This window comes from Indicator indicator, chromosome 2 (assembly GCF_027791375.1).
Source record: "Indicator indicator isolate 239-I01 chromosome 2, UM_Iind_1.1, whole genome shotgun sequence".
NCBI classification, from domain to species: Eukaryota; Metazoa; Chordata; class Aves; order Piciformes; family Indicatoridae; genus Indicator; species Indicator indicator.
The window spans coordinates 55001540-55073628 of NC_072011.1; the positions used below are offsets into that span (position 1 = coordinate 55001540).

The following is a 72089-nucleotide window of genomic DNA, read 5'->3' on the forward strand; positions in this document are numbered from 1 at the left end:
TTTAACAGTATTGCCTTATCCTCCCATCTGAAAGCCTGGGAACAATATAAGTTCTGTTTTTTTCACCATATCAGAGAAAAGAAGATGGTAGCAAAGTGCCACTACTTCTGGTCAGCAATCCAGGTATCTTACTTCAGTAACTGTCAGGAATTGAGTCAAGCCTCAGCTATCTGAAAGCCTTCCTCCTGGAAAAAGACTTCTGAGATTTAAAGCACAGAACAAAGAAAAGAGAAGACATTCAGGATGGACACTGTGAAGGTCAAAGAAGATATTTCTGTCATGATAGCAGATAATGGAAAAGCTGAATTCCCAGACCTGTGGCAAATCAGGCAGTCCTGCTGCAGTGAGCTCACAAATCAGAGAATCCCAGAACTTAACTGCGATGGGATGCTGCCAGTGGCAAATGGGACCCAGGAGTCAATGACAACAAGTCCAAATAACTCTTAATTGCTGAGACACCATGATGTATCATGTTAAAAATACACCTGCAGTAGCAGGCAATAGTCTGTGTTTTTACAGGTAACTCCATGTAAATGGGCAAGGGGCACTCTGGCATTTTAAGATGGTGTCATTTACATACTAACCAGATAACAGGGCAGAATCTTTCATTCTCAGTGCTTCAGTCTCAGATGACCTTCCAGGGTGATCATTCAAATTCATACTCATTTAAGTGCTACTTAGAGAGCCATTAGTTGCTGTGTAAAATGCCAGCTGTCTCTAAATCAAAACTCTATGTGAGCTATGGGAGTGAGATGTGTCAGACTTTGATGAATCCAGTTCATACACAAACATCCATCCACCATGTCTAGCAGTAACATGTACGAAAGAATAACAAGTACCTTGCTTGGGCTGGGATTTTTTTTCCTTTCCTTTTCCTTCCAGATGTGCCTTAGTGTTTGCTTTACTTCTGAAGCAGCATTAGCCACAAAAATCCTGACGATGGCCAGCTATCATTGCTGTGTAGGCAAACCAAGAATTAATAACATATTTAGTCGAAAAGCAGAAGGTTTAAGGATATTTCCCAGATGAAATATTTTTCAGGTATGAAAGACTGCTGTAGATCTTTGCATGCAGAAGGATTCTGAATCACTCACCAGGAAAAATTGCATCACCAAGAAGATTCCTTAGAGGAGACTGAAATATCTCTTCAACAGGATGGCAAATTCCTCAGCTCTAGCTCCTAGTAAAAAGCTGCTTAAGAGGAACAGGTGGTTTGTGGAGCTTTGCACTGAAAAACACATCCTGAGTTTGGGGGTTTGAGCCCAAGACTATTTGAATCACTGGTTAACTGAAAAATAGTAGATACTGACCAAGACTCCGTCTGTGACCCCTTTGGGAGACTATGGGAGAAATGAATGCTCCATAGGTGAGTTCTGCACCACAAGGTACACCCTGGCCTCCTGTAGTAAGTGGGATCTTTTCACCAGTGAAGGTTATCCATTTTTCACAACAGAAGCCAGGCCAGTCCCCAACACCATTCCTAGCTAGCAGTGAGGCAGCCAACTATTTACTTGCAGGCACGTGTTAAAAAAAAATGCTAATCATTTTCTTAAGGTTTGTAAAGTATTGTAAAATAAGGACTTCCCTTCAAAATGTGAGCTAATGTTGATCACAGAAGAACTAAGGAAGCCTTGACTTTCTGTGCATGTGCAGCAAACATCTTCTGACCTGGGTTTGAGTTTGATACACATTCTTGCAAGAAAATAATTGGGTTAAGTGTGAGTTAAATGTCACTTATGCTATGAGTAGTGCATGTCTGTGTGATGAAGAAATACTGACTGCATATGAGTTCAACCTCAACTAAATTTTCAGACAAAATTGATAGAAACTACTTAATAAGAATGAACAACATAACCTAGAAACCAAACAGAAGAGGGAAATTTGGTCCCTGAAAGACACCTTTTTAGGTCCCAGATATTATTAAATCAGCAGGTTAAACTCTATCATTAGGCTAAATTCATGAAGTTCAACAAAGCCAAGTCCAAGGTCCTGCACCTGGGTCAGGGCAATTCCAAAACACATATGCAGGCAGAGCAATTCAGAGAAGAAGGACTTGGGAGTGCTAGTTGATGAGAAGCTAAACATGAGCTGGCAATGTGCACTTCCAGCCCAGAAAGCTGACTGTATCCTGGGCTACATCAAAATCATTTTGCGACACAGGACATTTTGACCATGAGCTGATATAAAATGGGTTTGCTAGAGAGAACTAGAGGCTCTTCCTGGGATTTTCTCCCTCAGCATGTGTGGACCACACTTTGCAGTCCAGAAAGATTCCTTGAGAAACAGAGACACTAGGAGGACTACCCACAACTGGAACCAGTGTTGTGAGTATATTTGGAACCTGCCCGAGTCTCTGGGAGATACCTTCTCCTGTTAGTAGGGGCAATATAATTCTCTTGGGTCCTATCATTTTCCAAATACTGATCTTCAGCCATTTGTACCTGTTCCTATACTCTGGGAAATATTGTGCAACCGAGCAACGAACCTGTACATAATATTTTTCTAAATTTGTATATCAGTTATGTGGGTGGTGGGATTGCTAAATTAATAAAATGATTTTTGTTAACTCTCCACCTGTACCCCTTTATCCGTAGCATTAATGGCAGGGGGGAGTCTCCCCTCTAATCCATGCCATGTGACTGCACTTGGAGTACTGTGCTCGCCTCTGGAGCCCCTAACACAAGAAGGACATGGAACTATTAGATAAGTCCAGAGTAGGGCCACAAAGATGATCAGGGGGCTGGAGCACCTCTGCTATGAAGACAGAATGAGATAGTGGGGTTGATCAGCCTGGAGAAGAGGAGGCTCTGGGTACACCTTATAGAAGCCTTCCAGTATTTTAAGGGGGCCTCTCCCAGCTGGAGCAGGACTTTGTAAAAAGGCATGTAGTGATAGAATGGGAGGTAATGGCTTCAAAGTGCAGAAGCTAAATTTAGATTAGACCTTAGGAAGAAATTCTTCATGATGATGGTGGTGAGGCATTGGAACAGGTTTTCCAGAGAAGTTGTGGAGGCTCCAACCCTAGAAGTCTTCAGTCAGGTTGAATGGGGCCTTAAGCAACTCGGTCTAAGTAGGAGGTGTCGCTGCCCATGGAACTAGATATCTTTAAGGTCCCTTCCAATCCAAAGCATTCTATCATTCTATGAATCTATGATTCTGTGACTAATCTCTCTTGAAGTGGTCTATTAGTGTCCAATTATATGTGACAAATAAATGTGGAATAATGTTATAATAAACAAAGTTGCAGGGTTACAGGCAACATTAAGTCTATGGTAGAGGGCACGTTGCTGTTCCTCAGCTACTATCAAGATCTTTAAAAAAAAAAGAAAAAGATTTATTTTGAAAACATTGTGTGAGATACTTACCAAAATGCAAAGTCAGATGAGGTAAAATCACACGGTCAGTATATGGCAACATGAAACATATTTTCATTTATCCAGTTCCTTATAAATTCCCATAAATCATGTTAATTTACCTTTAGAAATTCACAAATGCCCTCAATGTGCCTCAGTACTTAGTCACTATGACAGCATACAGACTGGGAAGTAAGCCACTGCTATGTAAGCACCTTTCTGAAAGCACACTCACACTTCTCTTCAAAATTCTCATCCAGGATGACATCCCACTGTGAAGTAGTTGTCATGACCTTCGTGCTCCCCTTCACTTTTCAAAAGAGAATGTAAAGAAAATTTCCCCTAGGCTGACAAGTCTACTTTATGATACTGCTTTTGGTGAACTAGTAAGGACTTTTGCAAGCACTTAATCTTGGTTGCCAAAAACATTATTCTGGTGACATGGCTCATCATCAGAAAGAACCAAACCAAACTTGATTACCATTAATACACTGTCATTACTTTGGTCATATGAACATTCTGATGAAATAGCCCCTCTTTTATGCACATGAACTCATCACCTTGATGGGGTTATCCCCCTACTGTAACTCCAAACAGCTCACTATATTACATCTATAATATATAAAACCTGCTATTTTAATGGTATATTCAAAACAAAACTCCAAATCCCACATATGCTTAAAGTTACAAAGGAAAATGTGACTTGTAATTATCCTGGAGGGATCACTCCAGGATGATTAGAAGTGAAAGAACTTTAGTTTGCCAGAATTACCTTATCAGAAGCTTTATACTTCCTTATACTTTTAAAATTAGAAGCTTGCTGTCTTTCCATCCTACTGTTATAGCTTATGGTCAAAATTCTGTGAGGGCAGCATCATGAGTTGTGCTGTAAAGCATATTTAAAGACAGAAATCCACTATATATAACATGTTGGAACTCTCTAAGTAACAAGTAATGTAAAATATGCAACTTTTTTTCAGGCAAAGAAAAGATATTTGTGATCCCTATTTACCACTCCAAAATCAAGAGATCACTTCAGCATAATCTTTGAAGATCCTACATGAGACAAGGAATAACTATAAATAAGCATATATTCAACACTTTGTGATATCTTTTGATGCTGCTTTGAAATGTCAGACTCAATACAAATAGAATGGCAAACCAAAACTGCATCTAGTGGTGTTGAGAAGCATTAATTGTCTCAAGCACCACAATTCACATGCTTAAACACTCAGCATTTCTTGCCTTCTCCTGTGAAACACTGAAACACTTCACAAATATGTAACGTAATCATGTATTAGCAACACCCAGGCATGCTCACAACAGCATTTGCATTGATATGATATCTGGAAGGGCCCATCAGAGTCAGACCTCATACAAGGCACTATTCAAAGAAGCAAGAAAGTAATGTTATCAAAATAAGACAGAACAAAGGGCCCATTTCTTCTTTACTTTCTGTTGTACTCTCCAGACTTCTTTAAAGAGTCTCATGATCCAATATGTTACTAAGACAAGGCAATGATCTTTGAGTTACCTTAATATGACTATTAGCTACTCCATCTCTGAAATGGTTATTTTATGTAATTCAGGATCATTGACCTCGACCATATTGTTCAGAGTTCACGGAAACTTATTCCTTGAGACCATTCCTCAGTTCATATCTAGTCCAGGAAGATCTCATCTCGTATCTGAATGCATAATGCCAACAGAGGGGCTGACACATGCTCTTCAAAGAACAGAAAAGGCAATAGTGATCACAAATGTAACATCGGCTGCAAGTTAGTTCTGCTCCTTGAGGAGATCTGTTTCCATGTATCATATCTAACTCCTTCAAAGATGGGACACAAAGTTTACCAGCAATGCTGAAATCTGCAGCTGTTGTTTGAGAACTTCAGCCAAATATTCCATGCCAGCAAATGTGGAATAATTTTGTAATATTTGAAATAGATACTGAATATAGTTTTGCTAATCATTCCCCTCTATTTGGCTTTCTTGAGGGTGCATTTGGACTACTATCTAAGGTTGTCCCTTCCTCCATTCAGGAAAGACATCAACAAACAGGAGTGAGTGCAATGGAGAGCCACCAAGACAGTCAGATTGGAGCACGTGAAGTAAAAGTAGAAAACAAAGCGATTAGGTGTTTGTGGAGCCTGCAGAAAAAGAAGCTAAGTGTGAGTTTTAACTCCTGCTTGCCACTCTCTTATGAAAGAGGGATCATAGAAGACATAAAGCCAAGCTTTTCTCAAGGTGCACAGCAAAAGAAAAAGAGGCAACAGCCACAGGTCATAGGGAACAGAATTCTGTCTCAACATCAGAAAAAAAAAAAAAAAACACAAAACAACAAACAAACAAACTCACAGTGAAGGTAGTGCAACACTGGAATATAAAAATATTCCAATATAAATGAGACATCTTCACTGTTGTGAGAGGAGACCAGTTGCGGTTCACCAGCAGAGATTCTGGTCTCAAGGGCTTGATTTTCTCAGAGGGAGTAAACATCAGCAGTTTGCACTGAAGTAATTTATGTCAGTCTTTACTACCTTGAGGAAATTAAAGGTAGGACACTGAAGATTAAAGGAATAGATTTTTAAAACTCCTCTGTGGAAGATGCTGAACACCTAGGACAAGTGGAACACATTTTACCAGTTTAAGTACCCTAAAACCGTTGCTAAAACAACCCTAGAAAAGTAGGCTCTCGTTACTTTATGTGTCTCTTTTGTTATTTACACAGGTCAGATTTCTTTTGCTACCCCCATAGTGCTATTTGCAGTACTGTATTTATTTTCCAGGTCATTTAGATTCATGCACTGGAAATTTAACTTTAAAGAAATAATATGAGGGGGAAAGAAGAAAGAAAGAAAGAAAGGGAAAAAAAAAAAAAAAGATAATCTTAAATCTACCAAGTTGAAAGGGAAGAGAAAGAAAGTTCAGTTCACATGATTAACTGTCATAAGCACAGTACATACCATCAGAGGTGCCAAAGCCTGACTTGAAAGGTTTTAAATGTTTCAAGCTGTGCAAGCATGCGTTTCTTCAAACAGGCAGAACTGATTATGATGATCACAGGCAAAATCTTAGTTAAACAGAGGATGTGCAGTTTTCATAAATTCTTATACAGCGATTACTAACTATTGAAATAAATGGTTTGCATGCTTATTAGCATTAGAGTCTTTTTTTTTCCTCCCCTCTGTATCCCTAGGAAGAATAAGGAACGTTGCAGGTGATGAAGGTAATTTTCGTCATCAACGCAGGACAGGCAATGAGTCTGAAGAAAATCAAACTTGATCAAGTGTTCTAAGGTTCCAAAAAGATTTGCATTAGTTTAAATTTCTGAATAACTCTTTTATAACGTTTAAGGACCAAATGCCACCAAAAAAAAAAAGCCTTTTTTTTTTTTTTTTTTTTTTTTTTTTGTGTTGGTTTTGGTTTGGTTTGGTTTCTTTTTGTTTGTTTGTTTTTTTACCCCTTTATTACTTAAAAAAATATACATTCTGGTCATACCACAAAGCTGAATGAACATCCATTCCTCACTGTGTCAGGAGCTATGCACACTCCTGTACACTCAGCATTTTAGATGAATGAATGAATGAATAGAAAAAAGAACAGGAAATGCTGAAAGTAAGGATATGGTCATGAAGCCCATATTATATATTACTGTTCATGTTCCTAACTCTAAATAAAATCTTGCTCAGCTGAACTATATATATTTAAAAAAACCAAACAACTTATTTAAACTGGCAGAGGTCATTATTTGGACACTCCTAAACCTTGTTTTACTTTCACAAAAGACTGAATTGATAAAAGGTATGAAGCAAGCTAAGAGTTTAAATAGAGCTTTGCAATGGATCCGTTTTGTCAGTTTGAAACTTACATTAAACTGGCATCACCTTAAGACTGCAAAGATTCACATTATTCTAGCCACATTGTACCTTCAAAACAGTTAAATGCTCACAGCCCATCTCCAAAACACCATTTTCACCATTCACCAGCAGATCAAACAGATGGAAACATGGAGAGGCACACATCTGAAGATGGAAAACCTTTTTACCTAGAAGATGATGGGAATTTACATCTTCCATTTTGGTGAAAGCTTGTCACTGTCCCTGGAGGTGTTAAAAAAAATGTAGACATAGACTTCCAGCCCCTAGCATTCTGTGATTCTGTGAGATATGGCACTTTGGAACAGATTTAATGGCCATGGTGGTGTTAGGTCAACAGTTGGACTCAATGATCTCAGAGTTCTTTTCCAACTGAAACAATTCTATGATTCTATATGGCAAAATGAAATCAGTGGTTGCCAGGAACAGAAAGGTCTTCCTAGGCAGATCAGGTTGTAAACTGAGGCTTAAACACGTGATTGCTGTGTTGTGTATATCAAGAGTGTGAAAATTTAGGAACAACATTGTGAAGTTCATAGAATTATTATAGAATCATAGAATCAGTCAGGGTTTGGAACGGACCACAAGGATCATCTAGTTTCAACCCACCTGCCATGGGCAGGGACACCTCACACTAGATCAGGATGGCCAGAGCTACTTCAACCCATGAAAACAATAAATTATAAATATAACTTGCTTTCCACAGAAAGACAAGATATTTTTCCCAAAGCGTCTTCCTTTATTGTCTATTCATTTGGTCTCCCTGATGGAGACATCTGAAAAAGGTCTGATTTTCAATAAACTACCTGCCCTTCTTTTGAACAAGCCACAGCCATCACCCTTCCAGATTACAATGTGGCACTCCATTCTTAGGATGGGCCATGATTAAGTCCACTGAAAGGAGATGTTTAAACATCATTCTCATTAAGATATATTTAACATTCTCCTGGTGGGGATTCCTGACCAGATAGATTCAGAGCACCTTCAGTAAGTTGAAATAATTTCCTCCATTTTTGTGGAATATGAGCAACTTTGATTTGTTCAGGGTGACAAAATATTTTGCCTTCTACGCCTGGAGTTTCTCCTTTCTCCCGTGATCTATGTGAAACAGGATCTGGAAACAGCAATAAAAAATTGGGTTTGGGTTTTTTTCTGTAGACTGAGCATCTCACCTCCTCCTAAATACAGAGACACACACTTCTATCTATCCATGCTTAGCTCTTTCTCATACATGTGACCTTTACAAATATGCATCATTCTGCATGCATTATTCAGAAGAATATTATAAAACCTATAGTATATGGAAGCAGTCATTCCACAGCATCCTTAAATTTGTAATGGAAAAAGGCAGATGCAAAAGGAAATCTAAGAGGCTGATTAATACCAGAAAAGGAGTAAATAAAATAGAGTGGATGCCTGAAAATCTTACTCATTTCTATCTAAGGTCACTAATTTAAATTTCTCCTACCATCCATCTGGGTTTTGTTGCTTTTTGGTTTTTGGAGGGGTTTTTGTTTGTTTGTTTGGGGGTTTTTGTCTTTGTTTTTGTTTTGGTTTTTTGTTTGGTTGGTTGGTTTTGGGGTTTTTTTGTTGTTGTTTTGTTTTGTTTTGTTTTTAAGTTTCCAGGAATTCCTGGCTGTTTATTCTACAGCAAACCAATGGGATTTTGAGTCTATGGTATGTTGTGGGAAATGTCTCAGTAGTATGTGTTTTTTGTTAAAAGCTGCTGAGGAGTTGCCTTGGTGTAACTGAATAAACACCAACTATCCCACTTTTAAAAGGGAGTGCAGCCTGCACACCAATCAAAGCCAAATGTCTGCGTAATGGTTAAGATATTGTTACGTGTCATCCTCCCAATATTCAGCAAAGAAGTGCTCCATAAGTGCCTTGAAATCAAATTGCCAGTATTAAAAAAAAAATCTTCAAATAGATGTGTGAAGGCAGATGGTTTGTTTATATACAATTTTATTAAGAACAGTGTTTTTCTAATAAAATCTTGGGTGATTCATCCAACAATATAAAGCACAGTAAAGGAGAACAGGGAGTAGGCTATATGCACACACATACCACGCCCCAATTATTCAAAGTGCTCCAGTGCCAGCGCCAAGCCTGACCAGAAATGTGTTCCCCAACAGTCAAGCTGCCTGGATGAGAGTGGGCAGCTGGGGCTTCAGCTTAGCATCTGGTAAGATGATGGCCACCCTATCCAATCTCCCCCTTACCACATCCCTCCCTGCTTCGAACAAAACCTTAATGTTAAATATAGAAGCAAGGTGTTGCCATTGGCAGTTGGTAGATGCTTGTCCCTGATCTAGGTCCAACTTCACTTGTACTTGCCTCCTCCCATTGCTAATATTTCTCCCAGTCCTTCACAAATGTTTTCTTACCACAGTTACTGAGTGGTTATTTTTCAAGTGGCTTCTCATAGCAGATGTTCTACAGGCACGTGTTCTTTGGCCTTCTGTTGACATTATTTCTTTTATAAAAGAGGCATTACTGTCACACTGCTTTTAACACAAACAAAAAACAAAGGAAAAATAAAACCCAGAACTTCAAAGAAGCAAAAAGTCATTTGTTTTTTTAAATACTTGCTGATGATATTATAACCCTGATCAGCCTGGATGATGTAGTTAGTATTGCACATTTCAGAAAGAAGCTTTTTCAACGTGTCTATTGCTTTGAAAGCTAGGAAGTCCTGTAGAAATAAAACTGGGTTGGAGGCAACATCTGGGTGGATCAAACAAACAAATATTTTAAGAGTTTGGGAGATACAACCAGTGGCCAGGATTCCACTAGTGAGTATAAAATCGGAAGTTCTCCATGAATTAAAATTAGGTTTCATGGGAGCTGTTCCAGTTAAAAAACAGCTGAAGAGCTAACCCACAGCCCACAGCTTCTGGCTTTGACCAAACTGCATATTCTCCTATGTGCTCTTGACGTGGAAGTATGGCCTCAAAGAATGAGCACAAAAGCAGAAAATCTTGACTCAAGCCACCGCATGCCTCTGCTCCACTTGGCCTTTCTGTACAACCAGAACAATACTTTAAGTGCCTGATTCGTCCTCTTTTATGCTAGTGAAATTGTTGGATGCAAACCAACATAAAAGTGGAGCCACACAGGGCTCAATTAATCCTGAGGGTTTTGAAAGGGTTGATTAGCTAATGCTTTTTGAGTTCTCCTTAGTATAAAGGATCAAATCTCACGCAGACTTCTTTGACTTCCAGAAACTTAGGATGTGGAGGCTGAAGGAGAGCAGCAGCATGACAGTGACAGGTCATCAGGGAATAGTTTTGGAGACAGTCTATCAACCAAGTAGCCTTCTGTAATTTTGTGAGACTTCTGCTCTGAAAGGCAGCTTCAGCTCTCCACTCATCAGTTTAGGAAAAACAAATCCATCTTCTTCTGTTTACAGTCTCTCCCTCCTTAGACTAACATTACTCCTTTCTCACTGTCCTACATACTACTGAAATATCTGGGATAGTGGCCCATGCCAGAACTCATACCAAGTTGCCCAATTAGTCAGATCTCACCAAGGACAGGCCAAATGCCTCATGTCAGATATCTCCCCATCCCACTGATTGTTTTGCTACAGTGAGAAAATAGTGCAATGGTATTGAAATAAATCCACGACCTCAAAGCACAACAATGGGATATAAGCAGTTTAGAAGCCAAGGTAAGGAAAGAAAAAAGGGCTAGATACAGTTGTGTGTGTGCATGCATCTGTGTATATACTCTCACATACATACAAATGCACTATATGTAATATGCTCCCAAAATACCTAAGACGGCTGAGAAATTACAAGGGTAAGCACAGTATATTACAAGAAAGCATAAAAGAAATAAAGTAGATGACTTTGAAAGTACTTTTGATTGGATTTCTACTAACTGTGGGAAAGCTACTAGGGGGAAAGTGGGAAATGTTTAAGCAACTGTTGGAAAGTGTGCAGTTGAAATTCTTCCCACTTCAATCTAAATAGGGAAAAGTGCAACACAGGCCATTGTGGTTAGGTAAGGAATGAAATGCAAAGAGTTTTACAAGCAGAGAGCTGAAAGCTTTTTAAAAAGATAAACAAATCGTGCAGAGGATTTGGAGGCACCGTATGTAAAAATAAGCAGAAGTAAGATAAAGGATCAAATTAAAGGAGCAAATGGAATTACTGAATGATAAACTACATAAATATTTCAAGTGACAACAACAAGCCCTTTAGGCATATTCACATTAAACAAAAGGGAAAACATAATAGTGGTCTCCTGAAAATGCACAAAAAATGAGAAACAGGGACAAAGGAAATGGTCTAATAATAGTATAGAGAAGGAAGGGGGAAAACAAGGATTATATTACTGTTCTTGATTTAAAGCCCAGTTTTACAGGAATTGAAATGCATCTCTTTACTCTTTACATGGCTTTCTTCTGTCATACAGACCTTCAAAGAAAGGAAATTCTGCAGAGCAGGATTTACTGAGGCATTGGGCTAAGGAGGCTATACTATTCTCTGTATCAATATATGCTCATGCTGTAGGATGGAGAGAGGCACTGTACTGTGGTGAATAAATCAGTATTTTTTCTTTCAAGCTCCACACCTGTTATGCATTAAGCTTATTTTCAGTGACAAAGGAAAACATTTAGGATGACCTAATAGATGTGTACAAAATAATGAAGGAAGTGATAATGATGCACATGGTAAAACATCCTCCCATCCAAGAGGCTCAACAGCCATGAAATGTGGCAGAAGCATTCTAAACATAAACACAAGTAGAACCCAGTAAGAATCTTTTTCACAAAGACAAATCAGCACCTAGAATAAATGGTCATACTGGGCAATAAAACCAAATTGCTACAGTGATTTTATTAATTTCATACTGCAAATAATACAGAACATTGAAAAGCAGGGATGAGATACATTCAACAAGAAAATAATGAGACTTGGACATGTCCATGTGCAGGCTGCATACAGGATAAAAGCAATTGTAAAAGACCAGCTGCGTAGTATTAGTAGAATTATTACTTTATTAATTCTTCTGACAGAAAATGTCTATGAAGCCAAAGTCAGCTACTTACACAGGAATAAGTACATGCTTACATGTTTTGCAAGAACAAATCCTGGATTCTTATTTTGAACTATCATCATTGAAGATGTTGGCACTGACAATACCACACCTGAGCACTCATGAAAGATGTTAACCTTTCAATACTAAGAGCACCGTCGGAATATTTCCTGTTCTGAAAAACCCACTTGACCTCTCAAACCAATTTGCTTTAAAGATAGCCTAGCAACTGAATCCCAAATCCAAAACCTGTCCCTAAATTTGAAACTTAGGCCTTCATCTGGGCCTGGTTCTCAATTGCTTTATTGGTGCCACGTTGATTTATGCTTGTTGAGTGTGTGGTTCTTTATGTTCATTCCCGAAGGATGAGCTGAAAAATTACATACATCCTGTGACTAAGATATGTTTGACACAGCCTTTGAAAATGGTGTTAAAACATCAATATCGGTAAAAATATGGAAGTACATTTGATTTCTTCTTCAGCAGCTCTATTCTCTCTCAGTTCTGCTAATTGTTGTCCTGAGGCACAATGCCTACATGTTCAGATACTGACCAAACCCACTGGACAACAATCCTTTGTTTTACACACAGGGCAATTCTCAATCCAAGCTTCTCAGTCTCCAGAAGATGTTTTCATGTTGCTCTCAACAGACTGTGTCTTGGGGCAAGACAAAACATGGTTTCATTATCACTTTGCATGAATGATTGCTGATTACCACCCACTATGGATGTGGAGGCTTGTGCTGTGTTTTGGCCCAAGCGTGCTGCAGCTCTCACCTCATGTCCCACAGCCAAATCTGCAGAACATGATGATGGCTGCCACTCCCCACTGCCCTCTGCCAGACTGGAAACCAGCCACTGAGAAGCTGCATCTCATTACTGTCACTGGCCAGTGCTGAACTGAGTTTGTGGACAGTGACTAATTCAATGAATTTGGCATGCAGAAAAACAAATGTCTCACAATTGCATTATTTTACTGAAAACACCTGGATACCCTTGAGAAACAAATATAACAAAACTATTATTGAGCAAAAAGAATCACTAGGAATTTTAAAAGGTGGAAATAACTTGAAGTCATGGGTTTTATATGTGAGAATCAGCCTGTAGCATTATCAACTGCTCTGGTATGTGGATAATATGAAAACTGCAGGTTTCCCATTCTGCTAAAATATTATGTCAGGATTTCATTCATTGAAGGTTTTGTTTTAATAATAGGCTGGCATGAAAAAAAACCCAACAAACAAAACATCAAAAGGAGTTATGTGTCCCAAATTAGATCAAAATCTACAGTTTTCACTCAGTTAGTAATGTCTCTTTCCTCCTTCCATCTTTAGCATCTTGAAAAGAGAAGGCACTTTACAATGTGAGCTTCACTCAGTTTTCTTGCTTCTTCCTTAATAACATATAGTAAAAATGAAAGCTTTAGTATATTCATACATCCTCTTGTATCAAATGGCAGAAATGTACTGGTAAATTCAGAAGTCAAGGTGTCTAAATCAGTAACTCTTCTACATCTTTTTCAAAAATACTCTAATATTAAACCACTTTAGTCCATTCAAGAGTCACAGTGGCCCACATTTTTGGAGCCTATCTAAAACTGAAGTTCACAATTATAATTTGTCATACAATGCAAGAATCATCAAAGAAAAGGTTTCCTTTACAGTCCCATTTAGTATTTCAAATAGTTCAAATAGTTACCATACAGAATGACACTGACCAAGACAGAGAGAAGTAGAAGGGAATTTCACCCTCAGATCTACTCAATAGGCATTCTGTAAGTACAGCTAAATTCATATGTGATCCACAAAACAAAAGGAAAGGGAAATGATGATGTCACAAAGGTGTTAATTTCCCATGTTCTATTGCTGTGAAGTCCTTCTTCTCAAGCTCCCTGTCTGCAATATTAATTTAAATGAGATCATAGAATCACAGAATGGCCTGGGTTGGAAGGCAGCTCCAATGCTCATCTAGTCCAATCCCCTGAGCAGTAAGCAGGGGCATTCTCAACTAGATCAGGTTGCCCAGAGCCCTGTCAAACCTCACCTTGAGTATCTCCAGGGACGGGGCCTCAACTACCTCCCCATTGCAGTGTTCCACTACCCTCATGGTAAAGAACTTGTTCCTAAACCTCCTCTTCTGTAGTTTGAAACCATTGTCCCTCATCCTATCACTACAGGTCTTTGTAAACAGTGTCTCTCCATCCTTCTTATAGGTTTCCTTCAGGTACTGGAAGTGTTAGTAGGTCTCCCTGAAGCCTTCTCTTCTCCAGGCTGAACAACCCCAGCTACCTCACCCTGTCTTTATAGCAGAGGTGCTCCAACCCCCTGATCATTTTCATGGCCCTCCTCTGAACCCACTCCATCAGGTCCATGTCCGTCCTGTATTGAGGGCTCCAGCTGGATGCAGTACTCCAGGTGAGGTCTCATCAGAGCAAAGTGGCAGAATCACCTCACTCAATCTGCTGGCCAAGCATCTTTTGATGCAGCCCAGGATGTGACTGGCCTTCTGGGCTGCATGTGCAACACTATCTGCTCATGTCCAGCTTCTCGTCCATCAGCACCCCCAAGTCTTTTTCCACATGGCTGCTTTCTATCAGCTCATCCCCCAGTCTGTATTGATAGTGAGGATATATAACAGGAAAATTCATTTTTGTTCTGCAGCTTTCACCTGGCTTGCAAAATCCTTTCAGTATTTACAATTCCTTGTTTACTTTTCTAAGCTATTCTTTCAATTTACTGATGTGATGATAACAGCTTCTTTTTCATACTAATGGTCTCTAGTCCGTTTCTCTACACTCATAAACTAATTAGGACCAACTCTTTTCAATAAAAATACAACAGTTCAAAAATTGCAGTGTTTCCCTAAGTACAAGAATAATTTGCCATTACAGTTAATGTGACAGCATACCCAAATGTGTCTTTTCTACATACAAAATACACCAGAATCTCAATTACAGATGTTTTGTCTAGATATTTGTACTTATGTGTATAGAAAATAAATGCTTGCACCATGTTACAGACCTCAGAACTTTCTCACTCTCTGTATCTGAACAGCAAAACATGATATAAAAGCTGTATCATCATTAGTAACTGAAATTAAGCTCAAATACTTTCACACTGAAACTGCTATTTGAGCAAATTAGTATTTGCTCATTCCAGATCTTACTGCAATGTCTTGGATAAGACTACTCAGTATAAAATACTGATTTTGTTCACTACAAAACAAGTCCATGACAGCTACTTTTGCTTCCACAGTAACTCCAAAAATAAATATACTCGTTTAAAAAAACTCCACCCCAAGTTCATCTTGGTGCTCTTAAAAAAAAAAAGTGGATTTTTCCTTTCTGACCTCTTCCCTAGCAAAGACAGATAGATTGTGTGCAGAGTTTATTAGGAGATCAATCAAGATAATTGACATGTAATTTTCCCAGCTATTTCTGTCATCATTTTTAAAGGCAGAGATGATTACATTTCTTTTTCACCCATCTGGGAAAACATACTGTGTTCACATGTAATTTGAAGATTTCAGCAAGGATGTGAGACCATCTTTTCAGATGAAGCTAACAGCTCTGCCATTAGGCCATCCTCTCTCAAGACTTCACTTTTCTTATTCATTATTGCCAACACTATCTCTGTTTCAGAAACAAGCAGCTACACCTCAGTCTTCTCTTCCTCTCTGGCACAGAACCAGCCAATATCAAGCCCAAAATGAAGCTATGGTTCTGAAGGTCCTCAAAGATTCACTTCCTCCTTATGAAAATCTTCATAGACAATCCTTTTTCTACAGCACATTTGTTTCTTTTTCTTTTTAAGAATGATTATTGAACATTTATGTGAAAACAAGCTTCTTTTTTTTTAAGGTCATCTCAAAAATCAACTCCAAGGGCCATATTTTTGCTGGAATGACCATGCACAAAATTATCTTCTCATTTATGCCAATCTTCTGGTGCCATAATTTAAGTGAATTACTCCTAATTGCATCCAACCTTTCAGAGAACAAGATCCTGACTGTCTGCTTTGTTATTTTTCACTCAATACTTTTTCCCCCCTCTATGTTTTTCTCTTTCTGGTAACTGTGATATCCCTTACCACAAGAAGCATTCCTGTTCTGAAATATATACTTTTGGACTTAATATTAGGTAATTTTCTGGATCTGGGATGATAACACTCTGTTTCATTTTGATCACTTACACTCCAATCAAGTTTAACTACCAGTTTGCTACCCAGGAATTTTGTTATCATTCACCTCCAGTCCTTAATACTCCAAAACTGACTTGCAGTCCAAGCTTTTGCCTCTGCTTACCATTAAGGTAAAACCAGAACAACAAATAGGATAACAACACATGCATGAGTGCATATTATTGCATATATCATTTGTATGAGTGTTTTGAACGCTGGATTTATTATTTTTTTCTATGACTGGCAATGGTCAAATGTTCCTACTGGATTTAAAACCAGTGATTTCCAAGTATGTTTGTGACACAAGCATATCTAAGCTTCAATATCCACACCATAGCTAAACATCTTTGGTTTATATATATATATATATATATATATATATATATATATACACACATAAAGAGAGAGAGAGAACCATGGTGTCATTTTATAAACATAAGCAAATATAGCTGCTTGCTCTGCATTTGACTCAAAATAATAATAACAATAATAAATATATACTGTTCTAGATTTCTCTTTAACGTTTTTACCTTTTTTTTAATCTATTAACCAAACCTAAGGCACTTGAACTAAATTGTTTTGCGAGAATCATTACAAACTGAAAACTGAAATCGAATTAAATAGTAAAATTTGAAACTTTGGATCATAATGGTGCCTTTCAGTTGAGTAAACCTTTTTTTCAGGACTGTCAAGACCTCTTTGAAAATGAATCACAAATTATTCACTCTCTATCTAGAAAGTTCAAAGCATTTCAACATTTTACCCAGGAGTTTGCCTGTTCTGACAGGCAGCAAAATAAATATGATGGGTGGTCTGTTTAAGGCACCTGTCCAAGCCCAATCACATTACATTTTCATAGTATCAACATTTGAAAACACTATAGCTGTTGCATCAACAAAAGTACATGGGAATATCTCCAAAGCAGATGGCAACTAGCACATCACAAAAACATGCAGTTCCCTGAGCCAATTTATATAGCAAAACAGCATTAACCACAGAGCTAAGGAAAGAATAATTAGCATAATCAAACACTCAGAACCTCCCAACATCACATGGTTTATGCTAAGGACCATGAAAAGTAACTGCTCTCACGTAATACTGGATTTCATTTGGACAGGACCATTTTGCAGCAGGGTTTATTCAACTGAGTAATTCCCTTTGAGCCTGAAAGAATATACAATTCATCTGAAAATATTGGCTAAAATTTTGCATAACAACAAACACAGAAATGCAGGCAAGGATCTTCTTAATTCAACCACCTAAGTATTTTGGTATCCATAGTTTAAAGAAAGATGGTCACTAAGGTATCAAATTTTATTGTAATTCACAGGTATCTAATAAAGGCCATATTTAAGACAACACTGAGTAATCCAAACCTGTATAGTACTGCTTCGTGCCAGATTTCTTCACATACTACAAAGAATCCAGAATCATTCAGGTTGGAAAAGACATTGAAGATCATCAAGTCCAACCATTAATCCAGCACTGCCAAGTCACCACTAAACCATGTCACAAAGCACCAGATCTACACATCTAGATATCTCCAGGGATGGTGACTCAAGCACCTCCCTGAGCATGCCTAGGTCTCTTTGTAATTGTTTCTGAAAACACTGATTACGTTACAGAAATGTAACTTACATGTTTCACATTGTCTGAAAATCTAATTATTTAATTTTCTGCATAATTCTCTGTGTAAACTGACTCAGAAGAGAGCCATCCAGTTATCCACAGGTGGTCCGATTTTGCAGTTTTCACATGTTTGAGAATTCAGATATATAATGGAAAAACTGCTCTAGAGCTAGGCTTAGAGCAGATCCAACACAACAGTGGGCAACCTTTCTACAGTAACTTTTTCCTATTTTTCATGATCTAATTCCATAGTTCCTCTGCTGCAGGAAACAAAACAAATCCTTGTTATTGCTATCTTGATGGTGATTTTAAAAACATAGGTAAGTCTCAGATATGATAAAACTGGGTCACAATAATGTTGTTGTCACTCAGTCACCACACTCCAGCCACGAGAGTTTACAGATCCAAACAGAAACCCAGTTAGAGTTCTGAGAGACATAACTTTTAGTGACCTGCTAATAATGCTATGGATATCACCTGAAATACAACAACAACAACAACAACAAAACTAAGTAGAAATTTAGGATTTACTTAATCTCACCTAGCTTGATCTGTCCATACCTGAGATGGATATAGGTGACCTTCTGGCCACAGACACCCTTTACAGACCATAAAGACCCACTGCCCCTATTGACTACAGAAAAGGACCAATGTTACACTCCTTAATACCCAGTTAAACAAAACAGTAAGGACCAGTCATAGATTTTTATCTTTGCACATAGTAAAAATAGTATATCCAAACTTACTATCAGAGATTACACAACTACTCTTTTGGGAGATATTTAATTTTAGAAAAAATATTAAAACAACAAATGTATATATGATAATCACTCTGAATATTAGTTTTATATTCAGGCAAAAATTTATATGTAGGAAATATTTATTTATGTATATCCTTATACCATATACATATACTATAATGTTTTATCTAAGGCACCACAAATGTTACCTTAGAATCATGGAATCATTGAATCAGTCAGGGTTGGAAGGGACCACAAGAATCATCTAGTTTTAATCCCCCTGCAATGGGCAGGGACACCTCACACTACATCAGGCTGGCCAGAGCCTCATCCAGCCTGGCCTTAAACACCTCCAGGGATGGGGCCTCAACCACCTCCCTGCACAACCCATTCCAGGCTCTCACCACTCTCATGGGGAAGAACTTCTTCCTCACGTCCAGCCTGAATCTCCCCAGTTCCAGCTTTATTCCATTCCCCCTAGTCCTGTCACTACCTGATAGCCTAAATGTATGGAGTACAGTACTGAACTGTTCAGTTTACCTCAATATTAATGTTATATACATATGTATGTATGTATGCATGTATGTATGTATATGCTGGACACTTTGTTGTGGAAGAATTTAGTGACATCAAAATAATCTAACACAGAACATTTAACTTAAAGAAATGGAGTTTCCATTAATCCACTGCCTGGAAGGGAAACTATATATCTTTAGGACACCCTCTTATTTCCAGTCATCCAATGATCTTGGTGGTTGATCTTGTCAAATAGTCACAACATTGTACTGGAAATGTGAACAAGATACTCATTTTCCCAAATGCAATGGTATAAATTCAGGTCAATATAAATGTGTCAGAATTATCCCTCTATAAGTTTCACACCAGGGTGTGGTGCTGCACAGCTGAGAAGCTGAGCTAATAAGTGTTGAAAAATGAAAAACACTACTTTATGGCATCATGTAAATTGGCACACCCCAGTTTGACAAATAAATGCCAGAATGTGGAAGCTATACACATGAAATCCCACTGGTATGACACCAGAAGGAAAGCAACAAATAGGTCTGTCAGGGAATTATTTATTATATGTGTCCAGTGTCAAAACATTTCACCTGCTCTGGCTCTATGGGGGTAAATAAACCCAAACCAATGTGAACATAGGTATTTTTCACTCAGAGATTAAAAAAAGCACTTTCTGTCTTACAGGCCTGTGAGTCCAGAGACTCTTTTGTTGGGTTCAACTTATCTTTGGGTCAACCAGAGTGAGTTACTCCAGACTGACAGCAATGTAACCAAAACCAGATTTTAGCATTAAGAGAGCAAATTTAGGTTTTGTTGTGACTGTATAAAGTCTTGCCAATACATTTAAATGAGCAAAGCCCTCTCACAGACTTCCAATTTATACTGGCAAAAGTACTCCACGTTGACACGAGACACTCTGGTTGGATAGATTGCACTTCCATGGAGAAAACCAGAAAGCTTGCTAGCAGCACAGCTATGTTATTTGAGAGTGTGATATGTTTAACACTCCCAATTTATATACACATGAATGCAGAATAGGGCACCACACATCTGGGCACATGCTAATTTCAAGAGATCCTAATTCATAAATCAGAACTTGAAAAAATAGTGAAAATCAGGAGCTTAAAAATAAGAATCTTGAGGATTTATGATTTTTTTTGTATGTCTGGATTTTAAGGTTCACGTTTTCACAGATTTTTCTTCAATTCAGAGTCTTCATGTCCTTTTAAAGCTAGAACATTTGTATCCAGCAAGAACACTGGTCCTCAAGAGAAATACCAAAATACACAATGAAACCACAAGGTTTTAACAAACTTGCTAGATACAGTTTAAATCGATGAAGGACCCCTTCATTCCATGCCCAGAAATTTTATTGAAGACTGTAATAGTATCATGGTTCTCATATCAACATCTTCCCATGGCACTTTAGACTTTCCCCAGAAGTCCTGATCTCAGTCTCTCATGGCCAAGGTGAGTTCACTACCCATGATGACCATCTCTGAAAGAGGTTGTTACACAAAGCAGCTCTGCCAGCAACCCTTCAGTGTAAAACCAGTCATACCAATTAGCAGCTACAGCTCTAATCACCAACTCATTAAATGAAAGGCAGACACCACCAGTCCACATATTAATAGAAAGCAGCTTCGATGTTTGCTGAGAATACTGTTAATGTATTTTTGGTAAGCCCCAAGCATGTTTGCAAGATTCCTTGTGGAATTCTGGTTGAGGAACATCCTTCCAGGCTCCAGCAGGCTAAAAGCTGCACAAGATGGGCCAAGGAGCTTGCCTGGGAGATGCCTGCAGATGCAGCAGCAAAGTGGACATCCAAATGACTCAGAAGCAGCAAGCCCACTGCAAAGAATAAGCAGAAGAAGCACACAGGCACCAGTGATGTAGCCAAGCCTGGATTTCTTTTGGCAGGGTGCTGGCTAGCTGCAGGCTCAGATTTCTGAAGAAGGGAACTGCCTTCTGTTGTCCCTGGGACTGTGCCCTCATTTGTTTTTAAACAAATTGGATGGCATGCAGTAAATATTTGGCTCCTGCTAGCAAAATTGTCTCACAAGACCCTAAACACCAATTATCTCTTGGGCCAAAAAGAACACGATTTGTTTATTTATTACTTGTTTACCTTGCTGTGGTAACTAGAACATTGGGTCAAGATCCCATTGTGCCAGACAGTATTCAGATGCACAATACAACACGCTTTTCTCTTTGTGTAATGATTTCCCCACCCAACTCCCCATTAAATCATATCTGAGATGCACAATCTTAGGGATATAGCCTAGTTAGGCAACTTTTTTTTTTTTTTTTTTTTTTTTTTTCCTAGTAAGGGACAGGAGAACTCAGCACCATAATATACCCCTGACTGGACAGAAAAACGACTTTTCAAAATCTGCACATTTATTTTGAACATCGACCATTTGCTAAAAGATCTATTTTTAAATTACAAAATAAGTATGGAAATAAATTTTTTGTTTGGCTTGGTGAAAGTATGAATAGTTTAGTATGATAAATGGCCCATTAGGCTGTACACCTGAACCCCTATGGCACTTCCTACCTCTGCTGTGGCAGTTTTGTAGAGAACTGATTACAGCAACTTTTTAGAATAAATTAGGCCAAGATGTTCACTGAAACAGGAGAGTGAAAAAAAACAACATACCATATAAATTCTATGTCAAAGCACTGCCACTGATTTCAAATGAATGAAGCCACCTTCAAATGTGAAGATAGTTGCTCAGTTTGATAAGGTTATAGTAACTGGTATGATGGTCTTAAAATTAGTGGACAGAGCCTTCAGCCTGTAATACATTGAGAGAAGGAGAAGAAAGGAATGTACAAAAGAGACAAGGAAATTCAGCACTTAACACCGTAATAATGAAGAAAGCAAGCATAGGATAGTTATCACTCAAGCAACAAAGACTAAATATAAATGATGTGATCTTCTGATATGGTAATGATAACGTTATGACACTAAGAAAGAAATAAAAGGAGAGTTTGAAAAGATCCAATACTTGATATTTTTATTTCCATGCCAAAATCCTTGCTTCTGTCAAAACCACCTGAATGCAAATATAGAAATCACCAGAAATCAGATATACTTTTTTGTAGTCATCACTAAAGCATCTGTGGACTATCTGACCTACTAAAAAAACTCAGTAATAACCACGAATTACCTACAAAACCTTTTTTTCTTCTTTTGATGTGGGGTGCAAGAGCCTCAATTCTGTGTAAACAATTACAATAATGTTTCTGGATATTGTGTATGTACACATGCTGGACATAAAATTTACTCTGCAACATACCGTTTTCAGCTAAAGTTAATTTTAAAGTGCAAAGCCACTTTAAATGAGAAAAATATCAAAATAGTTGCAAGTAAATTAAAGTCTTCTGTTTTCTTCTGAATAGAGTCAGTGTGAAAGAACAGAATCAGAACAGAGAGCACTGTGAGAAAGCGCCTAAGGAACAAAACACAGCTCCCACTTAACGTTTACTTTCTTTAGAAAAGTTAAATATGGCCACATATTTACATTTTAATATTTATCTAGCATTTAAGTCAAAATTTAATCCATTTATGTCCAGGAAAAATTAAAAAGAGAAGCAATTGCAACAGACTCTGTTTCTAAGGGTGTGGAAGGACATTTTATTGACGCTGTGAAATGTAGTAAATTCCTTTTGGAGATCTTTCATGTCAGCAGTGCAAGACTTGTAAAAAACCATAAGCATTAGAACTTAAACATATGTTAGTTTAACAAAATTTGCAAGCTCTTTTCATATTGCCAATAATTTTCTACAGTTATTAACATAACTTTTAATTCATTCAGGATAGTCTTTTCAGTTAGTAAGCCTACATTTTAGCAGGGTCCATGGTTTTCATCGGTTACATGTGTTTGCTTCATAGGTTTGGCCCAAGGAAACAGTCATAATCCTTTTCTAGTCCTTACTCCAGGCATGTTCCCTCTTTCCCCTCTTTTGAGTAGAAGGAAAAACTGGCAGCAGAGGGATCGCCATCATCCTTCTAACAATAGAAAACTCTGAGAAACAACACAACAATCTCCTGCCCATTCCTGAGCACTTGATTCAGACCTATCACAATTAGAAGGGTTTTGGGTTTTTTTCTGTTTTTTGTTTGTTTAGTTTCTAAAATATATTAGTGTTTTAATACAACTAACATTCAATATAATACACTTTAAAACACTCCAATAAAAGATTTTCCTCTAGTCCAAATAAAAAGTTATTATAGCTAATTTGCTGTCACCAGAATTCAGCTCTTTTCCATTTATGTTTGCTCAGAGCTCCTATTCTATCATAAGTTTCTACATAGTTGTCTATTTTACCTTAATTTTTTTAAAAAATTGGTCTTTTCCCCAAACCTTGGAGTCCTCTCCAACCAGGGAAAGAGCTATCTTTGCCCTTTGCTTGATTTTTAATGGAAAAGAAAGAATATATCAGATGTCTTGACTGTTTCTCTTAAAAAAAAAAAAAAACACCACCAAAAAAAACCCCCATCCCAAACCCAACCAAACAACACACACCAGAGTACTATTTTTGCATGGTCTGATATATTATCCTGTGTTTGGTTCCTGGTATCAAGCTTTATTTGTTGGCAAAAAGAAATCCTGCACCTCCAAGGTTTGTAAGTCAGAGGCAGGGAATGACAAACCATAAGCTAGATCACGTCTTCTTGCTGTAACTCTGCGGAAGAATTATACCAAAGCCGCACATCATCTTTGTTCTGTGATCCTTCACATATAATAGCCCTCGAAATTTCCAATGCTTATGAAAGATGGCAAAATAAATTATTACAAAGAAGTATAATTGAGTGGATACGTCCTTATAATCATGACTAAACCTTCCTGATAAGCTAACTTATTTTTTAAAAAGAACCCTGATGTCTCAAGCGTCACAATTATTTTTGTATATAGTAAGTCAGATGAGAAGGAAGGTGTGTCTAAGCTATTAGGCACTGGCAACAGTGACTTGCTCATGATGGCACTGCTTTGCTGAGAGTCTTCAACTGGGCAACTGAGACTGTAGAAAATGTTAGACATTTTCCAGCCCCTCCCACAATGCAATTTTCTCATTTTTCCAACTATCAGATTCTTTTTGCTTCTGTTTACTGAATGGCACAGTCCAGAATGCTTCAAGGTATATTAAAAAGACAGCTGCATACATTTTGAAGGGGCATCATAACACACTGTCAGCCTGTGTTTAACTGATGCTCTATGATCCCATGGCCTGAATATATCGGAAAAGAGTAGTCAGGACAATAATTTGGACAGAAACACAAGCACAGCATGCTCTTCATATTACACACACACTGATGTTTCATCTACTTAACCCACAGGCCTTTCTGAAGGTAATAACATGCTACCTCAAGAGGCTAAGGTTTCATTACATTTTTAAGGACTAACAGGTGTGCCCCTATGGCTTGCCAAAATACTTCATGATGAACTGCAAAACTAATCCCTAAACTTGCTGCTCACCCCCTGGCTTGCACTGCACCTGGCTAGTGAAATGGCAATTGCAGAGTTTATGCATGGTCATCCTTATTCCACCAAAAAGCACCAAGGCAGGTGGTTAATTGACACATCACTAGAATGCAAAAAAAAAAGAAAAAAAAAAAGTCATATACCCTTGAATGTGTATGTTAGTTAAAAGTACACAATAAAGCCCCTTATCCAGAGCAGCTCAGCAAGAATTGTGAAGAGCATCAGAGCAGTTGTGCTCAAGACATGGATTAAGGTCAATCTTTCAAGTGTCTATTGGACCCCTTTTATATTGGTCCTTGCAGGCCCTTTACTTTCTTATGTGCCTCGAAGGTGCCATCAGAGCCTCCTGCCACCTGCCTCCTCTCAGTTCTCTTGCCAAGCTTTAATCTTGAAACCGTGCACCTGGTGACACTGAAGCCTAACCTCCTTTACAAACATCTATGACAACATGAAAATGGGGGGCCCATCTTTACTGTTCAATTCTAGTTTGCCTGCCATATGGCACTTCTAAACCTGGGCTCTGTAAACACACTCTGCTAACGAGAAACAGCGTTAGAAGTGACAACTTTTCCGGTCTAGGGCAGGGAGGCCTGCTGCTATAGGCAGCAGCCACGACCCGACGGCTGCAATCCGGAGCGTCGGAAGAAGCCTGGAGCACCCTTCCGTCCTGGCGCTGAGGGCTCGGGGGCGTCTCTGCGCCGGCGCGGTGGCCGCGCTAGCGGCAGAGGGAGGCCGGGCGGAGCGGAGTACAGCATGGCGGCGCCCGCAGCGCTGCAGAGGAGCGTGGTGTCCCCCGCGGGCAGGCACACCGCCTCCCTCATCTTTCTGCACGGCTCAGGTGGCTGCTTTTACCCCCATTCTCTCCCCTGCTACCCCGCGGTGGGGTCGGGGCACGGGGGTCGGGGTCGGCGGGAGCTGCTTCCCGCTGGGGAAGGGGTGCCGAGGGGACTGCCCTCTGACCGCCGGGCGGGGGTGGCTGTCGCCGCCTCCTCATCCTGCTCGGCTGGGCTCTCCCCGGAGCAGGGTTGGTGCCCTCAATTTCCGCGGTGTGCCGGTGTGAGGGGGTCAGCGGGACAGGCTCGCTGCAACGGTAACCGCCAGGCTCCGTGCGCCAGCAAAGCGAGGAGATGGGGCGCAAGGTGTCCTGTCCCTACGGCTGTAACCTTCCCTGGACGGTACGGCTCCGCGCCGGCCGGGAAAGAGGAGCATCCGTGGGCAAATTTTTGTGAGTGGCTTCAGCCTTCGGGCTTCCCAGAGCCTGAGGTGCGACCCTGGGGCGTGTTTCAGGGAGACCAGCCTGGTGCTCTTGGCCCTGAAAACTAACCTGTTCCAGAACATACTGTAAAACTTCTTCCATTCGAAGGGTAGCCACATGGAAAGCAGGGTTTTCATCATTAAAGTGGCTCTGGGAGTATTTAGAATCAGACTGAGAGCATTGGTGTGACCTTTTAGAAGGCAGTGTGAGTAGATTGATCTCTGTTTGTTCGGAAGGTCCCAGCCCTGTCCAAACCATCTTCATGGCCACCATCTGCAGGACATAGTTGACTACCTGGATCAGTCTGAGGGCTGGAGGGGAGTATGCATTTTCTCTTTTCGGTGGTGGTTGTTTAGGTTTTTTGTTGTTTGTGGTTGGTTTGTGTTTGTTGTGGTTTTGTTTGTTTGTTTGCTTTCTTAAAGCTAATTTCTAATCTGCTAAATAACATCAAGGAAGTCCATAGCTCTTAAAAAAGAAAAAACAAAACCCTGACAACCAAAAGCCAACACTAAAAACTAGTAATCGTAGCTCTTGGAAATAAATTCTATTAAGCTGTCCATGTGCCTGTGGCAGTGTGCTCAGCTCCAATGTCTTTGCTCAGTTTTGCTTTTAGTTGATACTCCTATTTAATTTAACAAAGATGCACACGCTTATTAAATTAGTTTCATTTTTATAAACTACTTTGATTTTGCCTTTCTCCAATTCCGTGAGTTGAATGAAAGAGTTCATAAGATGTGTCCAGCCCTTCGGTTAGCCCTAATGCTTTAATGTTTGAGGAAATAATTTCCTCTCATGTTGGAGGAGTAAGGGAAGATTATGGTTAGAGGCTGATTCCACATGTGGTTAAAGTACTCTACAATTTTTCATTTTTGGTATGATTTCATTCATAATGTTTGCAATGGGGAGGTGTAAGGGTATTTTTATTTGATTTTGTGTAGCAGTGCAACAGAATAGAATTTAAAACAGAAGTAGCTGTAGTGCTGTAGCTGTAGGCTGGCCTGTAAACCTGAATTGTGAACCTTCTGTGCAATGCTTGTGATGGAAAGTGGCACACAAATGACTTGAATCCATTTTGGTTTGTGCCAGACGAATTATAAGTGGAGAACGTAAATGCATAATGGTATAGAAAAATATTAGAAAATTCCCAGTGTTGTCCTTTAAATATAGGTAGAGAATAAAATTTGGTAGCTCAGCAGCGAAGGCAAATGAACATAACAAATGTACAATAGTTATTTAGACCTAGGTTTACAACTTGTAGTAGCATGCATAGAATTGTTTAGGTTGGGAGAGACCTTGAAGATCATAGAGTCCAACCATTAACCCAGCGCTGCCCCAAGTCCACCACTAGAAAATGTCCCTAAGCAACACAGTTACTCATCTACTACATCTTTTAATTACCTCCAGGGATGGTGACTTAGCCACTTCCCTGGAATGCCTGTTCCAATGCTTGACAGCTCTTTCAGTGAAGGAATTTTTCGTGCTATCCAGTCTACGTGTTTAAACTTTGCACAGAAAGATAATTTGGAAATTCAAACTGTATTTGAAAGGAAAATAATTCATATTTTGCTTGAGGGAAGGGGAAAAAATGTTTCAGGTTTTTGAACAGTCTCAAAGCAGAATTGTCTGTGCACTGTTTACTTCTTTTAATAGTGTCCATATATATATATATCATATAATGCAAAAATCTAAGAAAACCTGAAAAAGACAAATCTTTCAGAAGGTTGTTGGGTTTTGTTTGGTGTCACAGTCTCCTCTCTTTCTTACTTCCCTACAAATTCTATTCTTACCAAATCAAAACGTATTACCTCTGCATGCAGAGGCTCATAGCAGTTGCAGGGCATTTGTACCATGAGGACTCTTGACACACAGAAGATCATAGTTAATTTTTTTCTTAATGAATTTTCTATGAACCTTTCGTGAGCAAACTAGTTCCATTAACTGTAAATATTTCTGCTGATCTTGGCAAAGCTTAAGACATGTGAATAAGTGAAAAAAGATGGGTCCTGCACCATTAAGGAGTCTGTAAAGGAGTAAGTCCCAATTCTGTGGTGTTCACATGGTTGCTTAGGTTGAGGGTTTTCCTGTGCAAGTATTTGCAAAGCCTGGACTTTTGCTTTCTAATTGAAAGAAAGAAAAAAAAAAAAAAGGCATGTATAGAAAAGAAATAAAATGAATGTTTATTCAAGCTCCTTAAGATGCATTGTTCATAAATTGTCAGCAACCATGAGGAAACCCTTCCACGTCAAGAGTGTCTAGTAATAACCAGAGGTGTGTTTGGACTTCAGAACCATGCTGCTCACATAGGCAAAATGCTTGTTGAAGGTACAGCTACGATTATACTGTTTAAGGTAGCATAGAATAAGATTTTTGTCTGTTTTGCAGCCTTATGCCTTATTTGTCACTGAGAGTATTTAGGGCAGAGAACTTCATGGTTTTATATGGTGCTCAACAGAAGGAAAAAAATAATTACAAACAAACAAAACAAACCCAACCAAACAAAAAACTCCCAAACCTGGGTTTGGATCATTCATGTCTTCTGTTTTAATTCTGAAGATGCATTAGTTCTATGTGTAAATTAAGATCACTGAATTTGGTTTGAGTGATAGAGCAAGAACAAATCTCCATGGGGAATTATAATAATTTTAACAATAAATTGGTATAATTGTGTGATGTTGTTCAGATAAACCCATGTAATGTGGCAGTAAGCTTGGCTTAGGGTAGTGATATTTTTTTTCTTGTGGTTTGACCATTTTGTATTTAAAAAAACCAAAAACATTCTGTAGTCTTTTCTAAGGGTAAAGGTATTTTTTCTTACTTTTTAAGATGGTGATCAATATTTTATTTGTCACTGTTACCAGCAAGCAAGGTAAGTTGTTGAGTAAGAGGTGCCTGATTAGGAGATACACTAAGCTATTGGATGTAGTGAAGTATTTATTAAACTTATGCTGTGGGACCTCTTAAATAGCCTATTTGTAGGAAGTTTTGTGTCTGGCTTCACTGAAACAGGAATTAAGGTTATTCTACAAATTATTTAGCATTTTGGAGGATTAACTTTGTAATTTAGAAATTTATGTCAATCTGAGATAGATCTCTGTGGGTGAAGTTTTACAGTTTTATTTCTAAATGCACGAATTAATTCTTCTTGTACTCTCTCTGTAATATAGGTGATACTGGCCAAGGAGCAAGAACATGGATAAAACAAATTTTGAATCAAGACATGGCTTTCCAACATATAAAAGTAATTTACCCAACAGCTCCTGCCAGGTATTGTTTAATATACTTTAACTGTGGGATTCAATTAACTCTATTCCAATACTGCAAAATATGCTTGTGAATATTGGTGCACACTGGCATAACACTTCCTCCTCCTTTCTTATCTATATGCTTTTTGGCATAACTGGAACTCAACAATGCATCACTGCCCAGAAACTAACTTTATGTGGTTAAGACTCTAAATGCTTCAGACTTCACACAAGTTCCAGCATCTAATTCAAATCCATCTCTTTGATATAAATAGAGAATACTCCCATGTGTGTTGTAATGGCATTACAGAGCCATGTTCAGAATCACAATTCTACTTGCATTAACTTCCATAAATTAGCCACTAAAATATTCTGTTATATTTAATGCTAGGTTTCAGTTCTGAGGGTGGTCAGTCTTGCTGGCAAGTAGGATGTGAAAGATCTTCATCCACCAGAAAAAAGACTGGGAGTTTAAAAATACACATTTCTCCTATGAACTCTGATCCAACTGTTCCAAAGAGAAATGAGTTCAACATTCACTGCAGGCAAAAATCTCATCATTAAATCGCACTGTGTAACCAGCTCTGGGGCTCCCAGCATAAGAAGGACATTTAACTGTTGGAGGCAGGTCCACAGGAGGGCCACAAAGATGATCAGAGGGCTGGAGCCCCTCCCTTCAGGGGACAGGCTGCAAGAGTTGGGGCTGTTCAGCCTGGAGAAAAGAAATGTCCAGGGAGAGCTTATAACATCCATCCAGTACCTGAAGGGGGCCTACAAGAAAGCTGGGGAGGGACTTTTTATAAGGGCTTGTAGTGATAGGACAAGGGGGAATGGATTTAAGCTTGAAGGTAGATTTAGACTGAATATTAGGAAGAAATTCTTTGGAGTGAGGGTAATGAGATACTGGAACAGGTTACCTAGGGAAGCTGTGAGTGTCCCCTCTCTGGAAGTGTTCAAGGCTAGGTTGGACGGGATCAAGATGTCTCTCCCTGTGGCAGAGGTGTTGGAACTAGGTGATCTTTAGAGTCCCTTCCAACTGAAACCATTCTATGATTCTATGATCAGTGGTAGACTGGAAATACAGAAAAAAGTATTTACCTCTGAGAATTTGAAAGCTAATGTTAGGAAGAAATTCATCACAGAAAGAGTGATTGGCCACTGGAATGGGCTGCCCAGGGAGGTGGTGGAGTCACCTGGAAGTGTTTAAAGTAAGGCTGGATGAGGCACTTGGTGCCATGGTTTAGTTGATTAGATGGTGTTGGGTGATAGGTTGGACTAGATGATCTTGAATGTCTTTTCCAACCTGGTTAATTCTGTGATTCTAATGAGGTCACACCTGAAGGCTAAAAGTTGGACATCTACCTCCACATAAAGACATGGCCTTATATTTCAGATATGTTTAATTTTTCTTGTTTATTTTTAAGGTGTCTGCACCTCTTAAGTTAGAAAAATGCTTCCTTTCTTTCTGAATTTGCATGTGAGTGTGGATGCATGCTGAAAGGAAAAGGAAATTGTGACATTCTACACAGACTTTTGAGGTACAGAGGTTTGAAAGTCAGAAAAAAGATTTCTTGGAGGGTATAAACAAGTATTATAGCACATTTTGTCTGGCAGTCACTAGTATGTTAAAAAACCCAAAACTTTCCTCGACCATGTACTTTTATGATCTACTTAGGCAGGAAAAGCAATTGAGAGATTGGAGTGTGAATGTGCTCACTGTGTTACAGAAAAATCAGGCTGTGAGTGGAAGTCTTTGAAGCAGTGTGGTTTGGGTTAGTAGGTAGTGAGTATGACTTTCTGTAAATAATGTGTTCATTACTTCACTGATGACAGGCTAAAGTGATGCTAGAGTTATCAGTGGCACATCTCAAGTACTGATGGCCTCTATTCCTTCTCTGTCAACATAGCAGGTACTGGAGAAGTGCAGAAGGTTTTGCTGCCCTGTGAAACGATCTTTCTTCACGTTACATGCAGCCAGACCACCTCAGCCCATATCTGTTAGGCCAGTGCTTCACTTTTCTGTCCTAATGCACTTCTGGAGTCCAATTCTTTTTTTCATCCATTTTGGTGTCTTTGGATGATGTAAACTATGTATAAACCATTAACCAACTAGATCTGACTCAAATGTGTGGCATTTACAGAAAATTTGTTTTTATCTTGCGTATTTGGATTTCAGTATTTGGTGAACAGATGTAAAAAAAAGATGTTGTAATTAAAAGATACAAGTAAACAGCTAATTCCATTCTTTTTTTTAAGCTGAGGTTACACTTGTTCTCTAGAGCAGAGAGGGTTCATGCATGGGTTGATTCAGAAATATTTTTTAGCAAAACTGTGGAAAGTTGTATATTCCAAAGTATAAAAAAATACCTACCCTATAGTCTTTGGCAATATGAAGCACACTTGGGAATATCAGTGTACAGCCTTCTGTTGCTGATAAGCATCATTACCTGACATAGTGAAATAAACCAGATTCCCTTAACTATAAAAGTGTTTGCCACTGTTTACAGCAATGCTGAAGGAAGGTTTGTGAAGACAGATATCGGTTGAAACTGAAATAACAGAAGCCTTTACGTCTAGACCCATTTCACATTGTTTTGCTATTCATGTCCAAAACATACTATGCTTTTTGAAACATTTGTTGCAGGTGCTTTCCATTCTTCCACGGAAAAGAAAAACAAAGCCTAGAACTTCCAGACTTGGATGGCAGACATGGAAATAATTATCTGCATTAGGAACTTCAGTATATGGTTTGATTTTATGCATGTGTGTGTGTGTGTGCACACGTGTTTTGATCTCCCAAGTAACTATTAATAGGGTGAGAGGAGGGGAGGTTTAGATTAGATATTGGGAAAAATTTCTTTACTGCAAGAGTGGTCAGACACTGGACAGGTTGCCCAGGGAGGCAGTGGAGTCACCATCCCTGGAGGTATTAAAAAAATGTGTAGATAGGGCTTTTCAGGATATAATTTAGTGGATCATAGTAGCTGGCTTGCGGTTGGACTCGATCTTAAAAGTCTTTTCCAACCTATGATTCTATAAGAATTCCAAATGCTTCTGGCACCAACAGTAGAATTTACCATCCTTGATAATGAGACTTAGAGGTACGTGGTTGTGGGTGTGCAGATAGGGTGAAGAAGGTTCTGTACCAGTATTTGGTCATATAGAGACAGAGCAATTTGCAGGTGGAAAGCTATGTTGATGTGAGAGTCTCTGAGTGGTGCAACCTGCCACTACCTTGTCAGTTATAGGAACAAAGTGCAAAGCTTACCAGCAGGCTTTTACACTGATGATGAAACCAAAGAAAAGCCTGAAGCTGGGCAAGACCATACTAGGATTGCTTGGCTAACATGCTCTTCTGGCAAAATACTGTTAATATGGATGTAGTTCATACTCTATAAACTCCTGTCTTTTCCTACTTAATTTACCACATACACATTGAACCCTCTTCATCAAAGTAGTTATGCCAGTAAAAGCAGGTTTGATGATACGACTGCAATGCCAGAGGCTTTAGCAGGATAAACTGCAGGTCAGGAATACCTCTTCATGTTTTTGATGGCTATAATTCCACGGATAGATCTATAGACTTGGTGTTAGGCATTCTTCACCTCTACTAAATGAGTGCTAAAAAGCAGCAGAATTCACGTTTTTCAACAAAACATTGAAAATTTTGTTTTCTTTGTAGAGGATGGATTGAATTTATGTTTTGTTAAGATTTTATCCCAGGCACTGAAACATATGCGTTTTTCATTTACCAGAACATGAGACATGTTTTGATTCAAGAGTCAGTATGCTTGAAAATTTTGGAAGAGTAGCATGTCTTATAATCTAGAAGAATTGTAAAACATGTTCTCTGGCTTCATCAGCATTAATTTCAGCAAACACTAGAGAGGATACTTCCATTCTATGACTAGAAACAATAGAATATTGCTGAACTGCGTCTTATAAAATTGTTTTTTACTATTCTCTGTAGGTCTCTGTAAAAAGCTACACTTTTATGAAGAGATTTACTTTCCTTTAACTTTTTTTTTTTATATATATAATGTGCAGGGTCTCTGTGGAGAATGATTACCAGGTAAAGTGCTGGCAGCATTTTGTCACACTCATCCCCCATCACTTTGGAAAGTCCTATGGGTTTGTTTCCTGAGTGAGAATAGCAAAATGTAGATAATGCAGTGTGCTATTAAAAAAGAAATCCTTGCAACATTTCTAATTAAAATGCTTATGTTAAAAAGCATAATTAAATAAAAAAGGGAGAAATACATGGATTTGAAGTCCCAATGCTCAATATGATGTCGTGAGAGGAAGTGGCACCTGAATTTGATGTTTGGAAATTAAGTGCATGTAACTGGTGCAATGCAAATTATCTTGTAAACTAAAACATTTTTAGATGTTGCTTAGAGAGATTTTGAGGGTTTGTATGTGATGTAAGCCACTGATATACTTAAAAATGAGTAGAGAACTTGTTTTAGTAGGTTGCTCTTTTAACTTCATATCGCTTTCTTTCAGGATCAGTGCTTCTGTGCATAGATTAAACTTGTTAAATGCAGCAGAATTCCATTTCCTATCCCTTGTAATTCTAATGTAGAACTTTAATTAAGAAAAAAAAAAAGCTCAAATTGTAGTCCTAGCAGCTGATGCAATCCCTACAGCCACGTCTACGTTAATAAAGGAAAAGGTTTCCTTTTTTTATTATTATTTGGGTCAGGACAGCTACAGCTTTAAATACTGTTTCAGCTGCTACAACTGTGACATAAACATTCGGTTTCTATTGAGTTACTAAATCAGAACTGAATACTACCCAATTTAACCTTCTTTTTTTTTTAATAGAAAGTGATAGTTTAAATTGGCATTGCAGGAGCTAACGTGGTAAAGTTAAAACCATTTAGGCTTTACTTGTTTTAATAAGTATACCTTACCTTCTATAATTCCCTTTAAAAATCTAGGTCAAAGATTCTTTGCGTTGTCTAGCATTCCATTCTGACAGTCCTTCTGTTTTGCAAGTTAGAAAGTAAACTATAAATACCTCTTGTGCTATTTTGTAGATCTTTTTGACATTCACTCAACATACCTTTCTGTGGCCAATAAGTCTTTATGCAGTTCGTTGGGGTTTTTTTTCCCCAATTTACTCTCATTTCCCTTGTCTCTCTGAGTATGTGGCTGGTAAGAGCTGTTCAGCATTATATGGCCTGGTATTCCGTCCCTTCACCTAAGTTCACATCTTTCCTCGGCTCATGGGTGGAAATGAGTTTCATCTCATCGTAGTCCCCATTTGGCTATATCACAAAACCACCAGACAGTTTGGCACCATTCAGCTCCATTGGCAGTCTCTGCTTGTGAGAGGCCTCAGATTGGAAAAGCAGCAGGGGTACTGCAGGTCAGACTTGAAATGGATTGGTGGAGCTGTATAGGGGAGCATGCAGGGTGCCTATCATACTATTTTTGGCTCAAGTAAATGTTATTAATCCTTCACTTTTGTAAGCCCTAACCTCATTCATAAATTTAGCACAAAGAATTCTTTTTAGAGGTGGAAGTTTGAGGGACAAATGGAAAGGGTTTTCATTGGTATCATGGGGTGGTTCTTTCATCTGCTTCTGTAAGTAGGATTGTAACATTCTGCATAATAATGATGGAAGCATGTTGAGTAAACTTCATATTTTCCTCTTTTTTCTCCTCTTCCATTAGTTGAAGGAAACATGGATACACATACATGTAATGCTTACATCATATACTAAATATCATGTAGAATGAAAGGGACATTTCTCAGAGATACTTTAGTCATGCTTGGGGAAAACAAACTAGAACATGACAGTAATAATCTTGGATTTCTAATCCCTTTAACTACATTGCTCTCTTAAGGCATCCTTCCTTTTGTTTGGCTTCTCTCAACCATGGAGACAATGGATTTTGTATGGCCTCCCCAGCAAGCATTTGTGGGATTCTAAGCTATGTGTCATTCTGTGCCCTTGCTTTACAGTCTTTTTTGGGGTTTCTGTGCTTAGCTAGTGTCATACATCTATCTTCGGTGTTACTTGCCAGCAGCGTGTGAAAGATGCCACTCTGAATCTTGGGTCATCTTTCAACCCATGTAATGGAAAACTGACTCAATTGGGACCCTGGTTTGTCTCCTGCCACTTCTTTTAGTGAATATCTACAGCAGCCACTATAAGCTGGTTGCTGAGTGTTGAAAAGGGCATGTATGGTTTTCTCAACTCTAATTTTGTTATTGTTTCCTCTGATCAGTTCAAATCTCTACAATTTACACGCCTGGAGGAAAAAAAAAAACAATCCAACCTAACATTATCAAAGAAATGTAAACAAACTCAGAATTTATTCTGCTGAGTCTTATGCCAGTTTCTATTGTGGCTTCCTTTATCTTGAATTAATAAGATTTGTCCTAAGTTAAAAAAAAAAAAAAAAAAAAAAAAAAAAAAAAAAAGCTGTCAGCATCTTCAGGCAGCCATTCTATACTGGCTCAGTTAGCTCTCTGGCAATATGCATCCCGAACAACCACATTTGCATGTGGTTGAGTGAACAGGCACAGCCTTGTCTGAGGAACAGCTGAAATTGTTCTTCATGGAGATGACTCCTTAGTTTTTAATATTTTTAATTTTTTTAAAGTTTTCTTTAGAGTTCGAACTTTTCAAATTCCTGACACTTCATCTGCTCTGTCATAGTGCTGCAAAGCTTCCTTGTTAAGATGTCGAACCTCAGTTTTGATGTAAGATATATCTTGGACTAGAGCTTTGAATTGCACTTCTGATTTAGATAGGTGGATATTCTACCTTCCCTCTTTGCTTCAAGCAGACAGTGGGAATTAGAAAGAATTATGAACTAGATTTTGTATTTTGATGTGCTAATACCAAAAGTGAGATCATGCTAGAAGAGAATTTGGGACTTTCAAGTAATTTGGCTTTCATTGGAAAAACCTTCCATCAGCTTTAAGACAGTCGAGACTTGCTTCTAGCATCATAGCATAGTTTAGATTGGAAGGGACCTTTAAAGGTCATGTAGTCCAGCCACCCTGCAGTGAGCAGGAATATCTTAGATCAGTTTGCTCAGAGCCCTGTTGAACATGACCTTTAATGTTTACAGGAATGGGATATCTACCTGTTCTCTGGGCAACCTGTTCTGTGTTTTACCACTCTCATGGTTCAAGTTGTCTTCATTATATCTAATCTAATCAAAATCTTCCACTCTTTTAGCCTAAAATCATTACCCCTTGTCGTGTTGCAACAGGCCCTGCTAAAAACACTGTCCCCATCTTTCTTACAGATACCCTTTAAATATTGAAAGGCTACAATAAGGTCTCCCTGGAGCCTTCTCACCCAACTCTTTCAACATTTCTTCATGGGACAGATCTTGTAGCCCTCTGGTCATTTTTGTGTCCCTCCTCTGGACCTGCTCCAACAGGTCCATGTCTTCCTTGTGCTGAGGACTCTGGAACTGGATGTAGTACTTTTGTGTGGGGTCTCACTATATCAGAGTAAAATAGAGCTTAAGCAGTCCAGCAGCATGTTCTGTAGATTTTTTTTTTTCTCCCAAGTGTTGCACAGTCTTCCAAAACACATTGCAATGTCTTGTGTGACTCCAGGCTGGGAGGAGGTAGGTTTGGGAATGAAGTGAAAGTGAGAATTTCAGTTTTGATCTTTCCTTTTCTTTATTTGAATCATAAAGCCTAACTTCACTGTAAATTCACAGCTCTGACATCTGAGGGAGCTCAGACTGGAACTTCAAGAAAGCTGTAAGCTGGCACTGTTGTTCTGGAGCTTATGTGACTTGTGTTAGAAAGGTGATCATGGCACAAAGTGTGAGAGCAGTGATGCAATTGCATCAGAAGGAAAAATCTGAGAGAAGGTTTACTGTCTATCAATGTGGGGTTGGCTACTCTTCTGTTTCTTATTTAAAGCAGCTAGCCTTGCCCACTTGTCTTTTAAAGCATCCAAGAGGGACAGAGATTTATTGGATAACAATAACACCTGTGGTCTTATGCAGGTGTGCCAACAGCATCATTGTGGAGACAGAATTTGGCAGGTTGTCAGATCTGAATTTGAACCTTGTGTAGCATTGTTTGCTCTTTACTTCTCTTAAGATAATATCAAGCTACTGAACATGATTAAGAAGATCTAGAGTGTATAATCCATGCTCCAGGAGGGTGGAAAAAGCTAGTGTTACTGCTTTCATTATGTTTTCCTCATTAGGACATAAGTCAAATTAGCAGAAGCTAAACTATCTAGAGTTTGTGAAAATGTGAATGATCTCTATTACTTTGAAACTTTGCAGTGAAATCAAGGAAAATTACTTCTGTTTGAAGATATTTAAAAGATTAAATACAAATACATACAGAGATAATGCAGGGTTTAGTTTCCTTTTAAGACATTAAAATATTAGGTGTGTAGAATCTTTGTGAAATTCAGTCTCATGCAAGAAGTGTATGCACGAGAAAACAATTATAGATCAATTCATACCATTAACAAGTAAGACTAAAGTAATCAGAAAATGTGGTCTAGAGTGATTTGAGGATGTTGGGAAGCATTTTAAGGATTCTTTTCCTCAGCGTACCTGTGGTTTCTTAAATGCTTCATGTTAGCCGCATCTCAGAATCACAGATTGCATTGGGTTGGAAGGGACACTCAAAAGGTCATCTTGCCCAACCCCCTCCAGTGAGCAGGGACTTCTCCAATTAGATCAAGTTGCTCAGGGCTCCATCACATTTGACCTTGAATGTCTCCAGGCTTGGGGCCTCCACCACACCTCTGGGCAACCTGTTTCAGTGTTTTACCACTTTCATTGTGAAGAACGTCCTCGTGATGTCCAATCTGAATCCATCACATACTTGTATCTTCTTTTCTCTTTATTTTTAAACGTTAAAAGTTACTTGAATTTGTAGGAAATTTTCTTTCAAATGTCTCTTAAAAATTGGTACAAATTTAGAATTTGAGTATACCCAGAGAGAGGGACTAAGTTTTGATTCAACTTGAGAAAACGAAGAAATCCACACTTGAAGCTAACCGTTTGGTCTGACACTGTCCTGAACTGACCATGCCAATGGTAATGGATGGAGTTTTCACTCCACTCCATATTTCTTTGCTTTGTGTATTTCAGGCCAGCCTCTCATGTCACTGTAACACAAGGATTTTTTTTTTTTCTTTTGTGGTTTAATTGTATGAAAAAAATTTTGCTGTATCCTTGGACCTGTGCAGATGGTTCCGTGCCAAACATATTTGTTTACCATGGTAATGTCTGAGCTGTAGTGTGCCAGCTAATAAAGGGATTTATTTAAGGAACAAGGTGAATGACTAAAACAGATGTGCCAGTTGGGTGAAGCATTAAAGAATCTTACTTCTCAGCTTTATGTAAAGGTTATTTTTAATGCATTTCTGAGAAATCAAGATTGATTGCAAGAATGGTTTTGAGACAGCTTAAAGCATCTTCTCCATTTCCTTGGGAGTCTTCGCATGAGCATAAGATAAAGGCTATCTCATTGAAGAATTGGCAAAGGCAGCATAAGAAAGTTCTGAGTTTTGCCATCTGATCAAGTAATATAATCTCATCGTGGAGTTTGTCCTGTTTATAAATTGTATGAGTCCATTTTTCAGTTATGGGGAAACCTGTTTTAATATTTCTATAATGTAAACGCAGGTTTCTGTAACGTAATACAAATATGTATCTTCATTCCATGCAACTCCTGGGTCAGTCTGCTGTAATAATACTAAAACCTTACATATCTGTTCTCACACAAATACAGAAAATTAAGTACTCTGGCTGATAAACATTTTAACCAGGATTGATGTATTTGAGGGAGAAGCTAAACCCATGAATTAAATTCTCTTTGCCCAAGTGCTTAGTCTGTTGCACATCACATAGCCCAAGTGACTTCCAGAAACTCCACTGATTCTACTGTTGATATTTTTGACTCCTTAGAAACTCTCTTTTTCAAATTTCTAATCTTGTTTCTTAGGTGTTGATGGATTCATTTGGGAAGAATCCTGGAGACAGTGGTAATACTGAAGAGAAGTTAAAACCAAAACCAAAAAAAAACCCATAAAGCTGAGTTTTTAAATGTAGCTTTAGATGATGGGGTGTGCAAAATATTTCCATTGAATGTCCTTTAATTTAGAAGTTACCTTATTGTAATAGGTAATAACCTGTACACTAATAGTTAACATGCTCATTCTGGTCCTTAAGTATATGGTTTGTCTTGAATTAAGCAAATGAGAGGCTACTTAAGGCATACACTGTACTAAATTATATGCTTATATACTGTTTTTAATAACAAGATTTTTAGGTGCTTGTTCCTGAATCTGTGGCTCAGAAAAACTACACCATTTCATCTGTCTTTCCACATCTGTTGCTATTTGTTACCTCTTTCTTCATATTTGGCTTCCTAGCTTTTAAGTCATGGGCTTTATTTCATGTTCGTGGCAATGGGCAGAAGAAAAATCCGTGTTCTCTCATTCTTTACTTCTTGTATGCTTATACTAGTAGCAGTATTTCTGGATTAGCTATTTACATCTATGAAGCTTCTCTGGTATTAATAAAGGTAGAATTTGTTCCTTCATTAAGAATAATTGAAATAGTGACTTTCTTAGCTAAGTCATAGATTTATTTAATCCTAGTACTAAAAAAACCAAACAGCACAGAAGTCAGTCTTAGCATTTTCAGTGGCTTCACATCCAGCCAAATGTATCAAAGGCTGTCTGTTTGTAGGCAATGGTTGTAAACTGATCTAAGCTCATCTGAGCTTAAGTAAAAATGAATATTGAGTCCCCCAATTAAACATTGCAATTAAGGATTTTAGGGGAACTTGGTTTTGAGACGAAGCATTGATCTCATAACAGTACCTTTGGTATTAAATTGTAGAGCCATTGCAAAGCAATTACATCACCTTTCTTGGGATTTCAGAGCTCTATTCATCATCTTTATTTAAAAACAAAGAAAAGGCTGCTTTGAATTGTAGCTTCCTTAATTATCTGAGATTTGGGCAGCATGTTAAAGCACTTAAAATACTGGTCTGACAACACAGTGTTGTGGTAGAGGAGGAGTATCACGTCTCACGATCTGCCAAATGTATGGCATTTCCTTCACTCACTTTTATGAGATACCTGCTCCATTAAGGTGAGGATGGCTGTGTTTATTAAAGAAAGATTGACAGAAGGAAGAAGTTTTTGTGAATACGTAGAGGTTCATAATATCTGTGTTCTCTCAATTTCAATAAAAATAAGACAACTGAATCCCATACAATTAGCTCCAGCAAGCTGTCTTGTTTAGCAGTTACTTCAGTTTGTCCTATTCCATGGTGGATTTTCAGCCCTGACTTTGTTTAGGATTAAGAAGCTCTTGACAGAGTTGATTTAAAATGTTTAGCTGACCTAATCAACCTTGACATTAAACTGACTGAAACTTGCATTTTAACATTGCTTCCAAATGTTCTCTTCGTTCTTGAAGGACCGTGTTTTGAATGCAGGGAAATGCTGTGTGACTGGAGTTAGACCTGAAAGAGGTTCCTTCTGTCCTTTGCAGGAGAGGCACTGATTTGTTTTAATCGTGTATGCTGAAGACTTTAGCTCTTCTGCTTGGGTAGTCATTAATTTTCTTCCTTTCCACCACTCCAGGCCATATACACCTATGAGAGGAGCCCTTTCCACTGTGTGGTTTGACAGATACAAGATCTCTAATGACGTTCCAGAACACATTGAAAGTATTGATTCTATGTGCCAGGGACTTACACACGTGATCAATGATGAGATTAAAAATGGCATTGCAAAGAACAGGATACTAATAGGTAAGAGAGACTTATTTTTAATTTTTGTGGGTTTTAATTGTTAAGAGATTGTCCTTGAAAGCTCATGAGCTCAGTTGCATGCCTTGCAACTGCTGAGCCACCTCTTCAGCAGCCATTCCTCAAGAATATTGAGTCATTATTTAACCCTGTACCAGGTGGGGAGTGTGGCTAGCTTTAAGTAGTGTCCTCAAAAGTGTAACTTAAAACTACTTTTGTTTTAAATAGTAATTTGTAATTATTATTTAAAATACAGAGTGGCAGTGATTTACTTTTAAAAGTACCTGGTTTTAATGTTTCCTTTTAGCCTTTTTCAAGAATGGAAGAGTGTACTTTCCCAAATGACTTGTATTTTGGAGAGTGGAGGTATAGCATGTAAATAACCATGAGATTTTCCTTTTACTAATTTGGGGTTTAGTTAATTCATGGGGAAAAAATTTGCGGGTTACACATCACTAAAGATTAACATTTGATAATGAATGAAGTATTAGCTGTCATAGCTCATATGTGTCGATCCTCTTGTCCTTCTTAATTTCCATGAAGTTCCAGGAACTTTCACAGTGCTTCTGTGAATTAGTGGAATATTTGGTCACAGGAATTGAGGGCAATGGGGTAGCCTAGGTTAGAAGGGGAATGAGAATTCATGAATCCTTGGCTCCCTGTCTCATCCCTAGACCACAAACTATTTCAGGTTGGGGAAAAAAAACTCTTAATGTGGGAACTTATAATTCATGGCCAGCTGAGTCATGCCATAAAAATCCTGCATGGTGGAGCCACTACCATTCAGCCTACACATTTTCTTGATCCAGCCCCATGTTGCTCTTTGAAGGTCTCTGTTTACTTTCCTTTTCTGGCTCATCGCCCTGGCTGCAGAATGCATTGTTTTGGATGGGTGTCAGCACAGTCTTTTTGATCTGTATTTCCTGTATTATACCTGTTGGCTTGGAAACAGCTGAAGGAGTGCAGGTGCTTTTCTGTAGAGTGAGCTGGGAGATGTTCTGTGTACAGATCCAATTTGCTACTATACTTTTTTCTTTTCTCTATATCCTTCAAAGTTAGAACTAGTGAAACTATGGAGTATGAAAGTTGTTTAACAAGTCATATACAGACTATGGAAGTTGGTATGCACTGATTGTTTCAGCCCATAGATTGTTTGGATGTCCTCATCTCTGTCTGTTTGTATTCCTCATCTGTAAATCAGAGTAATTACATTTACTTTCTCTTGAGAGCTTTGATTTCAGGCTCCTAGAGTAAGGAAGGCACTGTTTTCTTGCCTCTCTGACAAAGACTACATGCATACATCTTCACACTTGAATCTAATATTTGTAGAACAAGCAAAATGAGGCAACCCTGAATTAGCTCCATCCAGAGTGGAGAAGGCAACCAATATGGACGCATAAGAAATTTGCTTATGGGAAATTAATTGTGGCTGTACAAGGTTAAGTGTTCTTCCATGAGAACTGTGTGCCTTCTTTGGGCTGGTGTAGATGATTAACCAGTGTGTGATGCAGTGGAGAATGAGGCTTAGAGATCCTGTAAGGTTTTTGTGCATAAAGCCTGGGTGTATCGTCAGTCCCAGTCAGCTTAATGTGACGTTCTTGGTTGGTTTAGATGGAACTTTGTGGAAATAATTGCCCATCTTCTGGCATGGGTTCTTACAGGAAATTAGGAATTCTATAAAGGCACCTGGCAGCTTTACAACATTTTTGGTCAAAAGAGAATATGAGGCCAAGGTTTGGTAATGAAGATGCAGTCAGTATTTCTGCACCAAGCTGTAGTGTCCACTGGAAAAGCTGAAATAGATGGCCTAAAATTTTTCCTGAGTTTGGGAAAGATTGATGTACAGAAGCTAACGGTCACTTGCTTAGAATATCTGGCACCTAAGTCCTGTCAGGTCTCTTCTGGTTTATCTTTGAAAAAGTCAGGAATATCCATTCAGTATGAGAAGAGGAAGGTTGAGGTGACAGCTGGGGAGCAGGCAGTGGATTTGTGACTGCTAGTGCTATGGAGTTGGAAGAGGCAGCCTTCTTGAGATGAAGTGAAGATTAAAACAATTGTAGCAGAGGAAACCAGGTGAAAATTTGCTATGACTATTTTCTCAGTGCATTCAATGATATTGAGTCTCATGGTGGAGATCCATAATGGAAATACTGGTACATATTTTATTATGTAAAGTAGAGACACAATAGTTGAGAGAAGAGGCTGGAGGACTAGGGAGTCTGAAGAGCAGTGGGAGCCTTTTCAGATAGGTCACAAGCCAAGAGAGCAGAGCAGTTGCATGAAGAGGTAGTTACAGGGAATGAATTGGTTGTTAAAGGGTTAAGGAGAACTGGGTTGTAGGACTGTCTGTTTTGTAATGAGTGGGAGTTTTAATGAGTGGAAAGAAAACAAAATGAGTATGAGGAGGGTAACAAGACTGAAGGTTATGGTTTTATATGGAATAACAGACTAGAAATTAGAGGCTGAGGATGAGTGTCAGATATTGTTAGGTGAGGGTGAGTAAGGTGTTAGGCAAGCAGGAAGGTGGGTAGCTGCTGACAGCTCAGAGGTGTGGGCTAAGAAGGCAAGATCTGAAGGAGCACTGTGCAAAGGAGAGTGAGTGGGAAGAGAGGAGGGGAAGCAGGAGCTGACTCTCAAGCAGTGGAAAATGAGAAGTCCAGCACCTGGTGTTCTGGGGGATGATTCTCCTAGAACCATTCAAACTTTCCACAAGGCTCAAGATTGTGGGTACAGTAAGATCATTTGTTCTGAAAGAAATTATAACCTGTGCTGTTTGTTTTGGTAGCACAGTTAGCACCAAAATTCACAAGTGGGTGCTTGTAGGGCAGAGCTCTAAAGATGAGGATGGAGTTCAGGTTTTCTGATGCCACTTAAACTTTTTCTGTATCTCCATGATCTTGGAGGGGGAGGGAAGAGAGACTGACTGTAATATATACTTATAAAAAAAGTAATTCTGTCATCTCTAGAATTTGATAATGAAAGTCACTTTTTAGCCAAACATTCTTGTTGAGTTACTCTTACTAGTCTTCCTGGCTAAAGCACTTCTTGCAAATAATCCTGTAAGGAGGTTCATATTGACTTTGGAGATAAAAGAGGATGATAAAATTAGCCAAATTCTCAGACTTAGAACTTTGGTAGTATCCTTTTTTTTTTTAAAACTGTATGAATTCCTTCTTCATAAATGCCTGGATTCATTGCTAAATTAGTTAAGCAAATAACAGCCTTTTGAAATGTGGAACAATCGTTTCTTTTTTGATTGAAAACCAAGTTGGTTTTTCAAGTGGTGGTTGCTTTACTTTGTTTTCTTGTTTTGTAGGGGGTTTTATATAGTGTACTATCAGTATGGAAGCAAGTAAAAATATCTCTACTCAGGTGGAAATAGTGAAAGATTTCAACAGTCTTATCCAAGAGTACGTTTGAGACTCTTGAAATGGCAAACACATTTAGAGCATTCTGATAGTGCTCACTTTAGTCAACTACACTTCAGTGCAAGGCAGTCTTCTTGTTCTCTTTTTTTTGTTCTTAATTTAGTGCTACTTGTCTCCTTTTACAGGTCACTTTTTGTGTAGTACAGGAATGCTGATCCAAGCATGTTTGTCTCTGCCACCTGTAGTCACTTGTGTAAGCAGCCAGTGAAAACAAGCTTTCCATAATAGTTCTGTAGATTTGACTATATGCCAGAGAACACATGCAGGATTCCTGACCCCTTGTGCTGTAACAATAACACAAAGACACACAACTGCTTCTTGTTTATTGCTAGACTTCTTACATAGCTACTGAACCATGGTGCAAGTAACATGAAAGCTCTGTGCTTCTTGTAAATATTAGCATTTTCATCTCTCTCAGTGTGTGTGAGGATGGGATGGGGAGGAAATATTTTGGCTTCAACATCGCAGAGCAAGAGGATCCTGTAAATACGGGAAGATAAGAGAACGAGCAATAAATTGTGAAAAAGCCAGGCAAACTACTTCACTTACAATCTTGGTATGTTATATCTTTTGGCTTCTAAGCCTTTTGCTGTCACTCATCCTATCTTGTATCTTCTGTCTTTGTCAGGCAAATGTTGTCTTTCATTTAGAGATTCTACCTTGCTGCCGCAGAGTAAATCCATGGGTTTATATTGCCATTTGGCACTAGAATTTAAATGGGATTTTTTTCTTTCTGTACCATGCATGACTTTTTGGTTTATCTAAATAATGCTTATGAGATTCTGGGCTCAAAGCAGTAGTGTTAATCCATCTGCCCTATAATCCCAGCAAACATTTCTTTAATTTTCAGTGCATCAGTGTGAACTTGCATTGCATTTGTACTTCAAGGAAAATGTTTACTCCTGTTTGTTTGCACCCAAGCTGACCATTTGTTTTTATTTTAGATCTCTACTACTTCTTTTACTTCTTCATGCACAAGCAAGGCACATTCATAGAATCATAGAATGGTTTGGGTTGGAAGTGACCTCTAAAGGTCATCTAGTCCAACCCCCTCTGCGGTAATCAGGGACATCCTCAGCTGGATCAGGTTGTCCAGAGCCCTGCTGAGCCTCACCTTGAATATCTCCAGGGCTGGGGCTTCATCCACCTCCCTGGGCAACCTGTTCCAGTGTTCCATCACCCTCATGGTGAAGAATATTAACAGATGAATATTTCTGTTTCCTCCATAAATCATTCAGGACGTGGATACACCACTTGTTAGTTTATTTCCCAGCTCTTCACAGACTCGGAGAATGTTAAGGGTTAGAAGGAACCTCAAAATATCATCTAGTCCACCCATTGTCCCTTGTCCTATCATTGGACATCAGTTAGAAGGGCCTGGCTCCATCTTCCTGACACTTATGCTTTACATGTTTGTAAATATTAATGAGGTCACTCCTCAATCTTCTCTTCTCCAAGCTAAAGAGACCCAGCTCCTACCACCTTTCTTAGTATAAGAGACGTTCCACTCCTTTAATCATCCTGGTGGCTCTGCACTGGACTCTTTCAAGCAGTTCCCTTTGTTCTTGAAGTGAGGGGCCCAGAATTGGACACAATATTCCAGATGCTGCCTCACCAGGGCGGAGTAGAGGGGCAGGAGAAACCCTCTCAACCTACTAACCACACACCCCTTCCAATACAACGCAGGATATCATTGGCCACCTTGGCCACAAGAGCACACTGCTGGCTCATGGTTATCCTTCTGTTCACCAGCACACCCAGGTCTCTTTATCCTGTGCTGCTCTCCAGCAGATCAGTCCCCAACCTATACATGGGGCTGTGCTTTCCCAGATGCAAGACTCTACACTTGCCCTTGTTGTATTTCATTAGATTTCTCCCTGCCCAACACTCCAGTCTGTCCAGGTCTCACTGACTGGCAGTGCAGCCTTATAGGTGTCAGCCACTCCTCCAGATTTATGTCATCAGCAAACTTGCTGACAGTGCCCTCTGTTCCCTCATCCAGGTGGTGGTGTCTTGATGGTGTCCTTATTAATATATCTAGAAATGAGGGTCTTTGAAAGGGGGAACATTCTCAGTTTCCATCTGCATGATGAGTGAACGACAGGCTTAGCAAACAACAGTGAGGATGAGGAATACATGAGGCTCACAGCAGTAAAACCAAAAATAATTCAACCGTGGTATTATCAGCACATTATCATCAGATGGTGGCTTTGGGAAGAAAAGAATTGTGAAGTAAATCAAATTCTGATCTTTTCAGCCTTAGTAGAAGCTCTATTGAAAACATATGCTTACTCATCTTTAATAAATCCCTGAGTTCAGTGCAAAATTAAACGGATGGGTGGGCTTTTAGAATGCCTGAGAGTTGTGTGTAGGCATGCCACAGGGTGCACATTAACTTGTACTTTCTTCACAGTCTTGCCTACAGGAATGATTCATAGAAGAGTAAAGCTTAACAGCATTTTCTAATCCCTCTTCATATGTCAGCTCTATTTAGGCAAATCCTTACCATTGCTTTTCTGTTGTCTTCAAAAGACCTCTATTAATTGAAGTCTCACAGCTTTCTAAGGAAGCTTGTTCTTATGCTTCACCATTCTTCCTGTTAGCCTATTTTCTGGTTTCTTTTTGTGATTCAGTTCAAAATAATGAAACCATGAACAGAAAGAATAGGTTATTGTCTTTCTTCTTACATGATATGCAGTTATGCAGACAGGTAAGCATTGCAGCAGGGCTGTGCTGTCATCCTCAGAAACAACCAAGGGAGCACACTAGGTAAATAAAACATCCCATAGATTTGATAGAGTAACCTCTTAGTAAAAATTGATGTGAGGCTTTTCATGAATTTTATTTTCCTTCTAGTACTCAAAATTATGATTCTTTAAGTACATGTGTTAGGTACCCCCTCTCCAAAAAAACCCCAAACAAACAAACAAAAAAACCCCACAAAAAAACCCCAAGACCCAACCAACTGCTTCTGGGTTTACTGCAAGTTGATACGTTGGAAACTATTGTACACTTCTTTTTACAAGGCGGTGGTAAAACTTGTACCACTTAAATACACATTTCGAAATGTGTTCCGGCTGGTGAGAAAGTTGGATAGCAAACTGATTCATGTTCCTAACAAGAGGAAGTAGCTGAGCCAGACAGAGGAAGTTGCCTTTGTTCTTATAAAGACACTCAGTTACTGAATAACAGAATAAAAAGACTATCAGTGGTGGAAACCAGTCATTGCAGTCCTGCTAGTGCCTAGGTTTAGCATTAGTGAAGTTTCATGAATAGATTAAAGGGGAAAATCACTGCTGTGAGGAAACTTACTTGAAACAAAGTACATGTTTGACCAGTTTACACAGGAGCAGTGTTCAGGGAGTTCATGGAGAAGGGAATTTGCTGTTGTGCTGGCATTTCTAGTCTTTGCTGATACTCATACGTGAATGCTGTTAAATCTATATAGTATTTCCATTCAGGAACATAAAAGGAAGGTAATAACAGAGTCAGCTTATTTGCAGATGATGTGTAGAACAAGGTTTTGCTGTTACCCTTAATAGAAGGTAAATCACAGAAGGTCCCAAGGCAGAGGGGCAAGTAAACTGAAATGGAGCCTCAGGGAAAAATTTCTGATAACACTGATTAAAGTAACTCTTAGGTTGAAAAGTTTAAAGAAAGGAGAAATTGAGAATGTAACACGCTGGGAGGATGGAAAGAAAATGAGGCAAGAATACGTAGTGTATTGTGATAACAGACTATACAAAGACAATTTCTCACTGTGCTGGTGTAGCCTTGTGCAACAGAAGAGTATTTGTCTCTCCTTGCACTGCTGGCAGAGGCATCCTATGCTGTAGCATTTGTCTCTTACTACTTTGTTGTTAAAGCTGTACTGACAAATTTGAAGAAATACTGTTAAGATGAAGAGCAACTGCTAGAAAGAAACTAGTAAAGAAGTATTGCTTAAAATAAACCTCCAATCTAAATCCTTATCTCCTCAAAGTCTGGGGTGTAGCTTCTCTTCCTCTCCTGGTTCTGTGCTGTAATGAAGCAGTTTCTACCTCTGCCACTCAAATTCATGAGAGTAGCTCAAGATCTGTTTCTGCAAGGAGTAGAAGATCCATACTCAAAGCAGATGGCAGAATTAATACACTAAATGTGATTAATAACAAAAAATTACTTCCTACATCTGTGATTCCTAGTGTGGAAAACAATTTTGATCAGGTTTTAAAATTATACTGTAATGACAGAAAAAAGGTGATCTGGTTTGTTGTTTTCTAAGTCCATTATCTGTAACAAACGAAGGTATTTTACAGTTAGATCCGTATGACTCAGGAGGCAGTTGGCAGTGTGAAGCCTCTGTTTGTTAGAGAGGGTTTGTTGGTGTTTTTTTGGTTTTGTTCTTCTGTAAAGAAGAATGAAAGCCTAAAGAGCTTTCTGAACTCAGGGTGATTGCAAGCCCCGTAAGGGAGCACTGGGGCAAAGGTAGAGTTTCTAGCATTCTCTCTTGTGTACACAGAACACAAGAGAGACAGTAAGTAAAGAAACCATTGAATAATAAAATCTAGTCATTTTTGGAGATACAAATGAAAATATTGTTAGACCAAATACAAAGTAACTAATGAAACTGAAGTTTGACAGTAGGTAAATATTTGGTTTCCTTAGCTTAATATAATGTCGATGTGTCATCATGGACCAGATTATCATTTCGGACAGATACAAATGAGGAGTGAGTTAATATAAATTGAGATCTTCAGCAGAAGTGAGATCAAGGTTTTATACAAACACTTGGATGTTTAAAAGGCTCTTAAGGCCATTTACAAGCTCTGGAAAGAAGGTTTTATCACTGAAAAATGGCAGCTGTGATGAAGGTTTCTCTTTTATTCAAGATGGAATAAATTACATAGGAGAAATTCAGTCCCTATTTACTCTGTGTTACATCATTATATGGCTGGGGTTGCTTTAACGTAGTTACTGATGATATTCCAGAAACCATATTTTGGTTTTAGTTAAGTATTGAATGCGAGTTTCCTTCCAATTCAGATTCCTTAATTTGAAAGTGTGTTGATCCTGTGATTTAAGCAGGTCTTTCTCAAGTAGCAAAGCAAGTTACAAGCCACTTTCTTCTCACTGAGTAGGACTACTGCCTAGAAGTCAGAACTACACAGAAGGAGATTTGAGGTCAAAAATGTGTACTTAAATGAAGCTTTTTTTCAACTTAAAGTGCTTTACTTAACTGAGTCTGTTTTGTATGTGATGACCTTTTAGCCTGCACTTAAACCTGCTTTGTAAGGCAGGAAAGTTAATGCAAATACAGCTTTCTTGAACTGATAGCTACTGAGCATTTTAGAATCATAATTTTTTGAACTGTTTGAAGCAATAATCACAGATCTCTTTAAAAAGAGGTGTAAGAGGGGAAATGGAAAACGAATATATTTTTTTATGTGAAACTACTGGCAAGTTCTGAACGTCTGTGCATGTCCTTTGTACTTCATGGAGATCACAGAACTGTCAGGCTTGGAAGGGACCAAGTTCCAACCCCCTACCATGGGCAGGGACACTTTCCACTAGATCAGGTGGCCCAGAGCCACATCCAACCTGGCTTTAGAACCATCCATGGATGGGGGCTTCCACCCCCTGGGCAACCAGTTCCAGTGTCTCACCATCCTTATGGTGAAGAACTTCTTCCTAACATCTAATCTAAATCTACCCTCCTATAGCTTGGATCCCTTCCCCTTAGTCCTATCGCTACCCAACACCCTAAAAAGTCCCTCCCCAGCTTTCTTACAGGCTCCCTTCAGATATTGGAAGGCCACAATAAGGTCTGCTTAGAGCCTTCTCCTCTCCAGACTGAACAACTCCAGCTCTCTCAGCCTGTCCTCATAGGAGAGGTGCTCCAGCCTTCTGATCATCATCATGGCCCTTCTCTGGACACACTCCAGCATGTCCATATCTCTCTTGTAATAGGGGCTCCAGAACTGGATGCAGTACTCCAGGTGGGGTCTCACCAGAGCGGTGTAGAAGGGGAGAATCACCTCCCTTGACCTGGTGGCCACACCTCTCTTGATGCAACCCAGGATCTGGTTGGCTTTCTGGGCTGCAAGTGTACACTGGTAGCTCATATTGAGATTCTCATCCACCAGCACCCCCTAGGTCCTTTTCTTCAGGGCTGCCCTCAAGACTGTCACTGTCTATATCAGTGCCTGGGATTGCCCCAACCCAGATGCCTGCATGAGGTTGAACCTCATGAGGTTGTCATGAGCACCTCTCCAGCCTGTCAAGGTCCCTCTGGATGGCATCCCTTCCCTCCAGAGTGTCTGCTGCACCACACAGCTTGGTGTCATCAGCAAACTTGCTGAGGGTGCACTCAATGCCTCTGTCCGTGTCACCGACAAAGATCTTGAACAAGGCTGGTCCCAGTGCTGATCTTTGAGGGTCTCCACTTGTCACTGGCCTCCACTTGGACATGGACCCATTGACAGCCACTCTTTGAGTGTGGCTGATTGGTTTCAAATGAAGGGTTTGCTATATTCTGCCCATCTAAGGTTGAAACGTTGCCATGTCATTTTTGGTCTTGATTAACACTTACTGAAGCAATCTGCTTAACACTGCTGTGAGGTTTGTGTGTTCTTTATGCTGAGATCACTGGTGCACATAGGCATACTTGTACTCCTGTGTTTTGCTTACATTCTGACTGTCACTCCAAACAGAGAATCATAGGTTAGGAAGAGACCTTAGAAGTTATCTACTCTTTTCAACTAGACTTGGTTGCCCAAGGCCTCATCCATCCTGGCCTTGAACACCTCTAGGGAGGGAACATCCACAGCCTCGTTGGGTAACTGTTCCTGAGTCTCACCACTCCCATACTGAAGAACCTTCAGTACTGTATCTGTACCTTCCTCTAAATTTCCTTAATGCAAAATTCAAATTCTTATAAAAGTTCTTGACTGAGCATGTTTTTATGTTATGTCAAATTTGATTTACTCTGAAATGCTTATTGTAATCAGAAAAAAAAAATGGTTCCAACTACAAATGCTTATTCACGTTGTTTCTGAGGCATTTACTATATGTTATTTACTCAGAGATTATATCAAGTGATAAACTTCAGGTTTTCCCCTGGAAAACCCAATTCAAAGAGCTAGTTCTTTGTATTACATTTTCTCATATTAGTATGAGCCACATAAAAGAACCATTACCTAATATTCTTCTAAACAGAAGGTGACTGCATTGTCAAAGACTGCTGGTGAGTAATTGGAGATACTGTTGCCAGAATGTGACTAACTGGGTACAAAATTTTAGATTAAATCATTTACAAACTAGTAATGAGTTTTCAATGCAGCTTTTTTTTTTCCTGTATTCTGCAATACTTAAAATGGACTTAATTTTATATGTAGACAGAGTATATCTGTATTTATGTAGGCAAGTGCAAAATGATGTATTAGAATATAAATGCTACTTTTTGAATGACAGTATCATTCAGAATGATCAAAGGGAAATGAAGAAACACATCAGATTCTACAGAACAGAGTAAAAGAAACTTCAGCACAAGATGATATTTGTATAGTAACTTTATGTAGCTCCTTTATTTTATATACTTTCTTAGAAGGCTTTATTTTTCTCTCCTTGGATATGGGGTCAGTGATAAATTTTTGAGATTACTATGACATTTTTGCAATATGTATTTTTCTTTCATTATAGAATTCTTTTCCATGTGACAAAGGAACATGTCTGGTAGGAAATAGGGATGCAGATGACAGGTTTGCAGTAGCATTTTCAATATTTTTATTTTTTGTGAAAACAAGTTTATTTGAAATTTCAGGTGATGTGGATTGTGTGAGGTGTGTTCAGCTGCCTTCATTCCTACGTGTCCTCAGCTGCCTTTGTTTCTGAAGTTCCTCTGGGCACTTAAACATACTACATTTAACTTTGGACTGGTTAAAGATTGATTTGGGGAGTAAATAGCAGGTCCTGGTTTTTTTTACCAAAGATAAATCAGGGTATTATCAACCCCTTGGGTGCATAGCATGGGGATCCTAGGTATATCTCCTACTTTGAGGACACATCTCTCTATTAAGAACTGTGTTTGAAAAAGAAAAAGAAGACTCTAGTCTTCCACACTGTGTGGCCTTGCTGCTTCTCCCTGAAGTCACACTCATACACGCACACACGCTCACAGAATCAACCAGGTTGGAAGAGACCTCCAAGATCATCAAGTCCAACCAATTATCCAACCCTATCTAATCACCTAGACCAAGGCATTAAGTGCCTCATCCAGTCTCTTCTTAAAATCCAAGCAAGTCAGGAACCTGCAGTTACTACTTTTGGCCATAATTGTGTCTTAAGACTACAGGGAAAAAAAATTTTTCGTAGAAGAGTAGTCAGATATTGGAATAGGCTGCCCAGGGAGATGGTTGAGTCACCATCCCTGGATGTGTTTCAAGGTCATTCAGATGTGGTGCTTAGGGATATGGTTTAGGGGTGAACATTAGTAGGGTCAATGGTTGGACTTGCTGACCCAAGGGGTCTTTTCCAGCCTGAATGATTCTACATGTTTCTATGAATAAGGTAACAGTAAGTAAAAAAGAATCATGAACTCATTAGAAGTTCTGATCAGAAATTTAGCAGAAATCAAAAGATAATGTTGTGTGGGAGACAGAAAGAGGACACTTCGTGTCTGGATTAGGGTAGTGTTTTCAGGAAAATTTCCTGCACAATTGCAGCCAAATATTCCAGTCATAACATGGGATGGAGTGTGAGCTAGAAGGGCTTCAGACCTGATGGGGATTGTAGATAAACATGCTGGAAGAGGATTCCCCTTTAGGAATATTCCCCATGACCTAACTAGTATTTATGAAGTACAGTGTTTTCTGTCTCTGAGCTGGTGTGTGCCAGAGATTTCCTGTGTGGTCCTAGAATCCTGTGAGGTACCAAAGCTGAAGAGTACCACTGGGCTTAGTTTTGGTGCTGCAGTGGCACTGCTTCCTGGCAGGGTTTTGTTTAGCGTTCATGTCAAGCTTCTGCAAGGCATGGAGTCAACCCCAGAGGGGTTGCAAAGAAGCTCTTCCCATTCTGGAGCCTCATTTTAATCCCTTGCAAAAGATAACTAGCTGAAATGGTTTGTCTACTATTTTTGCATTTCTTTTTAAATTCCTAATTTCATGTCTTTTGTGTGAAAAGGTCTGGGCACAGAATTTTGCAACTAATTAACACCAGTTAACCACTTGGCACAAACCAATTGCATCACCAGTACTCTGGATGCTAATACCAGTGTAAGAAGAGCTTTCAGTCCTAACCTTTCTGCTGGTTGCCATCTCTGTGCTAGAAGAGATTTCAGCAGCCAGTCATTCTTCACCCTAGTCTTTATGCTTTGGTGAGACCTCATCATCTGGAGTACTGTGTCCAGCTCTGGGGCCCCCAACACAAGAAAGTCATGGACCTGCTGGAGTGGGTCCAGAGGAAGGCTGTGAAGATGATCATGGGGCTTGAGCACCTTCCCTGTGAAGACAGGCTGAAAGAATTGGGGCTGTTCAGCCTGGAGAGGAGAGGACTCTGAGCAGACCTTGTAACTGCTATTCAGTATCTGAAGGGGACACTACAGGAAGGCTGGGGAAGGACTGTTTAGAGGGGCTTGTAGCAATAGAATGGGGGGCACTGGTTTTAAACTAGAGCAAGGCAGATTTAAGTTAGACCTAAGTAGGAAGTTTTTTACAACGAGAGTGGTAAAATACTGGAACAGGCTGCCCAGGGATGTGGTGGAGGCCCCATTCCTGGAGACATTCAAGATCAGACTTGATGTGGTCTTGGGCAGCCTGATCCAGTTGGAGGTGTCCCTGCTCACTGCAGAGGGTCCCTTCCAACCCAATGCAACCTGTGTATATAATAGCCTGTGTACTGTGTCCGTGTCTGGATTTCTGAGATCCTGTTAGAGCTCAGGTGGACTACATTGCAGTTTCTCCTGATTTATTATAAATCCTAAGGTGTCAACAACAAAAAAACAGCCCCTGTGTACTAAAGTGGTGAATGTTCATTGATTATGTACAGCAGTGATACAGATCTTTGATGTGTGCATGCTACTAGGCTAGGTGAAAAATACGTTGAATAGAAAAGCAATGAGAATTATCTGTTTATAGCATTCTGCTTTGTTAGCTTTGGAGAACATCAGACCAAGTGTTCCAACTACATAGGACCATACACAAATGGCTTCTAAAGTAATGGCATTTTGGCTGATTTTTTTATTTTATTCTTTTTCCCCTTATCAGGAATGAATCTTCAGCTGTACTTTAGCTCTCCACCTTCTTTCTTTAATCATAGTTTGAGACCATTGTAACCTTTATGTCAGGAAGCTTTTTGGTTGCCTTGTCTATAAAACAAACAAATCTGAAGATAAAAATAAAAGAGATGCTGAGTTACAAAGCAACATCCAATCTTTGTTTCCTTGGTTTTGTCCTAGGAGGCTTTTCAATGGGAGGTGGAATGGCAATGCATTTAGCATATAGGTTTCATCAAGATCTGGCAGGAGTCTTTGCTTTGTCTAGTTTTCTCAATAAGGACTCTGCTGTTTACCAGGTGAGTGAGTGATTTGCTTTACAGAACTGCTTAGGTAAAAGAAAAATTATAATTAAATTTGAGTACAGCATGTTTATTCATCTGAGGTAACTGATTAGTGTTCAAAACTTAGGACGTTGTACAGCATGTTTATTCATCTGAGGTAACTGATTAGTGTTCAAAACTTAGGACGTTGTACAGCATGTTTATTCATCTGAGGTAACTGATTAGTGTTCAAAACTTAGGACATTACCTGGAAACAAATAAACAGAGTATTGTCATAGAATTGTTTGGGCTGGGAGGACCTTAAAGATCATCTAGTTCCAGCAACCCAGCCATTGCAAGGATTCCTTCCACTAGACCATATTGCTGAAGACCCCATCTAACTTGGCCCTGAACACTTCCAGGGAGGGGATATCCACAACTTCCCTGGGCAGCCTGTTCCAGTGTCTCACCACCCTCACTGTAAAAAATTTCTTCCTAACGTCCAGTCCAAATCTACCCTTCTCAAGCTTAAAGCCATTTCCCCTCGTCCTATCACTACAAGCTGTTATAAAAAGTCCCTCTTCAGCTTTCTTGTAGGTTCCCCTTCAGGTATTAAGAAGGCCACAGTAAGGTTTCCCAGGACCTTCTCTTCTCCAGGCTAAACAGCCCCAACTCTTGCAGCCTGTCACCACAAGGGAGATGCTCCAGTCCTTGGATCATCTTTGTGGCCTTCCTCTGGACCCATTTCATCAGTTTGATGCCCTTCTAATGTTGGGGGAACCTCACCAAACTGTCATGCAAGGACATCTTTCAAGTCTCACTTCCCCTTATTTTGTTGCCTTTTTGCACAGACAATGCAGTAATTTCATTCAAAGTAATTCAGTGTAGAAGGCAGATTAACAAATTAAATGCTTTGCAAATTGTCCTTGGTCATTAGAGTCCATATAAGTGTAACTATTACTTGAAAATTTGTGATGAATTGCAATACTCGTGGGCTCCATCTGCTGTCATGTTTTCTTTTTCTATTTCTCTTACTTGGAGAGGAATATAAATCTCACAGTAAACCCTATCATTTGTCAAGAATTTAGCACATTGAAATTTGAAGTGCAGTTTTTTTCCCAGTACTTGCTTATTTGATTTTGTAGACACAATACAATATGACCACTAAAACACAGGTTAGTAAATTAAATGTATGTAAACTGTCATTGTGTAATTTTAATTATTCTTTTAAAAGTTTTAATGACGTGTCTGACAATGTTTCTTCACCATCTAGGCTTTGAAAGAAAATCAAAATATCCTTCCAGAATTATTTCAGTGTCATGGAACTGCTGATGACCTAGTTCTCTATTCATGGGGTGAAGAGACCAACAAGATGTTAAAGTCACTGGGAGTATCAACATCACTTCATACTTTCCCGAACCTGAATCATGAGTTAAACAGAACTGAAATAGAAGAACTAAAAGCCTGGATTATAAAGAAATTGCCTGTTGAAGCAGCAGAGACAAACAAATAAAAGATCCAGCTTCATTTTACTTTCTAATTTTTGTGGGATTGAGGTCACATATGGCATGTATATGGGTATCCTGTCTATGCTATGTAAGTATAGCTGCAGATAGGCACTGCTATATTTCAAAATTCACTTAAATTTTTTTAATGCACATCCATGTCAATCTATGGAAAATAATGACTGGTAATATTGAAAGTATTCTTTTAAATAATGAAAACTGCATTCAGGAATTATTTCTTTGAATTTCCCAGGTGCCTTTGTCTGTGTGTGTATGTTCTATGATGGAAAAATAAACAAGTTGGCTTTCTAATGGCATTACAGTAGAAAAAGGCCAATTATAAAAGTAATGGACTTGTGGAGATACATGCATATATTTACATTAGCTCACTGAGAGGAACCATGTTGGCTTCAGATGGAATCTCAGTGTGTGGGAATGAACCTGCATCAAAGCAGAGCTGTATTCTCCCTCAAAATTGTACCTGATTTAGAAATATAACACAAAGTCAGAAGTAGCTGTGTCTTACTATGCCACACTCTTGTTACTATCTGTTCTTATTGTTTTGTTACTCAGAGATCTAGCTTTATGTGAGTTGCTTGAGCCCCATGAGGTTTATAGTGTGGGGGTAAAAAAAGATAAATCAATGAATACCATCATGATTGTTAAGACCTATGCTGTTTTTGAAGAAATCATTCTTTGGGCACTGTTCCTGTAGAAACTTGTTTTTGCCAGCAGCTTTATTTTGGCCTACAAGATCGCATTTTAAATTAAGGGACAAAGATGCTTGACTCCTCTGTGAATATTTGAGAGTTGTAAATAACGATTCTGATATAAAGAAAACTTGTATCCCTCGATTTTACTGGTGGATGATTCATCTCTGTGTCAGTTTGATAAATTAAATCAGTATAAATATCTATTCTTATGCAATTTTAATGCCTCTTTTATTTTTCCCCCTCTGCCCCATTTTCTCCTTCCCAAATTCAGTAATTTTATTAGCATGACAAGGTATTCAGCCTTTTGCCAAAGTCAATAGATCCAAGTCTCTTGCTTAATCTTCTCCTTCCTCCTTTTCTGAAGAGTGGATCTAGGACACCGTTGTTTGCTCTGTCATAGCAGATTGCCGCCAGTATTGGCTCCGGCTCCACAAGTGTCGGCCAGCTCCAGGGGACTGAGTTTTGTTCAAATCCTCATGCACCAAGACCTAAGCCAGCTTTTACCTATCTTGAAGACTAAGCAAAGAGGAAAAAATGTCACTGTTCAAGTACAAGGCATGTAATTGGCAGTAGCAAGTAACAACTTCCTGCTGCTAAAAATATTTTGCTTTATTTCATTTTGCTAGCATTAGCAAGTCAGCAGTCTGTTCTGAAAAACAGGATTTAAAATGGCACATGAAAACTCAGCTATTTGAAAGAGTAACTGAACAGCATTTTTTTTTTTTCTTGGTGCCCTAGGCTCCCTAATTACTACAAATTAAATTGAAACAGGTGTGTTCAGAGGCAGCTGAGCTAACATTGCCTTAGCCCAACTCTAATTACAGTCCTTGACAAGTGATGTTGTAGCATTTTAGTAATAATACATCATTTTGAGTTTTGCACCGTGTTCTCGTCTTCCTGCAGTTGCTATCAGGAGGCTGTTTGAACTGCTAATGCAAGGTGGTAATTAATTTTGATGACAAGTGCATTCAGATGGGAAAATGGTGGGCTCCTGGCAAGGTGGCTTTTAATAAGGTCAGAGAATAGCACAAAACAGTTGAAATAAAATCATGGAGGGAACAGAAATTATTAGCAAGCCAAAACCGGTTCTCTTGATTGTTTTTACAGTCTCAAAAATTGCAAGTACAGGGGATATAGAGTTTGGTTTTGTTCCCTCGATGTAGGCTGAGAAGCAATTTACAAGGTCTACATTTCATGATGATCTTAGAAAACAAGTCTCCAGCTTGCATCTGTTTTCTTCCATCTTCCTTGGCTTGTGAGCGAAACGCCAACTAATCAAGAGGTGCACTGTGATACAAGATTGGAAACCTGTTAAGTATATGCTGTAAAGAGGTCCCAAATCTCAAGTTTTGAGGTTACTTTTGGGATGCTAGAAGAATCCTCAACAGAGGTTTCCTTCAGTCTATAGAGGTAGCTACTGTGAGGATGGTGTGACTTGCCTAGCAGGTTGGCTTAGTATGGTGCGGATCTCTGTCCCAGATGGTGCCTAGCTCAGGCTGGACAAACAGATTGAAGGTTAGCCCAGGAAAAGTTGGATTGCTGGCTGGTATTGAGAAGCAGCCAGAGGCAATATTAGTCCTTGAAGACAGTGGGCCTGCTGTTAGATTGCTAGTCAAATAAAAACTTTAATAGTCAAAATTATCCCTGCTGCTTGACAGCATGTTTCAGAAGTAATCCAGGTAGGATTTTTGACTAACTGGCCCTGTTGTGTTTTTTTTTTTTCTTGACCTGGTCCCTTTTTAATACACTTTAAAAAATTAATTTTCAAACTGATACTAGAGGACAGGGCAGGAGGTCATTTACCAAAAGGGTAACTCAGCAGTGCTTATAGCATTGCAGCTCCAGGATCTACCTGTTGGTTGCTAGGTGGAGTTTGAAGTTCTTTGCAGCGTCTTTAACTTAAAGAATTCCCTTTTAACTAAATTTTCATATGGTGATGGGACAGTTACAGTAGCAGATGACAGGGCACACAGAACCCAAAACTGGTGTGTCTTGCCACTTGTATCTAGATTTAGATGAAGAGAATGGAAAAGAATACAACTCTTTTCATTCATCCCTAATATTTCACTCCTGATATCCTCAAGGGTGTTTGCATAGCGTGTGAATAGGTTAAGAGTACATGGCATCACCTTATGAGAAGCAAACTCTGGATCTTTTGGTTTTTTACTTGTACATGGGCTTTCTCCTATTTTTCTCTTACACCTTAAAGAAGAAGAACGTGTTTAAAGATACAATCCTGTACTTTGTTTTGAGGAATAAATTGCAAAATTCCAGTGCCAAGCATGGATCTGCTTCATTTGAGCTACCAAAGATAGGAGAACATAAACTAGAAAGAAGGCAGCACTGCTGTGCTGATCTAGAGGAGGCAGGAGCATTTAGTTGACACTGTTTATATTCCTACTGTAACTCTTGCAAGGTCTTTTTGTCTTTCAAACTTAGAAAAGAGTTTGGCATTTAAGTAGAAAATTTTAATATCATTTCAAAATACAACCAAAATAATTGAGTGAGTAAGTCCATTGAGACTGATACTTGTTGGAGCTTAGATACTGTTTTGGTGAAAACCACAATTCAATTTAATTTAAACTTTACTCTCTTGGGCTCAATTAGTGCGTTCCATACCGCTTCAGAAGCAAGCAAACGGGTTGGATATTTTTTTAAATTTTCTGACATTGCACATTTATATTTCAGATGTTTGAAATTTAGATCATTGCTGTGAATTTGGGTGCCTCTTGAGTAATTAATGTGCTAGCGCAGACATAACAGACCCAGGGAACAAACGTGAATAAGGCAGACATCAGCTGCTCAATGTGGGAAACCGGAAGCCATGGGTAATGTAATTTTGTCATTGAAGTAAGAAGTTCTCTACTTAATCTCTTCTGATGTTAAATCTTTAGCTTTTCTAATGAATCATCTTTGAAGCCAAGTCTCTGCAGATGAAATGAGTCAAGTGGGCAAATGTAACTTGCGTTTATAAATATCAGATCCAGATGGCAAAACATGGAAATGGGAGCTAGTGGACAATGTTGGAATGAAATTTGTTCAAGATATAGATGGAGGCAAGCAATAGGAGTTTATTTTCCACCTGACACACGTTCTTGGACAGTTGAGAAGATTGTTTGGGAGATCTTGGATGAAAAACCTATTCTAAGGGTTTTTCAACTTAAGTCAACCTTCATTTGTGATGCAGCTAGATAAAGGGGCTCTAGAGAAAGGAAGTAACACAATTACCAATTCATGTAGTTTCCTGCTTTTTTTCTTGTTTTCCAAACTCCCTTCCATTGTGGGCACCTGCTATCATTACTCAGAAGAAACATCAGCTGTCAGTTCTGTTTCCAGTAGCAGATTCTCTGTACACTGCAGTGGGACTTAACAGCATCCTGTTCATGTCTTAGTTACCAAGTGATCAGTAGCACTCGCTCAGCATGTGGGAGACAAGTGCTTTTCCTGTACAGAGCTGTGAGTGAGAATATTTGTCTTTGCAAATGACAGCCAGAAGGAAAAGGCAGTGGTTTTCCCCACCCCCATTCTGTACTTTAGCAGCTAGCATTAGCTAAAGACACGAGACACCTGGTTTTAATTCCTCTGCCCATCTGAGCATGTTCGCTTGTGTCTCAAGACTTCAAATGCTACTTATATAGACCATTTATCCTCTGTCTTGTAGTATAGACCATATCCACATTCACTAGAACAGAGAAGGTAGTCCAGATTTTCCTCTGCTGAGGTGAGGGCCTGCAAAGGAATTATGCCTGTTCTCCATCTCTTCTGAGAACTTTTTAACTACTGTAGTTGAGAAGACAGGACATCCTGAATTAGTCTGCTGATCACGAGCTTGAGTAATTTCCTGCAAGTGTGCAATATGACCTGCACCCTCTCAGGCAGAGGTGAGAAATGACTTTGTCCCCTGTGTCATGGGTGAACACTGTATTTACTGAACAGTTAGACTTGGGGGAAAAAAATATTGTGGTTCTAAGTCAGGTCCCTTATTCACCAGGACACAGTGGTGAGCTTGACTACCTTAGCTAACCTGCCATAGTTGAGGTAGGTTTTGTGAGTTTTATTGAAAGTACAGAATTCCCACTCTTTTGTTAAGCATGTGAGGGCTGTAGACACTACTTTGGTGAGAACTGTGTAAATCTGCTTTGAAAATACAAACAAGAATTGGTTGCTCCTTATTAACTTCTCTAAAAGAGTTGTGTAATGAGTTCTAAATATTATTCTTGGATCATTAATTGCTACTGACAAGGAAGTTAGATTCCTGAGAGCAAAGGTGATGAGGCTTTTAAGCCTGAGCATTAAAACATAGTGAAAACAGTCAAAATAGACCAGAGAGTATGCTTACTACTCTTTGCTACTTCACAGGGCCAGTATGTAGTGGTTGGTGGATATGTTACACAGGATTCCTCAAAGTGCTTATTGTTTTAAATTAAATGATACATGAAGAAGTAATAATCTAATTCTCTGAAGCTCAAAATCTTGCTTGTGCTCTCTTGCTGCAATTAGAAGTGTTTGTCAGAATGTATACTGTTAGACATCAAGCACATCAGATTGTAGTCTGCATTTTAAAAGCCATCAAGAGAGGTTACTGTCATGTATACAGTAGAGAATTCATAAAAAATACGGTATCTGCTTTTTGGTCTTTAATATGCACATAAGTAAATCAGAATGCAAGGCTTACCTGCTGTCTTAGTCAATCTTAGTGTAAAAATTCTTTCTGGAATGAGTTTCAGCCAAATATCACTGTCTTAGAGCCTATGGTTGACTTAAGCCTTGATCCTGCACCTTTCAGCAAAATGAATATTTTTCAGTATTTATGCAGAAGAAACACTGCTTAATAAACACCCATTGAGGCACTCAAGGTTTGGAAAGGGCATCGCCTTTTTTTTTTTTTTTTTTTTAAATGCATCAGGTATTTTCCAGTTACTGCCACTGTTCTTTCCTGACACTGGTTTGGGAAGGGAGAGGAAGCTTGTTTAGAAGTAGGTTCCCTCTCCTATTGGGCAATCAGCCTGTGGAGGAACGTTTGATCCCATGACGCATCACGTTAGGTTTGCACTTAGAACAATGCAGATTTGTCTTCACAAGAAAAGTTTGTGGTTTTTTTTTTACTGTGGACACCTGCAGCACGTACAAAAGTGGAGTGCTGTGTGCTCATTTAAAGTAATTTCCTTGGTAATGAACTGGATCAGAAATGAGGGATGGTGCTGTCAGTATTTTTAATAACACATTGACATATTTTTTGGGGAACAACATGGCCCATGCTTCTGTTTGTATTTATAATTTAGCATGACTCATAATCAGAAGTCAGAACTGTCCTGGTGAAGAGAAAAGAATGGATATTAAGATTACAAGTGCCAAGGCAGACTTTGTATATCAAAAGCTGACAAAAAGGACAATTTGCAGAGGTTTCAGTAAGAGCATCGTTAAATCATCCTTGGCTCCCTCTCAATTATTTTTTTTTAAAACTGTGCTTCTCTAAGCAAAAATATAAACATGTGAAACACTTAAGGTAACTTTCTTGGAAGAACTATTTTTTTTCCCCACTAAGGAAATATATTTTTTTCTGAAGATGTCCAATTGATTAATGCCAGACCTCATGGAGCTGAAAAGTGAAATGCTCAAGATGTTCTATTGTTTTTATAGCACAACTTGGTCGCCAGTGTTTTTCTGTATGTGAAAATATTTGGCAGATTTGTTGACCAGATAGGCAATGGTATGTGAATTTCACATTTTTCATAAAGGCCCTTGGTCTTGGCTTCTAAAATGTAGATGGTTGACAGTGGGTAAACGATTGCCTGTATAACTGCTGTAGAATTGTTGTGAGTAAGGAGATCATCTTGTCATGGTCCCTTCCACCAGAACTAGATATACCTGTTTTCCAGAAGGTATTTTTGAACACAGCAAACTTTCAAGGCTGGAGTTGTATGTAATCCTCCTCACCCCAGCATCTCTCTTCCAGTGTTACAAGCAAGTTCCATCTTCATAGCAGAGCCCCCTTACTATGTTTGGCCTGAGCAGCACTGGGATACATACATATTGTACGAATTCCCTTCTTGCAGCACTACCAGTACTTTGGTTAAGCCACTGTAAAACTACTGGTATGCATTTGTTCATAGTCTGCAAAACACTGTTTTCATTACAATAAACCAACATAAACATCAGCAATACTCCTATCAAGCAAATTAGTTCTTATGTGAAATCTATGCTAAGTAAATTTGTTGTGTAGCAGAATACAGTGTTATTTAATGGAATTTGATTTGGTGCCAGCCAAACATATGGATCTTTAAATGCATTCCCCTTGTGACTATGTTGAAATCATCCACCAATGACGTGCTGAATTCCCTTCCAGACTTCCAGGCTGGCTGCCCTTATTGTATAAGGTTTTGAAATGCAACAAATAGCATTGGTGAGTGGGGGGAATACAATGCCACAGTTTCTGTTTTGTTAGTTATTTTCCAAAAGAATTCTGCTTGATTAAATTTTTTCTTCTCCCTTCCACCCCTCTTCCTTTCACCCTGGAAAAGAGTTTTGGTTTCTCTTCAGAAGCCATAGAAGCTCCTCATGCCTTTGAGATTTTTTTGTCTCTGTTTCTCTTCTATTTAATTCCTTTTTATCAAGGGAATGGATAAAAGGGGAGATAAATGGAAGATAGGGAAATAAGTTGGGGTATTTTTACCTTCCCTTTTTAGAATATTTAAATTATTACTATAGGAATATATTTTTCTGGGAAAAAATCCAGAAAACACTGCCTATTTTATTTATTTCTTAGTTGTGACCATCTGTGTTCTTCGACTAGAGGTTGCATTAGGAAAGCAACTTCAGCCATCACATTTTTAGGCACAGAACTTTAATGGGCTAGCACAGCAGATTACTCTTGCAGCAGAAGTAATAGCATGATCTATGGATCATTGTCTATCAAATGCTTCTGTGTGTACTTACATCAATTGCTGTGTGTAGTAGTGTTTGAAATCAATGTGATGTGCTTTAAAAACTAGTGTACATCAATTACCTCCAGTCATTTAAATTTAACTCATTGCAATTCCTTTAAAGCCTTCCCTTTATACTTAATCAAATGCTGAAGTGGTGCTAAGGATGGGCCTCATTTCACTTTGCCAGATTCCCTCCAGGGCTGTAACCACAAGTGAGTGTGTTATAATGATTTACATGGATAACATCTGCATGCACTGATGTCTCTTGTAGTCAAATTGTGTTTTGGCTTACTGAGAGTAAAGTGGTGCAAATTGTGTTTCCAGATTTGTGCCCAGCATTATATCCAGAGCTTCCAATGCATTTAGCTTCTGGCAGCCTGGCCAAACCTGGTAAGGTTACCTGACAGTGGCACGCAAAACTTGCAGGCATTCAAAAACAGCTTAACATCCAGCTCCAGGCACTGGATTGAGACCACCTTGGAGGGACTTGGCTTTAGAAAGCAGTAGGAAAAGAAAATGTTCTTTCAATAAATAATTAGGAGGACCTGTTAATGCTATACAGAGTAGAGCAGAGTTGTCTGTGCCAGTTCCTTCTGCAAATTGGTGTAGCTCCTTTGGGACCGGTCAAACCGTGCCAATATACATCGACTGAGGACCTGACATGAGTGGAATTACTGGGGGTTTGACCTTGGGCCAGCTGAGGAGCTGCTTCTCCTGGATAGTACATCAAGTAGAAGAGGATGTTAAAGGGGCAATTCAGCAGTAAGATTTTTTTTTTTTAAGTCTTACAAAAACGTAGGTAAGTTGTGGCATGATGCTGACAGCTGTTGAGGGGACATTAGAGCTGCAATTAATCCAGCCACTAGAGGCAAGCTGAAAGATGTTCTTACTCCCTCAAAAACAAAATTAGGGGCTAATTATAGATCTACTGATGTAATGGGAACATTCTGACCCACCATTATTGTCATAATCATAGTTGTAAGTCTGGTAAATTAAAAGGTCTGTTTTCCTTGCTTTCTGCGGACAAATTCCATTTCATAACATTTTGGACTATTTCAGGGAGGTACAGGGTTCTGAAGGTGATTAAACTTAGTCATCAGCAGCTTGACTTGTAACCCACCCAAGGACCGCTTTTAGTAGCATTGCTTCATTTTGTTATTGCTCTTGAAAATTTCTTAGCTGAAGGTGAGATGTGGTCTAGGGAACTTCAAATGGCAGACTGAAAAGTGAGAGTTCTGTGCAGCTAATGCAATCTACTGTCTACTTTGTTAACGTCTTGGCGTTAGGGGAATAATGAGAAAGGGAAGAAATCTGGGGGGGGCTGAGTCTTGTGTGTTGTCCTGTTACAATGCAGCATGGAGCAGCATGTGTATGGTAGCAGTGTGCACTGTGGGGGACCATCCAGAGCAGGACCAAGAACAGAGGAGTCTGTGCAGTTCTGTGATGTTGCTGAGTAAACCCAAGCTCAGCCATTACACGTTTGCTGACACAGCCTGTGTGCATTTTTTATCAGGTGAGTGTACCAAGTTTGTCTGTCACCTTAAGCTCATGTTTCTGCAGCAAAACTGTGACTCACGTCTTAGTCCATCTCTAGTGGCAATCAATTCCTGAACAATTTTCAAAGCAAAACTAAACTTCCAGAGTAGTCTGAACCATCACAGATTTGATGGACTTTGCCCTAAAACAGTTCTGAGATGCTCACCCTGTGTTCTGTGTGGTCTTATCTGGGCATAGATATCTAGTCCCTTCCCAAGGTATTTTCAAATTGGAGCCCAGCTCTCTCCATGTCTGTTGGTGTGAGCAATGGTTTGGACTTGGAGTAGAGCTCTAGAAGGGGCAGAAGGCAAATGCTGAAGTTTCTTCTATCTGCAAAGGCATGTTTGGTGTGTGGTTGACAAGGTATCACGTATCTAGTCAGCACCAAAGTAAAACAAGCCTGTCAACATGCTATTAGGTTGGTTGACTCTGCATAGGTTATGCTCTTGCCCTTTCAGTCAACAGTAAGCTGGGCTTCACTTGTACAAGCCAGATGCAGAGGTAAAAAATCTAGGTCTTGAGTGTGTTTGGATCTGATGTTGCAACCTGAGTGTACTGAGTGAGGCCTTGTCATAGTGGTGTGCATGAATGAGAAATACCTTCAATGAAGAAAAATAGACTGTTTTGGTTTGTGGGATTTTTGGTTTGGTTTGGTTTGGTTTTTTTAGGCTCAAAAGCAATGTATAATATTATGAGCCAGGGTACTGTTTGGAGATGACAGTGAAAACCTGAGAAGCAGATACCAGAGGTACAAGCAGGATGCAATGCAATAAGACATGGTTGGAGAGGGTGAGGCAGGACACTAGAGATGGTGAATAACCTTCAGAGGAAAGACCCTAGGGGCTATAACCTCAAGTCAGAGAATACATAATACTTAGAGGGGCCAAGAAGGGAGTAGAAAATGTCAGAAGCCTTTGAGAGAGGCAGCAGGTTATGATCTGTTCCCCAGCCACCACTTGAAGATAAGCTTCTCTTCAGGAAAGAATCAGCAATATTTAAAATTTATGGGATATGCATAAAATAAAATGCTTTGTCAGCTGATCCCTAAGCCAAGTGTAAAACAAAGTCAGAAGCTTTTCAAAGTTTCATAGTCTTTTAAATTATAAATCAGTGTTTTTACACTGTGTTGAAATTACCATAAACTCCCAGCCTTTGTGATAAGCTACCACAGAAAGGACTGGAATCCAGCAAATATTTCTTGGTAATAATCTCAGAAGAAACCCCTAATTCTTTCCCAAAGTCTTGAAACTGATGTAGATAACTCTGGTGCTTTGATTATATAGGGGATAACTCTTTAGGTAAAGGTTAGAAGATTGCTAGTTAAAAGTCACACTGTGAAAAAGAGAAAATGCTCTCTAGTTTCTGTGTCCCAGAAGAAATGTGGAAAGAAAACCAACTGCGTAATGGAATAAATGAAGAGCTGAAACCTCTTCTCCTTTTGTCAAAAATTTTGTCATTTTGTGATGTGTTTCATAAAACTGTAGGTCACATAGAGACATGATTGTCTGAGAATTTTTGCATATCAAGTTTTTAGTCTAACTTGCAGGGAAACTGAAAATATGCTCTAAGCCCCCTAGAAATCAAAGAAAAACAAACAAACTACAAATGGTCATAGACTCATAGAATGCTAGGGGTTAGAAGATCGAGTCCAACCCCACTGCAAAGGAAGACCACTTAGGGAAAGTCACAGAAGAATGCATCCAGGTGGATTTTTAAGATCTCTAGAGAAGGAGAATCCACAACATCTGTGGGCAGCCTGTTCCAGTGCTCCGTCACCCTGACAGTAAAAAGTTTTTTCTCATGTTGAGATAGAATTCCTGTGATTACGTCCATTGCCCCTCATCCTTTCACTGGGTATCACTGAAAAGAGACTGTTTCCATTCTCCTGACAGCCACCCTTCAGGTATTTGTAGACAATGACAAGGTTTCCTCTCAGCCTTCTTTTCTCACGACTAATCAGCCTCAGGTCTGTCAGTCCTTCCTCATTGGAGAGATGCCCAAGTCCCTTAATGGCCTTTGTAACTCTCCGCTGAACTCTCTTCAGTAGTTCCCTGTTCCTCTTGAACTGTGAAGCCTAAAACTGTACACAATATTCCAGATGTGGTCTAACTAGAGATGAGTAAAGGGGTAGGAAAACGTCCCTTGACCTGCTAGACACACTCTTATGAACGTACCCCAGAACACCATTTGCCCTCTTGGCCACCAGGGCACATTGCTCTCCAATGGATAACTTATTATCAACCAGGACTCTGAAGTCCTTCTCTGCAGAGATACTCTCTGGCAGGTCAACCCCTAATCTGTACAGGTGCATGGTGCTGTTATTCCCCAGGTGCAGGACTCTACACTTGTTGAACTTCATTAGGTTTGTCTTTGCCCAGCTGTCCAGTCTGTCCAGGTCTCACTGAATGGCAGCACAGCCTTTTGGTGTGTCAGCCACTCCTCCCAGTTTTGAATCATAGAATGGTCCAGCTTGGAAGGGACCTCCAAAGGTCATCCAGTCCGACCTCCCCACAGTCAGCAGGGATATCCCCAGCTAGACCAGGTTGCCCAGGGCCTCGAGTCTTACCTTGAATATCTCCAGGGGCCTCAACCACCTCCCTGGCCAACATGTTCCAACCACACTCCCATCTCTTCAGCTAGGTCATTGATGAATATATTGACCAAGACTGGACCCAGCACCCACCACTGGAGAACACCACTAGCTACAGGTCTCCAATTGGATTCCATGCCATTGATCATAACCTTCTGGATTCTGTTGTTTAGCCAGTTCTCCATTCAGCCATCTCACCACTGGCTCTTAAAAGCCATACTTCCTGAGCTTTTCCACAAGGTATTACAGGAGACAGTCTCAAAAGCCTTATTAAAGTCAAGGAAGACAACATCCACTGCTCTTCCTGTGTCCACCCATTCAGCCGCACCATTGTAGATTATCAGATTAGTCAGACATGACTTTCCCTTGGTAAATCCGTGTTGGCTGCTCCCAATAACCTTTTTTAATTCCTCATCCCTAGAGATGACCTCCAGAATGAGTTGCTCCATCACCTTTCCAGGAACAGAGGTGAGGGTGATCTTAAGTAAAAAAGATAAAGTGTTTTATTTTAAGCTGGTCCTACAACTTCAGGGTATATATCTGAGTACTTTATTTGAGTGAACTGTATTTGAGTGCTGTGTTCACCATCAACTTCAAAATTATTATCCAGCCTCAAGAGAAATATTTGCTAAGTAATATGACCAGGTCAGGATGAGGGTGACTCCACTGCACTACTTCACTGCCACCTGAACTTACAAGACATGTAACTTCAAGCTTCATTCGTGCAGATGAACTTTTCTTTTTTTCCTTACTCTTTATAAAGTGAACCTGGAAAGCATCTGATCACCATCCTCCTTACAAATTCTTTTTTCATATGGGGAAACTGTTGCCACCTATCCCCTGTTCCTAGATGAAACCTAAGTTCTTCGGTTTTGTGTCATGTTTTTTAGGTCTGTGCAATTTTTATTATTCTTCTGTGGTTTACTCCTTTTTAACATGTGATACTCAAATTGGGTAGAGTACTCTGGATGAGAACTTGCTATTGCAAAGTTGTACAGAGTAACTGCTGCCCGTCTCTTAGGAATCATTTTCACATTTCTTAATGTAAACCAATAAGACCTTTGCCTTGTTGCAGTGTAATGATACTGACATGTATTTGATTTTTCATCTGCTATAACCCCAGATTCTTCTAAATTAATCTGTATTTTGTGATAGTACAAAAAGGACCAAAAATCCCCATTTTTTTATTTTTTAACTGAGCTGGCTTAAAATTAAGAAAATTCAATTTAAGTCTCTTCTTAAAAGAAAAAAAAAAAAAAAGAGGGGGAGAATTAGGTTTTGGGTGGAGAGCTTTTATTTCTAGTTTCATCCCAAAGCAAAATTTTATGGCTGAGTTATAAACCCCTGAAAATTGCAGTTCATAATGGAAACATTGGCAGACCCTGAACGGCGCCGCTGTAAAGTAGGATGAAGCTTTAACTTTTTCCACTTTTAGACCCGAAATAAAACTAAATTACAACACTTTCCGTACAAGCATTTGATTTTCCCCCCAGTAATTTCTGCTGGATCTGTCCAGTGTTTCCTGACTTCCCATGTTGCCATTGGACTTTCTCCTATTGACTAGGCAGTTTACTTCATTCAATCATTAGATTTACCAGTGGAGATCCTCAAAGTGTTGTTTTCCTGGGGCAGAGGATGCTAGGAAATGTAATGCTGGCCTCAGGAGAGTTACAGTGCAGATTTATGGAAGACATTTACAGCAAACAGGGCTGAAATGACTGTTAGGGGACTCACAAAACATGAAATGATAAGGATTCCTACAATGTTGTTCTGCAGAATAGAAACATTCTTCCTGAATCCATCCAAACTTATTGATAAAGTGGATGCTGAGGCAGTCTAAGAAGAGAATATCAAGATTGTTTTCCTTGCCAAAGGCAGAAGAAATAGAGGAGTAATGTGATTTTAGACAACACTGCAGTATACTAGGGTATTCCAACAGGAGCAATTTGGTTTGAAAGTGAATATGAAGGCAAAAGGCAGAATGGATGTCAGCAAGTGGACAGGACTTTTTTTAATGGAATTATTCCTGAAGTAATTTCTCATAGTGGCACAGGCTGCAGGAGGCCAAAGGTCAGCATGTGAGTTATTTATAGCCATTTACTAAATGACTTCAGTGCAAATGTTCTGTTCAGGCCTTAGGGCAAGAGCTGCAATGCTGCTTATTTGGTCCCCATGGTATTCCCCTTACAAATTATGGAACTAGGGCATAAGCAAGTCATATATCCTTGCTTTTCTGGTTTGGATCCCTCCTTGAAGACGAATTTTTTTTTATTGTTATTATTGGTTTGGTTATTGTATCTCCGTGGACCTGTTGTGGTTTGTGGTTTGTGAACAACTGAGGGCTTTGATATATTCATATCTGGTTTGTATATTGCTGCCTTGTCCAGGCAGTGTTGCCTTCAGACTTGGGACAAGTCCCCAGGTTGTCAAAGCAGCATGTGGATGTGTTTGCTGTTTCTGAAATTCTCCATGGGCAGCAAGTAAATTTTTTGGGGGTCCATAATGGGAATGAATTTAACGAAAGATATGGGACAGAGACTAAGATATGGGTGACTGAGACTAATTTCTGAAGAGTGAATTATTTTAGGATGGATTAGCATTGCTGCTGAAGACTTTATCTGTGTCCATAGTATCTCTGTACTTGCCTTTGCCTGGATGCAGGAGCAAAGCCTGCAATCCATTGTAGCGAAAAACCCAATTGTTCTTTCCTCGTCTACCAGAAACCTTTGTGTGTTTATGAGAGAAGTATAGTAATGACACTGAGCAACTCTGCTTTTCTATATTTTTGTCCTTCCTCTACTGCAAAATAAGTGAATTTCAGCAGAAAGCATCCCCAAACACAGGTCCTTCTAAAAGGATTGTAGATCCAGACAGGCAAAATGCCCTTACACTGATGTGGCTGAAGGCTGTGCCTGTCATTTGCCAGAAGTTACAGTACCTGTAGCCCTTTGCTGAATGGAAGCATGTGTGATCTCCATTATTTGCTGCAGCAAAAGTTCTTTAGCTTTCACTGTGGAGTTGAGCTCTTCCAGTTGACTTTGTAGGTGAACTGCAGTAGCTGTGTCTAAATAACTCTGTGTAGCGTTGAGCCCACAGTAAAGATAGTGATAAACTGGAGCAAGTCCAGAGGAGAGCCACTGGGATGGTTAGGAAGCCAGAACATGAGAAGTACTAGGAGCTGCTAAGCAAACGGGGTCTGTTCTGTCTGGAGAAGGCTAGGGATGGTTGAGAGGATCCAGTTACCATCTTCAACTATCCAAAATGAGCTACTGGGGGAAACAAGATCAGAAGGACATCATGGCAAAGGGACAAGAGGTGATGATCACAAATTGTAACAAGACAAATAGCATTTGGGTGTGAGGAATGTATTCCTCATCATGAGAGTGGCTAAGCATCATTAAAAGTTCCTCCTTGGAGGTTTTCAAACCTCAGCTGGACCTGAGCTGACTTTGAACATTTTCAAACTGGCACTGCTCTGAGGAGGTTGAAGAGGTGTCCTTCCAACCTAATTTTTTTCCCATGAATTTGAATCCATTTTATCAGAAGTAGTATCGGTATAGAAGAAAGAACAAAATTACCAGAATTGAGGATTTGAGAAACAGCTATATATCTGTATGACAAACTAAGAAAAACAGGTTTTCCTTTAGTGATTTAGTTTTCCTTTAGAACATAAAATCAAGAATATTCCAGAGTCTGAAAGTGAGAAATCCAGTTGCAATCAGAAGAGCTTAATATTTCTAGCTCCTGTTTTTCAGAAGTAAAACATAATTATAA

At 39.2% G+C, this 72089-nt stretch overlaps 1 protein-coding gene across 1 annotated transcript; it reads left to right on the plus strand.

Annotated features, from left to right (window-relative positions):
- The first annotated feature begins 25585 nt into the window (after positions 1 to 25585).
- Positions 25586 to 56558, plus strand: LYPLAL1 (lysophospholipase like 1). Its single transcript, XM_054399112.1, has 5 exons — positions 25586 to 25670; positions 29252 to 29351; positions 40942 to 41111; positions 54966 to 55081; positions 56319 to 56558. Exons 1-5 carry the CDS (start codon positions 25586 to 25588, stop codon positions 56556 to 56558), a joined length of 711 nt encoding a protein of 236 aa, XP_054255087.1.
- Positions 56559 to 72089: the final 15531 nt, after the last annotated feature.

Excerpts from the sequence above, each read along its gene's own strand:
- LYPLAL1 (XM_054399112.1), top strand. The coding sequence starts at position 25,586 with ATGGCGGCGCCCGCAGCGCTGCAGAGGAGCGTGGTGTCCCCCGCGGGC. Across the intron at positions 25,671-29,251 it reads CATCTTTCTGCACGGCTCAG|GTGATACTGGCCAAGGAGCA; the intron begins GTGGCTGCTTTT and ends TCTGTAATATAG. Across the intron at positions 29,352-40,941 it reads TACCCAACAGCTCCTGCCAG|GCCATATACACCTATGAGAG; the intron begins GTATTGTTTAAT and ends CCACCACTCCAG.